General features: G+C 37.1%; 4 protein-coding genes and 1 pseudogene across 4 annotated transcripts; all 5 read left to right on the top strand.

Annotated features, from left to right (window-relative positions):
* The first annotated feature begins 3171 nt into the window (after window positions 1-3171).
* Window positions 3172-5278, top strand: LOC143438805 (olfactory receptor 8C8-like). The gene is made up of 2 exons (XM_076924491.1): window positions 3172-3520; window positions 3845-5278. Exon 2 carries the CDS (start codon window positions 3845-3847, stop codon window positions 4793-4795), a length of 951 nt encoding a protein of 316 aa, XP_076780606.1. The 5' UTR covers window positions 3172-3520; the 3' UTR covers window positions 4796-5278.
* An 18782-nt stretch (window positions 5279-24060) lies between these two features.
* LOC143438806 (olfactory receptor 8C8-like) lies at window positions 24061-26976 on the top strand. The gene is made up of 2 exons (XM_076924492.1): window positions 24061-24191; window positions 24560-26976. Exon 2 carries the CDS (start codon window positions 24560-24562, stop codon window positions 25508-25510), a length of 951 nt encoding a protein of 316 aa, XP_076780607.1. The 5' UTR covers window positions 24061-24191; the 3' UTR covers window positions 25511-26976.
* On the top strand, window positions 26573-34617 carry LOC143438732 (uncharacterized; annotated as a pseudogene).
* Window positions 34618-35675: 1058 nt separating this feature from the next.
* Window positions 35676-37842, top strand: LOC143438807 (olfactory receptor 8C8-like). Its single transcript, XM_076924494.1, has 2 exons — window positions 35676-35914; window positions 36262-37842. Exon 2 carries the CDS (start codon window positions 36280-36282, stop codon window positions 37210-37212), a length of 933 nt encoding a protein of 310 aa, XP_076780609.1. The 5' UTR covers window positions 35676-35914; window positions 36262-36279; the 3' UTR covers window positions 37213-37842.
* A 6915-nt stretch (window positions 37843-44757) lies between these two features.
* LOC143438993 (olfactory receptor 8C8-like) lies at window positions 44758-47286 on the top strand. Its single transcript, XM_076924696.1, has 2 exons — window positions 44758-45054; window positions 45413-47286. The coding sequence occupies exon 2, from the start codon at window positions 45422-45424 to the stop codon at window positions 46361-46363; it is 942 nt and encodes a 313-aa protein (XP_076780811.1). The 5' UTR covers window positions 44758-45054; window positions 45413-45421; the 3' UTR covers window positions 46364-47286.
* Window positions 47287-67802: the final 20516 nt, after the last annotated feature.

Raw genomic sequence — 67802 nt, forward strand, 5'->3', positions numbered from 1 at the left:
CCTAGACACACACACACACACACAGAGAGAGAGAAGAAGAGAGAGAGAGAGAGAGAGAGAGAGAGAGAGAGAGAGAGAGACACTTTTAATAGTACAGCTGTTGCCAGAGAATTAGAAGGAACCAGAAGATTAGAACAAATTTCTAGAATTAGTTTCAGGCCAAGCAGAGCAATTTAGCCACAAGGTAAAAGAAGGGAGTTTGAATCAGTCAGCTTGGAGAAGAGTTTGAGCCAGAATAGCTGAATTGAACCTGACTGCCAGAGATCAGAAATAACTGGAAAGTATTAGTTTACTAGCAGTAAGCACTCTAGACTACAATTACATTTGGTGAATAAAAATTACTTTTACATCTTTTTAATTTTCTGTTTTATTTCTCTAGGCAAATATAAAATAAAATTATACTGCTTACAGTAATATTTTTTCCTTTATTTTGAGCTCAACATAATGTTTATTAAGTTTAAATCATACTTTTGGATATATGAGAACATTTACTTGGAAGGTAGATGCCATTAAATTTATTTTAACTAATTTATTTAACCCTTCTTTGATAGATACATGAAAGAAATTTAAATGGACACTAATACCCTAAATTTTATTGTGGATTTAAATTAAAAATACAATATCATTTGGGGAATATGAGGGAAATGAGGAGAAGTGGGGAAGAGGAGGATGAGGAAGAGGAAGAGGAGAGAAACATGAAGTAGGACAGGAATGATAGAAAAAGATAGATATCATTTTAAATATAAACTTAACAAGATATATACATGTTCTGTTGTGATATTAACATAAATTATCTTTCAAAGATTCATGTGCTTAAAACATGGATCTCAGATAATAGGGCTGTTTGGGAGACTATGGAACCTGGTCTACATGAGGCTTCAGTAACAGAAGTGTGTTGCTGTGGCTAGTCATTGAGTGTTGTACCCAGTTAAAGGTGCAGTGGGAGCCTTCATTTTCCTGGACATTGTTCTTCAAGACTTTGCTTTATAGTCTCACTAGTGTTGAAAATTGGAGCCTCTCCTATCCACCATGTCTTCTCAACTGTGCCTTCATCAGCCAGCAGAGACTGATATCCTCTGAAACACCAAAACAAAATAAACTTTCCACCTACCCTCAGATTGTTTCTTTGGGATACAAGGATGATAAAAATAACATAAAGGTTCAGAATGTGTATACACTACAAAACTCTGATTAAAGTAAATAAAAGAAGCACACAAATGAAAAGTTTCCATTTTACAGTATTGTTGAAAAATATAATGTATCGGGTTTTTTGTTGTGTAGATTTAACCAGTTCAACTCACATCCTAGATTATTCCAGTGTAGATATGATCAAACAATGAGCAACAAAATATTGAAGAAAATAATGCAAACCATAATTCCCAACTTACTGAGTTTGAGCAACTATAATAACCTGAGGTTATACTAATAGTGGAAAACCTAGATACTTGAATCAGTTGAACAAAATGTAGACTCCAGACATTGACCTTGATAAAATTGCATACTGGTATTTGCCAAGATGACAGTCACACACTACAGAAGCAATAGTTGTTCTATTAAAGCTGATGACATAGCTTACTACACTAGGTTAAAGACCTGAGTTCAGTTCCCCAGACCCTATATAACTTCAGACACAATAGCATCTACATCTATATCTATAATCCATATATTTCAACAAGGAAATGTTATATGGGCATAGGAGATTAGACAGCTATCCTGGTATATTTGAAAGAGAGGCATTGACCCTGCCTCAAACTGGTAGAATGTGAAGACTCACATTTAAATGTCATCTGCACTGGTGTATCATGGCATATGCACAGCTACACACACACACACACACACACACACACACACACACACACACACACACACAGCTCCCAAAGATGACCTCAATTATAAATAGAGACTGAAAAGATAATTCCTTGTTTGCCTGCTCTCCACTACTTGGTAACATTCTTTGACTTTTTTCTCATTAACTCATTTTCCCTAAATTTCCCATTTCTCTGTCATAAATTCTTTGTCTAATATGACTAAGGTCCTCTGAAACCCTAAATCCTTTGGAAAGACAAATGAGATTTCTTCACAGTTAAAGACAGAGCTAATTTAAAACTGCAGATCTATAAGTCTCAGTATTATTTTTTACCTTACACTCTTTTATAAGAGTGTTACGGCTTTAGATTTTATATTTAGGTAATGACGTGTGAATTAATTTTTGTATGTAGTGTACATTATTCTTTTTATTATCAGTCTTAAGAAACTTTTGTCATGTGTCTAATGTCTTTTTTTCAAAGTAGTTCTCATGAGAAAATATACTTAAACTGTACATTTTATAAATCTAATGTCTATGTAACGCACATTTGATAATTATCTAAAGAAATATCACAATATATGCCTGATTTTTTATGGTGATGAGAAAAAGAGCATGGCATGGAATAGTAGGGGCCAGAGATTCTATTTTGTCTTTGCTACATAGGGCAACATTACAGCAAGAATTTATCTTTTCTACCTGTGCCAAAAATGAACAAATTTATTTACCTTGGTAAGAATGTAAACAGTATGAGGACTAACACATACTAATATATTTTTATATATTTTTATTGTATGTATAAATTTATGTATGTTTAGTAACTTTCTGATATACTTTATAGACTTTCTCAACATATAATACTCTTTTATATTATTCATTTGAATTTGTTATTGTTTGCAAAATTGTATCCAGAAATTTTTGTATGATAACCAAAAACTTTACTAATAGGCCACAATTTAAACCCATATTTATGAATCTATTTTACAGTTATTCCTAAGAATATTCACATATAAACAAACAATGACAAACCTGGGTAGTCTAGTTTCATGGCCTGGGAATGAAAAGTTCTAATGTTCAATTAATACAAACTTTAGATCCTGTTCAAAATCTTTTATCCCCTTCTTTCAAGTGTTTTTGTAAACTATTAATGCTTGGTCAACAGTTTATTAATGAAATCATATAAAAGCTACAAATGGCATGTGAGTATGTCCCTGGACATTTCTTCTTGTAGAGCTGTGCAGAACTTAATGAAGAGAATAACAAAGGGACCCACTCACACTTCTGCTCTGGGGACCAGATACTCCTGCTGGAAAATTATAAATGGAGTAGAATGTTGAGTCTCTAAAGGACTGATATTAGTTCTCTGGTACAAACTCAATTTAATCCTCAAGGGACTCATCCAACATGGTGACTATCTTGAAGAAGAGAGTACTTTTCTGTGATTCTAATAAATTTTCTCAAAAATCTTGACCTTGAGACTTTGGAGATTCATATAAGAAAGCTATTTTCTTTTTTTGTACTAGACAAGAATCTTTGTGAAATCCTCAAAGAGTAACCATGTCATTTTCCCAAGGGAACTTATTGTAGTAAGTGAGATACATTTTCTGCACTGATTGCAATTACCTGCTCCAATATTAACAACTTTGGCCCTCCATGCACAGTGTGGAAGAAGATACCATGATATCCAATGTCAGGAAAGGCTCCAGGTGAACCAAGGTGAGCACTGAATAATCTTTATCTTGACATTTTGTCTTCAAACCCACTGCTATATAAATCATAAATTTGGAAAAAAGTGCAAGCATTGCACTTTTCAGCCTTAAATCTTGATAAATATTGAATGAAAGGAAGGATGCTTTATTTGAGGAAATTAAGGTTTCCCAGCCTCTTTCTGGAGTTTTATACACAGGACAGAAGAGGAAAGAGGAAATAGGGATTCCTCAAGACTGCATCTAATTCAGGCATAGAAATCAATAATTCCAGCTCTGCCCTTGGAGTGAAAAATAGTTTCTGTGTTAATAAAATCTACACTTACTCTTACAGATGCCACACAACGTGAAAATGAATATGGAAAATGAGTCTTCTGTGTCTGAGTTTATTCTTATGGGACTGACAGACCAACCTGAGCTCCAGCTGCCCTTATTTATTCTGTTCCTGTTGAACTACACAGCCACTGTGATGGGCAACTTGAGCTTAATGAATCTCATTTGCCTAAACTCAAACCTTCACACCCCCATGTACTTTTTCATCTTCAACCTGTCCTTCATTGATTTTTGTTATTCAATGGTCTTTACCCCCAAAATGCTTATGAGTTTCTTTATAGAGAAGAACACCATCTCCTTCAAAGGATGTATGACTCAGCTGTTTTTCTTCTTATTTTTTGTGAACTCTGAGAGCTATGTGCTGACAGCCATGGCCTATGATCGCTATGTGGCCATCTGTCAGCCACTGCTCTACAAAGCTGTGATGTCACCTGGGATCTGTTGTCTGTTGATATGTGGCACTTACTTGATGGGGTTTGTTAGTGCCTTGTTCCACACAGGTTTTATGACAAGGCTCAACTTTTGTGATTCTAACATCATCAACCACTACATGTGTGACATCTTCCCTCTCTTTCGGCTCTCCTGCAGTAGCACCTATCTCAATGAGCTTGTGAGCTCTGCTGTGGTGGGTACAGCTATTATCTTATGCTGCCTCATTATCTTAATATCTTATGGTATGATCCTTTATAATATCATACATATGTCATCAGGTAAGGGTTGGTCCAAAGCCTTGGGAACTTGTGGGTCTCACCTCATAACTGTTAGTCTATTCTATGTAACTGGGATGCTTGCTTATGTCAAGCCATCATCTGCTGAGACTGTGGGCCAGGGAAAAATTTTCTCTGTATTTTATACATTTTTGGTGCCTATGCTGAATCCTCTAATTTATAGCCTTAGAAACAAGGATGTCAAACTTGCTGTGAAAAAAACCTGGAAGAGACTCACATGTTAATTTACCCATTGATATGATCTTTAGCCTCATCCAATCCAGTTTGATGTGTCTTTCTCCTATTCTCTTGTATTCACATTATGTATATTCTATTATTTTCTTGGCTTTTGTCCTTCAGTAGAATTGATAGAATTTACACTATATCAACATATCCTTTCTTACCTAAATGTACATCTCTATGTATATGTGAGGATATGAGACATCCTTAGATTCAATGTGTTTAGGATGATGTCAAGTCTACTGCCTCTGTAAGATTAAGAGCCTTTGCTTTTTTCATTTTATGTTACCTTCAAATAAAAATTCTTAGTACTTTTTCATGAAAAAATAATTGTGCATTTATTTTAAACTTATATGTATGTGTGTGAGCATCTCTGAGTTTATGTGTACTATGTGAATGCAGGAGCCTGACAGGGAGAGAAGTCATTAGATTCCCTAGTAGTGAACTTTCAGGGATCTGTAAGCTACCATATTGGTGCTTGGAATGGAACTGAGGTATTTTATAAGAGCTTTAAGAGAACTTCTGAATTCTCTTCATGTCACTGGTTGTAATTTTCCTTCAGGTAATGAAATGCCTGGTATTCTGTGCTTCATATCTAATTTGTTTCTTTCTGGTTTTTTTTTTCTGTACAATTTTGGTATTTTTCCTGATTTACAAGGGTTATTACCTGCACATTCATTCAAAAATATGAAAAAACAATTTGATTGTGTTCTTACTCTAGAATTTTAACTTCAAATAGATAGTGGAAATCTCTAAGTTACTGCAATATGGTTTTGCTTTTACACAGTTAATTACTTGCCGTGTGTTATGTTTTGTTGTTGTCTGTCTGGGATAGGAGATTCTCTCTGTAGTTAGTTCTCTCTGCAGAACTCCCAGAAGTTGATGTTGAGTGTCTAACTTCCCTTGGCAAAGCTCTCTGTTCATCTTGTAGTCAGCTTTATTTTACAGTCTGTTTTTCTTCGGAAACTGTATGTAGATAATATGTTTTTAGGCAATGTCTTATAAAGACAATAGGTTTTGTGAGTTTCCTGAGTATTTTAAGCACATGATTTATCTCCCAGAGGAAATCTTTCAATTTTAAGAAAATAACTACAAAATAGTAGATCTATAATGCTCAGGATACAGTGAATCATTCAACTATAATTTGTATGTGAATAATATTCAGCTATAATTTGTATGTGAATAAAATAGATGGCTTAAAATTTTAGAAAAACAATTGATGCCTTTGAGTCAATCTCCTAAAAAGAAGTGAAACCTAGAGAGTCAAGCATTTCTGTGCATTATAATAGTGATCAGATTCTTGAACATTATTAATTTCTCAAAGGTAGACTGAATGCCTAGAGACTTCAGTGTTTGTTCTTTTATTATACAGTGCATGATTGAATAGAGAAAGTGACTGTGACCCACAGGCACAACATAAGCAGTGTGTTTCATATGCTGTAGCAGAACCAGATGCTGAAGAAATCAACAAATACCCTGGCTCACTTCAGGAAAGGAAATAGGCTTAATTGTCCATGGAACAGGGTATGTTTAGCCATGAAGCTCACTTCATCCTCTATAGGCACTGAGAGTTCTAAGTTCCTCATTTTAAAGGCCTCAGGCACATCTCTCCACAATCCTCACTCTTTCCCTTTCATGAAGAAATGTTAAGAATTTTCTAACAAAAGCCTGTGTCACATTTTAAGGTATTGAGGCCTTGCCTATCATGGGTGACCTGGATCCACTGTAAATTCATCATGGTTGTGCTGGCATTGTTGTCTAGAAAGCAGTCTGGTGGGGCCAAAAGTAAGGAGGTGTGATGTGCTAGCACACTATGGCTCTGTCAGGAGCAAAGACAGGATGACTGTCATAGTTTACTGCATTATGAAAACCTAGCAAAGACACACATCTTACAGCAGCTATGACAGTTACAGGCAGGGGCAATGGCCACTCTGGTAGCTTGGGCTTCTGGAAGATCTTTCATTTCCTATATCCAAGGAACAGTTTTTTTCCAGCCTCTGATGGGTAGCACTTTTGTAACTGGAAGGTCAAGCCAGGATTTCTGTGGTATCACCTCTTCAAGCTGAAGCCTTGGTCTATTTCTTTCCAGGATGGATATGGATACTTTTGTTCATTTTCAGCTGACATACTTGGTGGCTTCTTCAACAGTTGCAGTTCAACATTTTAAAGGCTTTCTGGTAATTAAATTTTTGCCTCTGATATTTTGACATACTTGAAGTTGAAAAATGCAGTTGACTTTATGCAGTTCAAAGTTTGGTGTGTAAATGAACTAGAAGGCACTTTGTATTATTTAAATTCAATTGAATTTAAAGATATTAAAAGGTGATAGTCAATATTTGAAACTACATCATATACTGGATTTCCATATAAGGGTGATTACATAGAGCTGAGTATCAAGACACTCCCCTCCATCCTCTTAGCTCCTAAATTCTTTCTGTCTCTTCTGTAATATTCCCTGGGCCTTAGGAAGAGGCATGATACAGAGGTCCCATTTAGAGCTGAGATACATTCATTAATATTTTTCTAGTACTTTGATAAGATGTGAGTCTCTAAATTAATTATAAACTGAAAAATAACTTCTTTGTCTCAGGTTGAGAGCAGCCCTAGTCTATGGGTATAAAGATGAAACATTAGAAACAACAGCTTGACTACCACATATTCATTTAGAAAAACAATGGTATATTATCATCCTTCAAACTTATGTCATCTCTCACAGTAAACATTTGAAAAAGGTTTATGGCACCAGATGTATAGTATTTTACATGAAGCAGAAATCAAATCAAATCACAAAGTTGTTTGTTATTCACCCAATATTCTTGCTACCATTGCATCAATGGGCATATACAGCCTGGCAGGTCATTATTGTAGCATGCCTGGTTTGTGGTTGAGTTAGAATTTTGATGAAAACTAGCTAAGTAGGAAGAAGTTTGTAGCTTAGTAGCATCTTCCCTTCTCTGTGTCATGTGTCTAAAGTGTGCAATGTCTTTATAAACATTTATAAATGTCTCCTAACATTTTGGTTCCGATAGGCAACAAGGAGTAACATTGGTAATAGTCTATTTCCTTCTTAGAGCTTCTTGGATTTCTCCAGCCAACAACTCATGGAAGGCATTTTGCATCTGATGCTGGGGTTATTATTTAAATGGCCATGACTTCTGGAAACAGCATGATAGCCCCTTTTGCTTTGTTATGTTAACTTGAAACAGTTATATTTGAGCTTATTAAATTTTCTTCCTATGTATTAAAATTGACTATTATTTTCACACAGTTTAATCAAACTTTAAATTGCATTCATGTATTTGAAATAAACTTTGCCTTGATTATAAGTTGAAATTACCTATCAATAAAATGAGGATATGGTGCTGAGATAAACTGATCAGTGGGAGACTTGTCACAATAGGTACATTAACAACATGACTCTTTCACATAAGTCTCAAGGGACCTCAAAGAAATCAGACTTAATGATTTTAAGAGGAGGCTCTCTGCGTCTCTACTTTTCAGAGATGTCATCATTATCTTATGTAGTGCCAATCAAATCCCTGAGACCCAGTGGTGAAGGTCTGCGTGAACAGAACTGAAAGTTTTAGATGCCTGGTCACCAGATTTGTCTTTTTCCATCAGTGACACACTCATTGACTTCAACTTACATGGTCTACATATTTCCAGTATGACTTTACACATGGAAAGTTTTTTGGTACAGCTGAGAATGGAAACTTGTCATTACTCAGAAGGCCACAAAAACCTTCTAGGAGGTGCTAGCTTGATATCAATATATTCAGTGACTTGTATGGGTGTTGTCTTCAGCAATACACTCTTGCCATAAGTTTGTATAGAATAACATGTTGCCCTTGGCAACAGATTGGGTTGTTTGTGAGTTTCAATTGGACCACTTTGGCCAACAACCCAATTGACTGTAACCCAGTTCTAGTACTGAAAGCTTTGTTTGGTGACAAAAGACAGTTGAGTGTTTGTCTCTCCTATTATTTGGAGACTTCATTAGGATCAACTTTATATGCTTTGGGAAGTTTTTGCTGCACTAGATTGCTGTTCCACTACTCAGTTATATCTGTTTCTCCCCATATTTCCTACATCTATCCACCTGATCCTCCTATTCAGTCCACCCATAAAAATCTATTTATCTCTCCCAGGGATTTCTATGTATCCCCCTAGTGTCATACCCTATAAATAACTACTCTTGGTCTATAGATTGTACTTTGTTATTTATTTATTTAATGGCTAATAGTCACATAAAGAGAGTGCATACCATATTTATCTCTTTGGTTCTGGATTACCTCACTGAAGACTATTGTGTTTGTTTGTTTTTTCTCTCTACTCCACAACTTTGCCAACATATGTGGTCACTTGTGTTATTGATCTTAGCCATTATGACAGGTGAAATCTTACAGTAGTTTTGATTTGAAATTTCTTGATGGCTAAGGATGTCAGATATTTTTTAAGTGTTTTTATTTATTTATTTATTTATTTATTTATTTATTTATTCACTTTACACCCCAATCACTGCCACCCCTTTCCTCATTTCCTCTTCCACATTCCTTTTACTCACTCTCCCTTTTTCTCTGAGAGAGTGGAGGCCCTCCCCGGCTATCTCCCTACCATGATGCAGCAAGTCATTGTAGGGTTAGGCACATCTTCTCCCACTTACACTAGACAAGACAGCTGAGGTAGAAAACCCTGTTTCAAAGACAGGCAACAGCTTTAGACTATTCTGAACTTTTTGGCTAATATTCATTTAGCAGTGAGTACATACCACCTATGTCTTTTGGGTCTGGGTTCCCTTACTCAGGAAGATATTTTCTAGTTCCATCCATTTGCCTAAAAAATTCATTATACCTTTGTTTTTAATAGCTAAGTAGTACTTCATTGTGGAAATGTACTACATTTTCTATATCCATTATTCTGCTGAAGGACATCTGGGTTATTTCCAGCTTCTGGCTATAATAAGGCTGCTATGAACAAAGTGGAACACATGTTCTTGTGATATGCTGGAGCATCTTTTGGATCTTTAGGTAAAACTATTTCCAATTTCCAGAAGAACCACAAGAATGATTTCCAGAGTGGTTAGACCATTTTGCAATCCTACCAGCAATTGAGGACTGTTCCTCTTTCTCCATATCCACATCCATTGTAAGGTGTTTCTTTAGCCTGTTGTTGTTCTGGGTCAATGAGGATGATGAAAGAAAGAGTCATTCCAGAATGAAATATGGCCTTGCAAACAGCAGGGAGGTCAAACTTCAATGAACCAAACCTCAAACAACAACACAGAAGTATATTTATTTATTGTTACACAAAAGTTGTTTTTTGAGTAAAACAATTTTGTCATATCACAGCTTCTAATCTAATCTATCTGTTTTTTGAAAGAAATCATCACACCCCTGTCACTTTAGTCCTTATTGTGCATTGTTTGCCATATTCAATAATGCAAGACATTTCAAGTGTGCAAGGGCCACCTTTTGACTGAGTCATACTAAAGCTCTAAAGCTTCTTCAGGAAAACAACTCTGTAGATAACAGAAAACCATCAAAATTCTCTAAAATGATTCTTCAAGATCAAAGTACTTCTACAAAATAACAATTCATTCTGATATTTACCCTAGAACACAGAGAAAAACAACTATTTAATTCTTATAGTTACCTTAGGTACAATAACTCTACTAAACTTTCACTATAATTTGCCCACTTAAGATTTCTCCAATTTTTAAGTAGGTATTCATTGTTATAAACTTTTTGCTCAGAACTGTTTTCATTGTGCCCCATAAGTCTGAGTATTTTATATATTAATTTTCATTCAACTGTAGAGATTTTAATTATTTATTTCTGTCATGACCTTTTTTTCATTCTGTAGAGAATTGTTCTGTTTTCATGAGTTTGTAACCTTTCTGTTGTTTCTTTGGTGTTAATAATCCATGGTGATCTGATAGGAGGAAGGAAGTAATGTCAGTTTTCCTGGATCCCCTGAGACTTGCTTTGTATCTGAGTATGCATTAATTTTAGAGGAAGTCTTATGAGGTACAGAGAAGAAGGTATATTCTTTTGTCTTTTGGTAAAATTTTCTGTATTTATGTTAGGTCCATCTATTTGGTTTATAATATCAGTCTTATCTAACATTTCTTTGTTTAATTTTTACCTGGATGACATATCATTGGTGAGAGTGAGATATTGAAGTCTCCCCCTATCAGTATGTGAATGTCAATAAGTGATTTTAGCTGTAGTGGTGTTTATTTTTAAAATGTGGTTGTTCTTGCATTTGGTAGATTTTAATAGTTGAAACATCATCTTGGTTGTTTTTTCTTTTGGTGAGTTTGTAGTGTCATTCCCTATCTGTTTGGATTATTTTGGGTTTGAAGTCTATTGTGTTAGAAATTAAAATGTTTCACTTTCCTCTTAGGTCTATTACTTGGAATATCTTTCCCAACCCATTAACCTGAGGTAATATCTATCCTTAATGTTAAGATATATTTTTTAGATGCAGCAAAAACAATGATTCCTGTGTTTTCAGTCACTCTGTTAGTTTGTGTCTTTTTATTTGGGGAAATTGAGACCATTGATGTTGAGAGATATCAATTAGTATTTGCTTATTTTTGCTATTTTGTTGTTGTGGTAGTTGCTATTGTTGTTATTGGTGGTGGTGGTTCTTTGAGTTTGCTTATCTGAGATTATTTCCTGTGTTTTCATGGTTGTAGTTAATCTCTTTATGTTAGAGTTTTCTTTTTTATATCTTCTGTAGGGCTGGATTTGTATATAGATATTGCTTAAATTTGGTTTTATCATGAAATGCTTTATTTTCTCCGTCTATGTTGATTGAAAATTTCGCTTAGTATTGATTGGCATCTTGGATAATATCTGAGATGTGTTAGAGGCTTCAGCTCATCTTCCCAGGCCCTTCTGGCTTTTATAGTCTTAGTTGAAAAGCCCAGGGCCAGGTTAATTCAATGAAGGATTCTTCCTTCAGAAAATATTCCTTAAATTATTACACAAAATAAAAACTGAAGGAACATTGTCAAATTCTGTTTACAAAGCCACAGTTACCATAATACCTAAACTACTCAAAAATCCAACAAAAATTACAGACCTATTTCCCTTATGAACATAGATGAAAACTTTTCAATAAAATAGTTGCTAACTTATAGCATCTTTCTATTTTCGAATTAAAGACTTTTTGATCATTAAGACATTGTGTGTGTGTGTGTGTGTGTGCATTTACTTATGTGTGAACTCCTAAATGAACTTATTTTCCAAGTGACTTTTCTATTGGTTGCAGTTAAAAGCTTTCACATAAAAAGAAGGCTCTGAGGATGCTTTTTTTTTTATGTAACATAAATGTGTTACATTTATGGCTTGCTTGTCAGAAAGATCACTGTAACCCATCAGCCATCAGACCACACCATGACATGTGGTATGTCTTTTATATTGCAAGATAAGAATGGCCAGTATTCACATTTAGTGTTTTTGAATTAATAATACCTATCAATAATAGTTCTATTCATCATCTTTGATCTAAGTATTATAAACTGAAGTTCCAAGAAAATATTGCATCCATGTTAGAAATTCTATAAGACTGGGAGACTGATTAGAATATAGTATATTGTGGAAAGTTGTTACGTTTCCAGTCCAGAGCCATACTATCTTGATCAATATTTACCCCTTTTAATATCCATTTCTTGTAGATGTCTGTGTTTGACTTGCCATTCTTGGGACCAGTACTAAAGCAGAATTACTTATGGTGTATATAGACATCTGGTATTTTCCTAGGTGAGAAGAGTATAGGGAATCTCTGCTTAGTGTGCAAATATTTTTGTTTCTCAAGATAAAAAAGTTTTGGAGATTATTTTGATCCTCCTTCCTGAGTGAAACCTGGATGGGAGAATGAGAGGGAGGGACAAAAGAGGGGGCAGGATCAGGTATGGGAAGAGACAGGGGAGAAGTCCAGAGGATCAAGAGAATGAATAAAAATATGTCACAGTATGGGGTTGGTGGGGAGACCACTAGAAAGTCCCAGATGCCAGGGATGCAAAAGGCTCCCGGGAACCAATGGGGATGTCATTAGCCAAAATGCCTAACAGTTGGAAGATAGAACCTGAAGAAACCACCTTTAGAAGATAGATATGGCCTCCAGTTGAGGTATGAGTTCTCTTGCCCACTCAAAATTTTTAACCCAGAATTATTCCTGTCTAAAGGAAAGGCAGGGACAAAAATTGAGCAGAGACTGAAGGAAAGTCCATCCAGAGACCACCCCACCTTGGGATCTATCCGATGCCCAGACATCAAATCCTGACACTATTGTTGATGCTAAGATGTGCTTCCAGAGGAGAGCCTGGTATGACTGTCTTCTGAGAAGCTCTGCCAGTACCTGACTAAGACAGATGCAGAGACTTATATCCAACCATTTGACTGAGCTCAGAGACCCTAATGGAAGAGTTAAAAGATGTGGGGAGCCGACAGAAGGTAGCTATCATCCTTGCAGCCATCTTGAGCCATATACCCTGACAAGAGACTTGATTACAATAGCCTACAACAGCTGAGCACACTCCGATAATCTTGGTTTAGATACCCAGGATTTTCCCTTGAGTGTGTGAGACTTAAAGATGTGTGACTTAAGGGCTTGACTTAGAGATCAGATTTAGAGACAAGACCTAACGGCATGATTAAAGGCGTGACTTAGAGGCGTGGCTTAGAAGTGAGACATGTAAAAGGCGAAAGGCAGACAGGAGAGTTCAGAACAATTTGGAGTATCAGAGAATCAGACATTTCAGAGAGTACAACTTGGAGTAGGAATTAGGCATTATCATTACAACTTGGAGGAAGAACTTGGAATTAGACATTAGGCACTTAGAACTTGGAAGAAGTAACTTGGAACTTGGGGGCACTAGGGACTAGGAACTAGGGACTAGGAACTCAAGACTAGGGAATTGGAGAGAAGAAGAGAGACTGAAGAATGAACGGGATTGAATCACACTCTGTCTGGTCTCCATTCTTCGTGTCCTTCCTCACTCTCTCTCTTGCTGAACCCCGACCCGCAGACCAGAGCAGGTTGTGACAGTGCAGGCTCTAACAATTTAGCCCCCAAGGGCTTTGGCAGGGTGGCTCCAACACTGACAGAATGGCCCATAACATTTTGGCTCCCAAACATAGGGCATCTCGGGCTGCAACAAAAAGAAAGACTGAAGGAGCTGAAGGGAATTGCAACCCCATAGGAAGAACAAAAGTATCAACTCAATGGACCCCACAGAACTCCCAGGGACTAAACTACCAACCAAAGAGTATACATGGGTGGGTCAATGATCCTTGCTACGTATGTAGCAGATGACTACCTTATCTGGCACCAGTGAGAGGAGAGACACTTGGTTCTGTTGAGGCTTGATGCCCCAAAGAAGGCAGATGCTAGAGGCGTGAGGAGAGAGTGGTTGAGTGGGTGGGATTGCACCCTCTTAAAGGCAAAGGGAATGGGTTGGGGTGAGTAGTTCATGGAGGAGAGACACTACAGGGGGACAACATTTGAAATGTAAACAAATAAAATAACTGGTAGACAATGGATTAGCTACCTTTTTTTTAAATCAATACCATGCTCCACATAACTTATAGAAGGAAGAATTTATCTTAGCTTATGGTTCCAGAGGTTTAGTGTTCATAATGGTGGGGACAGCATGGAAACAGGTCCCAGGTGTCGCAGCAGGAGCTGGAAGCTGAGATCCTATATCTTAAACTACAAGAATAAAGCAAAAGGAACAAGCTAGGCAAGGATTTAAGCCCACTCCTAAGTGACATAATTCTTTCATAAAGGACACATCACTTAGTCTTCTCAAAACAGTGTTATCAACTCGGGACCACATGTTCAAATATCTGTGACTAAGTGGGGAAATGTCTCATTTAAAGCTTCATATAGCCCCTCATTTCATGAAACTTGATGCTGGAACTTTGTAGCAAGTCAAATTATACCCAAAATCAAGAATAAAGGGAATCAACATTGTTGTTGCTTGTTTACTCTCTTAGAGCTTTTTTCCCCTCTCATTCACACTGTGATAGTCATGGAATAGTGCTACCCCAAACAGATTATGTCTTCCTATATTAAATAACAATCAAGATAGTCTATAATAGACATGCCCACTGGCCAACCTGATCTAGGAAGTACTTCCTTAAGAATCCCTCCTAAGATAACTCTAGGTTATGCTAGTTAAAATTAAGAAATACAGAGGTGACTATGAACAAAATACATTTTGTACATATGAGTTTTAAAGGGTAAGGCAATCAACTTAAAAAATGAAACCAAAACTTTATGCTGTGGTTAAAAGTATTCATTGTAAATAACTCTCATAATTGGTATAATGAAACTCTTCCGATTTGTATCTTATCTGTATTTCACAGCTAAAATGTGAAAATTAGCATTGCATATGTAATCCATTTATTAAAATGTCACAACTCATTATGAATGTTCTGAAAATTATGCATTACATCAAACTTTTATCTTTGTTATTATGCACATTTAAAAATATAGCTAACTAAAATTTAATTTTTTAAAAAATGACTCTATTTTCTGTTTTCAATTTGTTAATAAGATGAGAAACTTCTTGGAATTTCTCCTCTGTGAAAGTTGTGTAAGTGAATCAAATATATTTACCCAAACTCTATTGGATCTGAAACTGTTAAGAACATGTAAAGAGACATACTAACTTTTTCGTTATTGCAATATCATGTAAGTAAAATTAAGCAACATGAAATTGTAAACCATCTGAATGATCAGTTTTGTAAACTGTGGTTGTACACCTCCAAATAGAGTTTGAATGTTTTCTCCAGAGATGTACATTTAAGTTTTAGTTTTCCCCAGGAAATTAAGTCACACTGGGAATATCAACAAGAGAAATATTTTCAAGAGTCAGACATGAGTTGTGAAAATATTGTGGTTATATCCATAAAGAAAAATCATAGAATCTGAATACTTTGTAAAAATAAAAACATGGAAATATTCCTTAAAACAACATGTTTACATCATTTAGTTTATCTATTGAAATCTGTAGCTTTGTAGGATTACAAAAGACAAAAACCTAAAATATGAAAAATCAGCTGCGTCAAAAAAAACAATTACTTAGGAATAGACTTTCAAAGAACTGGTCATGAAATCAAGATTTAAAACAACAGCAGCAGCAGCAAAAAACAATAACAAGAACAACAAAATTATCTTAGAGATGTCCTCCAGAAAGTAACCTTTCTAATCTATGCAGACAGCTAATTGAGTTAATTTTAATTCGTTCTTAAAGAGTCTTTACACTAAGTAGATATTTATGACATGAAAGGAGCCTACAATTTGTTAGCAATTTCAAATTAGTGATTGAATAAGCTGATTGAGATTTTCCCACAATTATGTAATGAGTGAACATATTTTAGATGCACATGTAAGAACAGGCAGTACTCGTCTTTCTGCATTTATTGAAGTCACATAAACAGAAAGTAGAATCATGGTTACCATGGGAGTGGAGTAAGCCTGATAGGACAAGGATGATGCTGACCCCAGGGTGATGTCTCAGTTAGGATACATATGCAAATTATGTAGACCATGACTATGTGATGCAATATTCCAAATTTGCTGAAAAAATTCTACACTCATAAATTATGAAAAATATATGTTGATATAAGATTAATTCACATTGTTTAGTTATTTTTCTGCTTCACATAATATATCCTGTTTATGGATTCTTTTATCTTTGTTCATCATAGTTCCTCCCTACCTCTCCTTCTGTCTGGATCCTCTCACTTCATAATGTATACCTGTGTAATGTAACCTATAGCCAGATAGAATTTTTTCACTTGAAATTAAATGTAAGCTAAGCAAACATTTTAATTCATAATTCTATATAGAGATTATAAAGAGATTTATAGATTTAACTATTAAATTCTTGATCAAGAATTGCCAAGTAGTAGCTGTTTCTACCACAAATAATGGTGTAGTAAATTATGGTTAGAAACAAACATCTAATTAATAACAATGGATATGTGACTTTGAAAATAATACAATATAAAAACAGTTTATCCAAGAGAGGTATATTTTGCATAATTGGACAAAATGAATATACCATTTTAAAGTATTCCACCATCAGACAGAACAAACATTACAAAGGACATAGTAATGTCTTCAAACATTTGCTGCTTTACATAGATGTTCTGATCCTAAATTTAGACTTATAAACTATTACATAGTGTGACCTCAGGAATGTGCATATGTACACATTGTCTCTTGTTCTGCATATGTCACCTGAGCAGTGAACACAATTTGCATTTACTGTGAAACATTGTGTTCTATTCTGAAGAATTTAGTGTACACAATTGAATCCCGAAGCCTATGACTTTCTACAAGATTCCTGATTGTACATGTCCATATACTGGCTCCCCACTTTGGTCTTTCTGACATTTATTCACATTTCTAGAGAACTATGGTCTGTGATCTTAGAAATTATTCTCTTAGCTTATTAAACTCTACAAGCTACACTTTATAGAAATAATTATCTTACTTTGAACAAAGTGCTTCGTCTATAAATATAACAGATTTTCAAAAAATTCTGCTATCCTGCCTGTGTTCCCAGAGGCCTTCTGGCACTGGGGATATCCACATGAGACTAACCTGCATCCCCCCCTTGTGCCTAATCCCCTGTCTTCCAGTAGTTCCACTGCTGGAGAGAGGCCAGCAGCGGTGAGATGCACCCAGAATCCAGCACTTCATTTTCTGGCCCACAATTCAGCCTGTATTTCTAGAGGGCTGCCAGCACCAGCAACAATCACATAGCTGAAAGTCAGTGTATGAAAACAATGAATAAGAGCCAAGGAACTCTGGCCCCACCAAGGGCCAGCTAACTTACTACAGTAAACTCTGGGAATCCTAACACAGATGAAACACAAGAAAATTACTTTAAATACAATTTTCTGAAGATAGTAGAGGACTTTAAAGAGGAAATGAATACATGTTTTTTCTGTTACAGTAATATTATTCATTCATTCACTTATTTATTTACATCCAAATTGTTGCTTCCCTCCTAGTCCCTCTCAGTCCCTTCCAGTCCCTTCCTCACAAATTCACTTTTCCCAAACTCCCTCCTCTCCTTCTTTGAGAGGGTAGAGCAACCCTCAGTATTCTTCCACCTTGGCACATCAAGACTCTGCCAGATTAGGTGTATCCTCTCCCACTAAGGCCATACAAGGTTTCCATGGACTCAGCTGCATGTGTGCTACACATCTGCCGGGGCATCCTTCCAGCCCTTGCATGTGCTTTGGTTGTTGGCTCAGTCTCTGACAGCTTTCAGGATCCAAGTTAGTTGACTCTGCTGTTCTTCTGTGGGGTTCCCTTCCCTTTTAGGGCCTTCAAACCTTTGCCAACTTTTCCATAAGTGTCCTGACCTCCATCCAATGTTTGACTGTGGGTATCTGCATCTATTTCAGTCCCCTGCTGCATAGAACCTCTCAGAGGATAGTTTTGCTGGGCTCCTGTTATGTTAGCAAGCATGATGGAGTACCATTAATTGTGAAAGAGATTGGTATTTTCCCATAGGATGGGTTTCAATTTGGGATGGTTATTGGCATCTATCTGATCCATCTCTGCATTTTTTTAGACAGGACAAATTATAGGTCAAAAGTTTTGTGGGTGGGTTGTGGCCTTATCCTTCTAGTGAGGGTCCTGCCTGGCTACTAGAAGTGGCCTCTTCAGATTCCATGTCCCCACTGTTAGCTATTTTGACTAATGTTGCCTGTATTGATTCCTGGGAGCCTCCACTATCCCTGGTCTCTGGAAATTCCTAGAGATTTGCTCCTCTTCCCTCCCTCCTCCTCCCACAACTGCCAAATTCCATTAATTCTCCCGGCCTTCTGGGCCTCCTGCCACTCTCCCCATGCTTGCTCCTGCCTCCCTATTCCACTCTCTCTCCCCTCTCCTACCAAGTTTCCTCCCTCCCTCCCTTCCTTCCTCCCTCCCTTCCTCCCTCCCTCCCTCCCTCTGCCTCCTATGACCATTTCGTTTCCCTTTCTTAGTGTGATTCAAGTATCTTTGTTCAAGCCTTCCTTCTTGTTTAGTTTCTTTGGATATCATGGGTATTCTGTACTTTATGGCTAATATACACTTATCAGTGAGAAAATACCATGACTGTCCCTTTAGATAAGAGCTACATAACTCAGGATGATATATTCTAGTTCCTTCCATTTGCTTGCAAAATTCCTGATGCCCTTGGAATGCTGAATAGCATTTCATTGTGTAAATGAACCACATTTTCTGAATCCACATTTTGTTTGAGAGACATCTGGGTGGTTTTCAGTTTCTGGCTATTATGAATAAAGCTGCCATGAACGTAGAGTAGAACATGCGTCCTTGTGATATAGAAGAACATCCTTTGAGTATATGTCCAGGAGCACTATAGCTGGCTCTTCAGATAGAACTATTTCCAATTTTCTGAGAAACTGCCAAATTTCCAGAGTGGTTGTATAAGTTTGCACTCCCATTGGCAATGGAGTAGTGATCCCCCTTCTCCATAACCTCTGCAGCAGTGCAGTCCTTTTAGTTGTTAGTCTTAGCCTTTCTGATTGAAGTAAAGTAGAATCTCAGAGTCCCTTTGTTTTGCATTTCCCTGATGACTAAGGATGTTTAGCATTTCTTTAAGAGCTTCTCCACCATTCAAGATTCCTCTTTTGAGAATTGTCTGTTTAGTTCTTTGCTCCAAATTTAATTGGGTTAATTTGTTTCTCAAACTTATGAGACATAATAAAAGCAGTGCTAAAAGAAAGTTCATAGCACTAAGTGACATCATAAAGATATTGGCGAGATCTTATACTATCAACTTAACAGCATATTTGAATGTTCTAGAACAAAAAGAAGCAAATATAGCCAAGAGCAGTAGATGGCAGGAAATTATCAAACTCAGGGCCAAAATCAATTAATTAGAAACAAAGAAAACAATATAAACAATCAACAATACCAATAGTTGGCTCTTTGAGAAAATAAAAAAGATAAACAAAACTTTAGCTAAACCAACAGAAAGGCAGAGAAACAATATCTAAAACAAAACTAAAAAAATAAAGCAACAACAAAAACTACAATCAGAAAGAAAAAGGGGCACATAACAACAGACACTGTGGGAACACAAAATATCAATAGGTCTTACTTCAAAAACCTATACACTACAGAACTGGAAAAACTAAATGAAATGGATAATTTTATTGATAGATACTACCTATCAAAGTTAAATCAAGATCAGGCTAACAATTTAAACAGACCTATAACTCCTAAAGAAATAGAAGTAGTCATCAAACGTCTTCCAAGGGGGGGGGGTTGGGGGGGAGGAGAAGCCTAGGGCCAGGTGGTTTTAGTGCAGAATTCTATCAAACTTTCAAAGATCTAATATCAACACTCCTCAAAGTATCCCACAAAATAGAAACAGAGAGAATATTGCCATAATCATTCTGTGAAGCTACAGTAACTTTGATACCCAACCATATGAACACTAGAAAAAGAAAGAGAATTCCAGACCAATTTCTCTTGTGAGCATTGATGCAAAAGTATTCAATAAAATACTGTCAAACCAATTCCAAGAATACATCAAAAATATCCACCATGATCAAGTATGCTTCTCCCCAGAGATGCAGGGATGGTTCAACTTACTAAAATCCATCAGTGTAATCTACCTTATAAGCAAACAAAAACATAGGAGGCACATGATCATTAGATGTTGTAAAGGCCTTTGACGAAATCCAACACCTCTTCATGTTAAAAGTCTTAGAGAGAACAGAAATAAAATAAGGCAATATACAGCAAGTCAGTAGCCAACATCAAACTAAATGAAGAGAAACTTAAAGCAATTCCATTAACATGGAGGACAAGGCCAGGCCAGGCCTTGCATTCTGTATCCATTTATTACAGTACTTGAGGTTTTAGCTACAGCAATAGAACTAAAGGAGATCAAGGGGATACAAATTGGAAAGGAAGAAGTCAAAGTATTTTTACATGCAGATGATGTGATAGTATACATAAGTGACCCCAATAATTGTACCAGAGAACTCCTATAGATGATAAACACATTCAACAATGTGGCTGGATACAAAATTAACTTTAAAAAAGTAGCTCTCCTTTATATAAATGATAAATGGGCTGACAAACTAATTAGAGAAACAACACCCTTCATGATAGCCACAAAATATAAAATATCCTGATGTAACTATAACCATGAAAGTTAAAAACCTGTATGAGAAGAAATCCAAGTCACTGAAAAGAGAGATTGAAGAAGATATATGAAGATAAAAAGATTGCCCATACTCGTGGATTGGTAGGATTAACAGTGAAAATGACCAGATTTCTAAAAGCAATACACAGAGTCAATGCAATTTAATCAAAATTTCAACACAGTTATTTACAGGTCCTGAAAGAACAATATTCAACTTCATATGGAGAAACAAAACACCCAGGATAGCTACTAAAATCCTGTATTACAATAAAAGAACTTCTGGAGGTATCACCAACCCTGAATTCAAGCTCTATGATAGAGCAATTTTAGTAAAAATGGCATGGTATTGGTCTAAAAGCAAACAGGCTGATCAATAGAATAGACATGAAGATACAGAAGTAAACCCACACAACTAGGAACACTTGATTTCTGACAAAAAACCCGAAACCACATAATAGATAAAAATAAAAAGCATTTTCAACAAATGATGCTTGTCTAACTGCATGTATGCATGTAGAAGAATGCAAATAGATCAGTATTTTTCACCATGTATAAAACTCATATCCAAATGGATCAAAGATCTCACAATAAAACTGGAAACACTATAGAATAGACACATGATAGAATAGAAACTAGGAGTAGCCTTGAATGCATTGTTGCAAGAGACAACTTTGTGAACAGAGTACCAACATCTCAGGCACCAAGGTCAACAATAAATAAATGGGATCTTATGAAACTGAAAATTTTCTCTAAGACAAAGAAGACCATCAAAGGATAAAATGCAGCCTACAGAATGGGAAAAGGTCTTTCTCAATCCTACATTAAACAGAGGGCTGATATCTAAAATATGTAAAAACTCAAGGAATTAGACATCAACAAACCAAATAACCCAATTAAACATAGAGTATAGATCCAAACGGAGAATTTATGGCAGGGTAATATCTAATGTCTGTGGACCACTTAAAGAAATGTTCAATATACTTAGTTATCATGAAAATATAAATGAAAAAGATTCTAGAATTGCATCTTATAGAAGTCAGAATGGCTAAGATCAAAACCTCGAACAAAACCTCATGCTGGCAAGAATGTGGAGCAAGGGCAACACTTCTCCATTGCTGGTGGGAGTGCAAACTTGTACGACCACTGTGTAAATCCATTTGGTGTTTTCTCAGAAAATTGGGAATATATCTACCTTAAGGCCCAGCTATAGCACTGTGGCACACTCTGTTAAAATGTCCAACTGTGTCAAAAGGACACTTGCTCAACTGTGTTCATAGCAGCTTTATTCCCAATAGCCAGAAACTAGAAACAATATAAATGTCCCTTAACTAAAGAATGGATAATGAAAATGTGGTACATTTACGTAATGCATTATTATTCTACTGCTAAAATCAAGGAAATAATGAAATTTGCAGGCAAATGATGGGACTGGAAAAGATTATCCTGAGTGAAGTAACACAGATCCAGAATTAGAAACATGGTAAGTACTCACTTATAAGTGGATGTTATCCATAAGATATAGAATGTTCATGTTACAATCCCCATAATGAGAAAAGGTAACTAACAAGGAGGGCCCATGGGAGAATGCATGAACCTCAATGAGAAGGGGAAACACAACAGATATTAGGGATGTTTGGAGGGAGAGAACTCAGTGACAGAAGGGTTAGGGAGGGGAACAGGAGGGATCAGTGTGGGAGAAAGAAAGGAGAGAGAACTGGAATCTCTGGGCTAAGCTAGAAACCTAGGATGATGGAAACTCCCAGGAATCTATGAGTGTGATCCTAGCTAAGACTTCTAGCAGTAGGGGATATGGAATCTGAAAAGACTACTGTTGAGGTTTACTCTTTTACTGTCTATTGTAATGCTAAGTGGTGGTCCCCAAGACACAAGCCTGCACATAGCCCCTGAGACCCTGTCCTCAAGTTAATTCTAATTGGTGAATAAAGATGTCAACACCTAATAGCTGGACAGAGAAATGGGTGGGGTTAAGGTTTGGTGAGCTTGGGAGAAGAAGAAGGGAGAAGTCACCATGTAACTGAAGAAGAATGTGCAGGAGAGGAGAAAGGAGAGCCACTATGCGTTAGCTGAGCCATAATAGCATGGACAGGTTTGCTAATTGGAGGTAAGAGCAGCCCAGAAGGAACAATGAAATACAGTTAAGTAATAACTGGGGTTATGGATAAGAAGGTCTATTCTAACAGGATGGAGGGTAGTCTGTTGCCCACATATTGTACTGTCTAATATAGTTTTAACACATCATGTGCATCATCTTTATATCAAAACCTCAATGAAATACCTTTTTAATTTTATTTAGTCATTTTATTTAGTAATTCTATTATTGTTTTTACAGCATGAATCCCAACAGACTTTTGTAAGCGAGAAGTTTACCACTGGCCTACAACTCATGCTCCTCCCCTTTTTCAGAGTCTGTTTTATAGGCATACATAAGAATATGCAGGTATAATTATATACAATCAAAGGTTATGTAAGTCTAAAGAAGTGGAGAAATGAATATAAACTCAGGCTGATTTGAGAGATTGTTTCTATCTTTTCAGCATTTTTGTAGAATTTATTTTTGTACAGTATTTAAAAAAAAAAAAACTAGTCTAATGTACATAACTGCAATCAGAGATACCCGTAGGAAAGTTGCAAATAGCAAGTTGCATGTCCCTGGACACTTTTCTTGTAGAGTTGTACAAAGCAGAGAGGAGAAAGACAAAGACGAAAGCTCACAACTCTGCAAACGGGACTGGCGATTCCTAGCGGGAAATCATAATCGAGTAAAACTTTTGAATCTTAAAAGAGCCAGTATTAGTTCTGTAGCACAGAACGCAAGCACAAGCTCACTAATTAAGATTCCCTAGGCACACATTCAGTAGGGAAGTGGTCATAAAGAAGAGTTTGTGATCACAATGATTTTTCTCTGAAATCTTGTCCTCAAAATAGATATCCCCAGATGAGTGAGGCAATGGCTTTGGAGACTTATGTAAGACTGCTATTTTATTTTGTGTATGTGAAAATACATTTGCCAAAAAAACTCAAATGAAAATTCCCTGTGCAACTCTTCTAGGAGTTCATAAACAAATCTGTGGTGCTGTGTATAATTTTCTTTATTACTGGATACTTGGCCTTCTCAGTACCACACAGAGGGAGGCTCCAAGAATTCCAAAACTAAAGAAGGCTCTAGGAGAACAAAGGTATGCACAAAACCATCTTTGACTTGGCTATGTATTTTAAAACCCGAAGTTATGTAAAATATAAATACTGCATAAAAGGTCTTATGTATTGCTCTTTTCAGTTTTAATTGGTAGTAAAGTCAAAAGAAAGAGAGAAAATTACTATAACTAATTCAGATGTTTATTTGCATGCTTTCTGGACAGATATACATATTACAGTTAGTGTGAAAAGGAAATAGAGGCTCCTGAAAAATTAATATGTGTATCTGAGAATCTTTCTATGTTTTGCTATGTGTTACTTCAACCCAAGGTTGTAAAACAGTAATTTTACCTTATCATTCTGGAGTCAAAGATAAGTTGTTTGGTAGTGTCACCTTCTATTCTTACAGATGTTACACAGGAAGCAAATAATTATGGAAAATGACTCTTTGTTGTCTGAATTTATTCTTATGGGACTGACAGACCAACCTGAGCTCCAGCTCCCACTATTTTTTCTGTTCTTGATGAACTACACAGCCACTGTGATGGGCAACTTGAGCTTAATGAGTCTCATTTTCTTGAGTTCAAACCTTCACACCCCCATGTACTTTTTCATCTTCAATCTGTCCTTCATTGATTTTTGTTATTCATTTGTCTTTACCCCCAAAATGCTGATGAGTTTCTTTTTAGAGAAGAACACCATCTCCTTCAGAGGATGCATGACTCAGCTGTTTTTCTTCTGCTTTTTTGTGAACTCTGAGAGTTATGTGCTGACAGCCATGGCCTATGATCGCTATGTGGCCATCTGTAAGCCTTTACTGTACAAGGCTATCATGATACCTAGGATCTGTGGTCTGCTGATGTTTATGTCATATTTGATGGGGTTTGCTAGTGCCATGATCCTCACAAGCTTAATGTTTAGGCTCAGCTTTTGCAATAGCAACATCATCAATCATTACATGTGTGACATCTTCCCTGTTATTCGGGTCTCCTGCAGTGACACCTATCTCAATGAGCTTGTGAGCTCTGCTGTGGTGGGTACAGGTATCATTTTATGTTCCCTCCTTATCTTAATCTCTTATGCACTGATTCTTTTCAATATTATTCATATGTCCTCAGGTAAGGGTTGGTCCAAAGCCTTGGGCACTTGTGGGTCCCACATCATCACTGTTAGTTTCTTCTATGGATCTGGGCTCCTTGCTTATGTCAAGCCATCATCTCCTGAGACTGTGGGTCGAGGGAAAATTTTCTCAGTGTTTTATACATTTCTGGTGCCTATGCTGAACCCTCTCATTTACAGTCTCCAGAACAAAGATGTCAAAGTTGCTGTGAAGAAAACCTTGAAGAGAATCATAAGTTAATTAAACCAGTCGTGCTTCTCAGAGTCCTGTCCCCGGTGGGTTAATGTGTCCTTTTCATTACCAATCTTTTATTCTTTGTACTTCTCCTTACATTTCTACAAGTTCAACACAGTTTCTACTGTATCATTTTTCTTCTCATTATGAATTGTAACTATGTGTGTACCTGTTTGGGGACTTAATATGCTTAGATTTATGCTGGGGTTTTGCTATGTAATCTCACATATGTATTCTTTACAATTCATTTCTTTTTAACTTTTGAAAACTATATTTATAACTATTTCCTTATTTGATGGTATTATGACCTACACCCATATTGTATAAAGGAAATGATGAGAAAAATTGTAGGCTTGGAATAACTTCCAAAATTTTAGCTATTATCCAGTCTCTTTTCGAGGATTTTATCTTCAAAGCTGTGATGGACATCTCTAATTTGTTGAAATATGGTTTTATTTTTAAAGGTATTTGAGTGTATATTAGAAGTATTTCTCCGCCCAGTGTCTCAAATCTTTCAATTCTGATAATAGATGTTAATGTCTAGGTTGTTTTCTGTGTTGCCTCAAATAGGTACTATGTTGTAAAAATAAAAAACAGATGAGTGTACTTCTGAAAAACAAAACCTCCTTAATGCTTATGAATATAGCCGATAGATAGTCTTGTTTGTGGTTTCATTTCAAAAAGATTTATTGCAAAATAAGTCTCTACTTATCTATCTATCTATCTATCTATCTATCTATCTATCTATCTATCTATTATCTATGTCTTGTAGTTGAATAAATGCATTTATAACTTTTGTAAGGCCATAAAATGAATGATACAGATCTCGGTTTCGTACCTTATGTATATTACAAAGAGATGAATAAGGGCAGGAATAGAAGAGATGGCTTAGTGAATAAATTATATGCTCTTCTTGCAGAAGACTAAGGGTTAGTCTTCAGCACCCACATTGTAGTTCACCACAAATGCCTGTCTACAATTCATGGGGGCTCAATGCCTTCTTTGGGTCTCGATGTGTACCAGGAATATATTATTTTTCTGCCTTTCTATTTGACCTTTATAACGTTAATGTGGCCTGAGAAATGGTTTGGCAGGTAATGTGACTTGCCACATAGTTGAAAGAGACATCTCTCTTCTGCAAGTTGTTCTTTGTTTTACACACATGCATAATAGCTTGTTTGTGCATGAACACAAATCCACCCAAATCCACGGTATAAAAAAAAGTGGAAATGATATGCACAAGAACTATGTAAAAAGGTCAGGGGTCACTATCATGTTTACTCTGCCCTGAAATATTTACTAAACATATTTCTTGTGGTATAAATCATTAAATAGGATATTTAATTGAAGGTATTGTCAGAACACTTTAGCTATTGGTCTGAAAATAAGTTTTTGTGACAGAAAATAAGTTTATTTATCTGTAATCTAAATATATTTGTGATATCAAATTTGGTACATTGTTGTGATTAAACATGCAGGATATGATTTATTAGTGAATTTTTTCCACAAATAATTTTATTGTTTGTCTATCCCTTTTTACTATAATAAATAAAATTTAAATGATTATTTTCATTTCTGTGTGTGTTTGGAATGGGAGAAGTGACCCTGATGTCACACACTTACCTGATTAATTATTGATAGTTGATGGCTGATTAAGGGAAAATGTATGCTTTCCTTTAGGAGTGGCCACTGATTGGTTCCTAATGTCCTACTGGATACTCAACATATTCATATCCATATGAGCAGCATTATGTGGACTCAGGGATTATTAATACCATAAAAGTACATAAACAAAAGGACATAAAACTGGAAGGAAGATGAAGTTGGAGCATCAAGTGTATTTGGAAAGCAGCAGTAGTAGATTGTTATCACCAATACACGTTATATAAATAAATGAAACTTTCATAGGAAAAAGCATTCTTTTACAAAAGAATTTTGACATAAAACAAGTTGAAGAAAAGATGCGAAATATTTTCATTAAATTTCAGTTTTTGGAGCTACCTTTCATGGTGTTTAAAATTTACTAGTAAGTATTCGAAAATTGCAAAAAGTATAGAACTTCAAAAATAAAACAAGAAATTATTAGTAATCATCTATTAAAATAATTAAAACAAGAAACCAAGACAGATATGAATATTGCAAAAAAATAGAAGACTAAAATATTAGAAAATTTCACTCATTTCTCAGGGGAATGTAATGATGCAAACACTTGGTGGAGAATTTTTTAGCATGTTACAGAAATAAGCAGTGTTATATCTCAATCTATCTGCTTCTTTGTATTCATTCTTAACTAATTTGAAAACACAGATTGTTACTGTTGACACACATCACTTCACGCTTCTGGTGTTCTTCATTTCATGGAATTACCATGTCAAAACATTATACTTCCGAGTCTCGCTTTCTGATTTCTACTCATATCCATATCACATTTGACAATGTCTAAGGACATCTTATTGACTCCAACTGACATGTGTGGGTGGTGGGGAGGAAGGACTGGCATGGAATAAGGTGCCAAGCATGCTGTTTATTTTTTTTCTACACAGGGCAACCACACTACAATAAAAGTGTATTTCATTCAAATGTGACCAGGTTAGAACACTGATGAATCTGAACAAGAATGTGAAACAGGATAAGGGAACAAACATTTATCCAGCGTCTTTTCTTATGTACAATATATTTTTACATAATTATGTGTATCATCTTTATAACAGCAGTGAGATATCATTTGCATTTGGTTTAATAATTTTATTATTGGTTTTACCTAATTAACCCTAACAGACTACTATAAGCAAGAACTTTACCATTGGTTTAAAACTCAAGCCCCTCTGTTTTTTCTATTTCATAGGCATGCGTAAAATATGCAGTGCATATACATATATATATATATATATATTATATATATACATATACATATACATATATACATATATACGTACACACACACACACACACACACACACACACACACACACACATATATATATATATATATATATATATATATATATATATATATATATATCTCAAGGTAAAGGAAATCTATACTTACATAAATAAGAATTGGAGGAGTGAGTACAAACTCAGGCTGATTTGAGAGACTGTTCCTATCCTTTCAAAGGCTTTCTAGAGCTTCTTTGCATAGCGTTAGTTAAACCATTGGTCTGGTGTATATTATTGCAATCAGAGATGCCCAGAGGAAAGCTATAAATGACAGGTGAGGATGCTCCTGGACACTCTTCCTATAGAGTTTTTCAAAGTTTAATGGCAATTCCTGGTCATCAACTTGACTATATCTGGAATGAACCACAGTTCAGAATTGGAAGGCTCACCTATGATCCAGATCTTGAGTTTGAGAGATACAAGTTTCTGACCTGGATCTTAGCATGGAGATATTGAGGCAGAGTGGCTGTGAATCCCAGGAGACTAAGGCAAGAAGATCTTTGAGTTCAAGGTCAGCCTCAGACAAAATGTGTCCTAGATCCAGGCATGTGGTACACAGTTGTAATCTAGGCCTCAGCTTCTGCTAAAGACCTACTTAAGGACATTGGAAGAAGGAAGATTTGCTCTTCTTTGACTACTTGCATTTACTTGCCAGCACATCTGTTAGAATCTACTAGCCTTGTGGGACTGAGCGACTGCTATATCTTTGGACTTCCCATTTACAGCTGACCATTGTTGGGGGGGTTGGACTACAGACTAAGCCATTATAATAAACTCCCTTACTATATAGAGACTATCCATAAGTTCTGTGACTCTAGTGAACCCTGACTAATACAGAATTTGATACTGTGAGTGGTTCTAGAGGAGCAGAAGTAAAAGGATGAATTCTTTAAGAATCTGGAGTTGGTTTAATAATTCACCAGCGCCGGGCGGTGGTGGCGCACACCTTTAATCCCAGCACTTGGGAGGCAGAGGCAGGTGGATTTCCAGGACAGCCAGGGCTACACAGAGAAACCCTGTCTCGAAAAACAAACAAACAAACAAACAAAAAAATTCACCAGCACCTTCAATTACTGAAACCTCTCCAGATACTCTCTCTCCTGGGAGATTGGAGAATATTGAAGGGCTGTGGTAGAAACTATATTTTAAACTTAAAAAAGCTAATGCTTTTGATTATTTTTATTCATCAATTGTAACTGGCAATGAATTAGCTGACCCAATGTACCAAACTTTCTACAAGTTGGGGGCGGAAATCAGAAAATGATTTCTGCTAGCTTGCTGCTCTTATTATCTCTGGAAAAATTGATGAAGGAAAAGAGTGAGCTGTATGATAAAATCAAATGGCTCCAGATGCAAATGAAGAATCTAAAGGTTTCTAAATGAACTCTTGAAGAGGAGCTTCTGTTCAGCAGCCACAGAGCTGAGTTGCAGAAAATCAAACTGAATTCCTCATTTTAAGGTTGGTTGAAATACATGGACAATTCAAGGCTCAGCCTCAAAAGGTGTGAGCAGTTACAGTAAGGGCATCGATTGGCAAAGAATTGGATCTTATAACATGAGATGGGGACGTGTGAGAAGACCCTGTTGAAGCTGAGAACTTTGAATCTTCAGATTCTCAGGGGTTTCCTCATCTGAGGAAGTAGTACCATTAGCCCCACCCCTAAAAATAATGCCTTTTTCACATGAGGAAAATTAATCTCTTAATCTGGTAAATTAACAGTGACTTTCTCTGAAGAAAATGCTTGACAAGACAATACTGATTTTCCACAAGGCCCACCAATAGTTTCTTCTAGACCTATGACCAGACTTAAGGCAAAACAGGCCCCCAGAGGGGAGGTAGAAAGTATAGTCCATGAGGAAATGCACTACACTACTAAGGAGTTTAATGAGTTTGCTAATTCATTCAAGCAGAAGTCTAGGGAATATGTGTGGGAATGGATTTTAAGAGTGTGGGATAATGGTGGAAGGAACATAAGACTAGATCAGGCTGAGTTTATTGATATGGGTCCTCTTAGTAGAAATCTAGGTTTAGTATGGAAGCTTGCTCAGTTAAAAAAAGGTGTCAGAAGTTTGTTTGAGTGACTGGCTGAAGTGTTTATCAAAAGATGGCCTACTGAAACAAAGTTAGAGATGCCTGATATCCCTTGGCTTAGTGTTGATGAAGGGATTTTACTGCTCAGGGAAATTGCAATGCTAGAGTAGATACAGTGTGTAAAACCTAATCCTCCACAATGGAAAGGCCCAGAAGACATGTTCTTCATGAATCCTTTAAGACACAAACTGATGAGAGGGGCACCAGCACATTTGAAATGTTTTGCTGCTGCTCACTTGGATGAATTAAATGCAATGGGTTTAGTTGGGCCCTGAGGTAGCAAGGGCCAGGTGGCAGCATTAAATGGCCAGAGACAAGGTGATCGTAGTTATTATGATGGGCAGCATAGAGAAAACAATGATTATAATAACCTAACCCATAATGGTCAGCACAGGAGAGGTGAAATTTATAATGGCATGACTCATATGGACCTTTGGTACTGGCTGTCCTGGTGTTTTCAGGTATGAAATAGATAGGATATCTTGCATATCTGTTTGATCTGTATAAGCATAAATTTCTCAAACAAATGAAAGAAAGGCTACATTGGATCATGGCAAAAGACAATCTCAGCCAGTGAATCAATTTCCAGACTTGAGCCAGTTTGCAGACCCAGAACCCCTTGAATGAAGGGGTGGCCAGGTTCCCCTGAGGAAGAATCTTGTTAAAACACCTACAAGTTTTGGTGTTAGCTTTTTTTCAGTTTTTCTCCGGAGGGACCTATGACCTTTTACAAGGGTAACTGTACACTGTGGGGAAAAGAAAATAATCAGATTTTCCAGGGTCTATTGGATACTGGTTCTGAATTGATGCTGATCACAGGAGATCGAAGAAACATTGTGGCTCTGCAGTTAAAGTAGTGGTTTATGAAAGGCAGGTGATTAATGGAGTTTTGATTGATGTCTGAATCATAGTAGATCCAGTAGGTTCCTCAACACATTCTGTGATCATTTCCCCAGTTCCAGCGTGTATAATTGGGATAGATACACTTAGAAATTGACAGAATCCCCACATCAGTTCTGTAACGTGTGGAGAGAGGGCTATTATAGTTGGAAAAGCTAAATGGAAGCCTTTAGAGTTGCCTCTGCCAAAGAAAATAGTGAAGCAAAAACAGTATGGTATTCCTGGAGGAATTGCAGAAATTATTGCCACCATCAAGGACTTCAATGATGAATGGATGGTGGTTCCCCACATCTTCCTTTAACTCTCCTATCCGGCCATTGCAGAAGACAGATGGATCACGAAGAATGACAGTTGACAATTGAAAACTAAATCTTATAGTAACTCTGATTGCAGCTTTTATATCAGGTGTAGTTTCATTACTTGAGCAAGTTAACATATCTCCTGGTACCTAGTATGCAGCTATTGATCTAGCTAGCAAATGCCTTCTTCTCAGTACCTGTCCATAGGGGCCATCAGAAGCAATTTGTTTTCAGTTGGCAAGGTCAGCAGTATACATTTACAGTTTTGCCTCAAGGATATATTAACTCTCCTGCCCTGTGCTATAACTTAGAAGAGATCTTAATCTTCTGTCTCCTCCACAAAATATCACATTGGTGCACTGTATTGATGACATTACGCTGACTGGACCAAGTGAGCAGGAATTAGGAACCACTTTGGACTCATTGGTAACACATATGTGTATTAGAGGAAATAAATCCAGCCAAAATTCAAGGACCATCTACCACAATAAAATTCTTAGGAGTCAAGTGGGGTGGGGCATGCAAAAATATTCCTTCTAAGGTGAAAGATAAGTTATTTCACCTGGGCTCTCCCACCATGAAGAAATGTTTAGTGGGTCTATCTGTATTCTGGAGACAACACATTCCTCACTTGGGTGTGTTACTCAGGCTCCTTTACTAAGTGACTCGACTCAGAAAGTTGCTAGCTTTGTGAGGGTCTGAAACAGGAGAAGGCTCTTCAACAGGTCTAGGCTGCTCTGGCAATTGGACCATATGATCCGCAGACCTGATGGTACTTGAGGTGTCAGTGGTAGATAGACATGCTGTTTGGAGCCCCCCACAGGCATCTGTAGGCATCCCAAAGATATCACAGAAGATATCTTTGGGAGTTTGGAGAAAAAGCTCTACCATCAGCTGCAGACAACTATTATCCCTTGGAAAAAGATCTCTTGGTTTGTTATCGGGCCTTAGTTTAAACTGATCATTTGACAATAGGACACCAAGTTTTTATGTGACCTGAATTGCCTATCATGAGCTGGGTGTTATCAGACTCTCCAAGTCATAAAGTAGGACGTGCACAGCAGCAGGCTATTATCAAATGGAAGTGGTGTATAAGTGAAGAGGCTCAAGGAGGTCCTGAAGGCACAAGCAAGTTGAATGAAGAAGTTGCTCAAATGCCTATGGTGTCTACTCCTGTTACATTGCCATCTGCTGCCAAACATGCACCTGTAGCCTCATGGGGCATTCTCTATGATTGGCAAGCTGAAGAGGAGAAGAATGGGACCTGGTTTACTGATGGCTTTGCATGTTATGTAGGCACTACTCAGAAGTGAACAGCTGTAGCATTACAGCCCCTTTCCAGGACAACACTGAAAGAAACAGGTGAAAGAAAATCGTCACAGTGGGCAGAATTTCAAGCAATACACACAGTATTATAATTTGTTTGAAAGAAGAAGTGGCCAGATGTACAATTGTTTACTGACTAGTGGACACCTGGGGAAGAAATATGTGGATAGATCTCTACAAATGGGCAAAGGTTGTGAAGATATTTTTGTCCCATGTAAATGTTCACTAAAATGTGACTTCAGCTGAGGAGGAGTTCAATAATCTAGTGGATAAGACGACCCATCCCGGGGACAGTCATCCTCTTCCCCAGCTAGTCCTGTCATTGCTCAATGGGCATATGAACAAAGTGGCCATGGTGACCAAGATGGGTGTTATGCTTGGTCTCAACAACACAGACTTCTACTCACCAGTGCTGACCTGGCTACAGCTGCTGCTGAATATCAGATCTGCCAACAGCAGAGACCAACACTGAACCCTAGATATGGCAGTATTCCTTGAGGTGACCAGCCAGCAAACTGGTGGCATGTTGACTACACTGGACCACTTCCTCTGTAGAAAGGACAACAATTTGTTCTTACTGGAGTAATGCTTATTCTGGTTATAGATTTGCCTTTTCTGCATGTAATGCTTCTACCAAAACTACTATCTGTAGACTTACAAAATGCCTTACCCATCATCATGGTATTCCACCCAGTATTGCTTCTGACTAAGTAACTCATTTCACAGCCAGAGAAGTGCGACAGTGGGCCCCAGGATCATCATCAATCCACTAGTCTTACCATCTTCCCCATCATTCTGAAGCAGCTGCTCTGATAAAAGATGAAATGGCCTTTTCAAGATGCAGTTATAGCGCCAATTAGGTGGCAGCAGCATAGAGAGCTGGGGCAGAGTTCTTCAGAAAACAGTATGTGCTTTGAACCAGAATCCACTATATGGTACAATTTCTCTCATAGTCAGGATCCATGGGTCCAGGAATCAAGGGGTGGAAAAGGGTTCACTCACTATCACTCCTAGTGATCCTCTAGGAAAATTTTTGCTTCCTGTCACCACAATCGTGGGTTCTGCAGACCTAGAAGTTTTAGTTTCAGAGTGGGGAGTGCTCTTACTAGGAATCACAACAAATATTCTATTGAACTGGAAGCTCAGACTTCCCCCTGGCCATTTTGGTCTTCTAATGCTCTTAAACCAACAGGCTAAGAATAATAGTGTTAGGAGAGGTGGTAGAACCAGATTGCCATGGGGAAATTGGATTGCCTCTCCACAATGGAGGTAAGAAAGATTATGTTTGGAGTGCAGGAGATCTCTTAGGGTATCTCTTAGTATTACCATGTCCTGTGATTAAAGCCAATGGGAAACTACAACAGCCTAATCCAAGCAGAATGATAAAGGACACAGACCCACCAGGAATGAAGGTATGGGTCACTCCTCCAGGAAAAGAGCCAAGACCTGCTGAAGTGCTTACAGAGTATGGAGGAAATACAGAATGGGTGGTAGAGGAAGGTAATTATAAATTGCATCTAAGGCCACATAACCAGTTGCAGAAATGAGGATTATAAAGTAATATGAATGCTTCTGATTTATTTTGTTAAGAACACATTTGTATAGCTATTTGCTTTCTTCCAATTTTTTTTTAACATCGACTGGTATTTAAGTTGAGATACTAAAAGAATGTTCCCAAGAGACATTGCTCCACTGTAATGTACAAATGCATTTGTGATTGTATGAGGAATAGTTATATCATGTTGGTGTATTCATGACCTTGCTATTGTTTCATATGGATATGAGATATTACTTGTGTCAAGTTGACAAGGGGGGGATTGTAATGGCTATTTCTGGTTGTCATCTTGACTATATCTGGAATGAACTATAATCCAGAATTGGAGGGCTCACCTGTGATTCAGATCTTGGATTCAGAGGTTGGGAGATACAAGTTTCTGACCTGGACCTTGGCATGGAGATCTTGAGACCTAGTAGCTATGAATTCCAAGAGACTAAGGCAAGGAGATCTCTGAGTTCAATGTTAGCTTGGGACAAAACACATCTCAGATCCGTGCATGGTGGTACACACTTTTAAACTGGGCTCTGCTTCTGCTGGAGACCTACTTAAGGACATTGGAAGAAGGAAGATTTGCTCTTCTTCATCTACTTGCATTTACTTGCCAGCACATCTGTTAGAATTTACTAGCCTTGTGGGACTGGGACTGAGCAACTACTGGATCTTTGGACTTCCCATTCACAGCTGATGGGGAGTTGGACTACAGACTGTAAGACACCATAACAAATTCCCTTAATATATAGAGACTATCCGTAAGTTCTGTGACTCTAGAGAACCCTGACTAATAGGGCACAAAACACAGAAGAAAAGGACAAAGAGGAACATTCATAACTCTGACAAAGGGATTAAGTACTCCTGGTGGGAAGTAACAAATTGACTAGAACTTCGAATCTCCAAAGATCCAATGTTAGTTTTATGGCACTGAATGCAAGCACGCATTACTAATTAAGACTCTCCAGGCACACATCCAACAGGGAGAAAATCATAAAGAAGAGAATAATTTCCTGCAGTCCTAATGAATTTTCTCAGAAATCTTGTCCTTGAAATAGATGTTCTCATTTGACTGAGGCTTAGCCTTAGAGACTAACATTAGATTGATATTTATTTTGTGTATGTGAAATGAAATTTGTGAAAAAAATTTCAAACAGAAATTTCCTATGTACTTCTGGGAATTCATAAATACATGTATGCTTATGTCTATAACTCTTTTTTTATTATTGAATACTTGGACCTCTCAGTACAGTAAGGAGAAAGGCTCTAAGAGATCCAGAACACTAAGAAGCCCCAGGTGAACGAAGGTAAGCACAAAACTATTCTTGTCCTGACTATGTATCTAGAAACTGAAAGTTATAAAAATTAGGAATGCTGTGTAAAGATCCTTATGCATTGCTCTTTTCAGTTTTGTTAGCAAACAATATGGAAAGAGATGGAGTTACATTAAAATTAATGGTTTCTGGGCAGATACAAACATTATTAGAAGGATGGAGAAGAAATAACAGCTCCTCAGAGATGACATGAAAAGTTGAAGATCTTTGTATGGCTTGCTATATGCCCTTTTGGTACAAGCTTATAAGCCAATAATTTATTCATGTCCCTCTGGTGTCAAAGATGAATTACTTAGTAGTATAACCTTCTATTCTTCCAGAGGCCACCTGCGAAGCAAATGGCTACAGAAAATGACTCTTCAGTGTCTGAGTTTATTCTTATGGGACTGACAGACCAACCTGAGCTCCAGCTCCCCCTGTTTTCTCTGTTTTTGCTGAACTACACTGCTACCATGGTGGGCAACTTGAGCTTAATGAGTCTCATTTTCTTGAATTCAAACCTTCACACCCCCATGTACTTTTTCATCTTCAATCTGTCCTTCATTGATTTTTGTTATTCATTTGTCTTTACCCCCAAAATGCTGATAAAGTTTTTTATAGAGAAGAACACCATCTCCTTCAGAGGATGCATGACTCAGCTGTTTTTCTTCTGCTTTTTTGTGAACTCTGAGAGTTATGTGCTGACAGCCATGGCCTATGATCGCTATGTGGCCATCTGTAAGCCTTTACTGTACAAGGCTATCATGATACCTAGGATCTGTGTTCTGCTGATGTTTATGTCATATTTGATGGGGTTTGCTAGTGCCATGATCCTCACTGGCTTAATGTTTAAGCTCAACTTTTGCAATAGCAACATCATCGATCATTACATGTGTGACATCTTCCCTCTCCTTCGGATCTCCTGCAGTGACACCTATCTCAATGAGCGTGTGAGCTCTGCTGTGGTGGGTACAGCTATCATTTTATGTAGCCTCCTTATCTTAATCTCTTATGCACTGATCCTTTTCAATATCCTTCATATGTCCTCGGGTAAGGGTTGGTCCAAAGCCTTGGGCACTTGTGGGTCCCACATCATCACTGCTAGTCTCTTTTATGGATCTGGGCTCCTTGCTTATGTCAAGCCATCATCTCCTGAGACTGTGGGCCAGGGAAAATTTCTCACAGTGTTTTATACATGTCTGGTGCCTGTGCTGAACCCTCTCATTTACAGTCTCCAGAACAAAGATGTCAAAATTGCTGTGAAGAAAACCTTGAAGAGAATCACAAGTTAATCAAATCAGTGGTGCTTCTCAGAACCCTGTCCCCAGTGAGTTGCTGGGTCTTTTTCATTATCTACCGTCTCTTCTTTCTCCTCCTTATATTTCCACAATGTCAGTCCGATTTCTGCGATATCATTCTTCTTCTCATTATTAATTGTAAATATATGTGCCTGGTTTTGAGACTTGTTATGCTAAGATTTATGCTGGTCTTGTGCTATATAATCTCAAATATGTATTCTTTGCAATTCATTTCCTTCTAACTTTTGGAGACTATATTTATAACTATTCCCTGATTTGATGGTCTTATGACCTACAGATTTAGTAAATTATGAGAAAATTTGTAGGCCTACTATAACTCCCAGAATTTTAGTTATCATCCATTGTCTTTTTGAGAATCATTTATATTCTAGGCTTTTTTTCTTCAAAGCTGTGATGGAAATCTGTAATTTTCAAAATATGATATTATTTTTATAGATATTTATTTGAGCATGTATTAGGCCTACTTCTCTGCTCAATATCTCAAATCACTCGATTCTTATATACATGTTAAAGTCTAGGTTATTTTCTGTGTTGCCTCAAATGGATACTATGTTTTAAAAATAAAGATAAAAATAAAAAGCATGAGGAAATTTACTTCTGAAAAATAAAACCTGCTTAATTCTAAGGGATATAGTTGACAGATTCCCTTGTTTGTGGTTCTAATTCCAAAGTGATTTATTCCAAAATAAATCTCTACTTATTGTTATGTATGTATGTATGTATGCATGCATGTATGTATATACGTATGTATGTATGTATCTGCCTATCGGCTATCTATCAGCTATCTATCTATCTATCTATCTATCTATCTATCTATCTATCTATCATCTATCTATTTATCTATTTATCTATCATCTATCTATCATCTATCTATCTATCTATCTATCTATCTATCATCTATTTATCTATGTCGCATAGTTGAATAAATGCCTCTGTGACTTAAATAAGGCTGAATAATGAATGATGCATATCCCAATTTAGTACATCATGTATCTTATGAATAAATGAATAGGGTAGGATTAGAAGAGATAGCTTAGTAAATAAAGGCATATGCTATTTTTCAGAAGACCTAGGCTTAGTCTTTATCACCTACATCATAGTTCACCACAAATTCCTGTAAAGTCAGTTCATGGGGACTCAATGCCATCTTTGGGTCTCCATGTGTGCCACTTAAGTTAACTTAAGTATAACTGTTCCCAAAGACTACATGATAGAGGAATGTAAGAGAATATGAACTAACACAGAGATTGGGGGTGTAATGTGTAAGAATATGGATATCACAGAGGTTAGATGGACTATAAGTCTATAGACTACTGCAGAATTTAGGGTTGTATAAAATGTAGATGATTATTAAAGGAGTGTATCTATAGAAATTTGAAGTACAAATAAAACAAAGCACACTTTCCTACAAGAGCATCATATTTAAAAGTCACAAATATGGCAAACATTATAATTATTTTTAATGTTGTTCTTCTCCATTAGTGATATTTTTCTGTTGCAGTAGGACTGAGGAATTTGGTCAAGCCTTCCTAGTGAAGCATGACACTAGTCCCAAACTTACAAATATATTTTAAGAAGTCTGTTTCATGTTATATCTTTACTTGGAGAGAAAAGTGTTTACTGATGAAATATAGAAGTAAAAATCTGCACTCTGTCACACTTTTTTGCTTGTGTCTGCTGGACAGAAGATACATCATTACTGCTCATCAAAACCATAAGTGAGTTATGGGCAGATGCTTCTCTGTGAATGTTATGACTTCTAGGCAAATAACAATAATGAAGTCTATTTACTTCAGATGGCAAACCAAAGAAATAATATGGAACATGTCTGGCCTGTTGAAATAATGGATATTTTCACTTTATTTACATAGGTCTAGACAGGAAGTTACTGGCAGGAATATGGGATTCATAGGCAGGTGTCTAACTCAAGAAGCCACAGACACATGGCAATTCATTAAAGCTGCCTCACTGAGGCTCTCTGTCTAAATTGCAGTCAGCTCTCTGCATTCTACTTTCTTCCAGAAACTTTTCCATGCTAGTATGTTCTTGGGGTACTGCTTTGTCAATATGGTGAGTTTTACAAGCTTCCAGAGAATTACAAGCATTCTTCATGAGGTAATACTTCCCTTTTGAGGCTATATCAGCAAAATATTCAATATGTCCTGTTTATGGTACAGTAAATTTTTCAGCTGTGATTTTTACATTGATATATGAAGGATTCCAAGAGATTTTTGTTTCAAATATAGGCTTAGAGAAAAATGTCTTAAAAACTTTCAACCAGCTTAATTTAAATTATTCGTAACAGAGAGCTCAACATAGGAATTTATTTTAATATTGAGTAGATTACTAAAATGTTTTCTGCATTGTGAGGGTGTTTTTTATGTGATTGCTCTCATGGAAAGGTAAGAAAAACACAACATTTTTTCAGACTCTTTTTGGGAGTTATACCTCCTATCCAAAGAGTAATTGTAACCCAGGTTACATTTCATATTTATATACATGCATATATATGAAATGTTTTTTGGCAAACATTAAGAAAAATGTTCTCAGTGGAAAAGAAAAAGATGCATTTATTTCCTAAGTTTAAATAAGCATTTTTACTAGTCAAGATTCTCTGTGTAGCCCTGGTTATACTACTGGATCTCACTTGTTACAATAGGCTGGCCTCCAACTCAGAGATCCTGCCAGCCTCTTCCTTCCAAGTGCTGGGCTTAAAATGTATGCCACTGCCATCTGTGTCAAGGTTTCTCCAGAGTAACAGGACTTGTAAAACAAATCTCTCTCTCTCTCTCTCTCTCTCTCTCTCTCTCTCTATATATATATATATATATATATATATATATATATATATATATATATATACATATATATATATATATATTTAACATATATATATTTATATATATATTTATTTATTTAACATATATAATGTTTGTATTTGTAGGTATACATATTTGCATGTATGTACTTGTCTGGCCAGAATGATGTCAAACAGTCCTCTGATGGGGGTCTGAGGATGATCATAGGAAAGATAGAAGACTCAGAGACAAAGGTTAGCAATCAGGACATCTGTCCAATCAGTGCTGCGGCAACCTTGAGTTTTATTCTCTTATGTTTTACGTACTTTACAGAATCAAGGGAAACAAAGTCACGAGCCAGCAGAGACAACAGCTGACATACATTCAGTATCTATACCCATCCAGAGGCCTCCTTATTACTACTTGTTCCTTCCTCCAAGATTAACAGAACATTCAGCCCCTCACCTTGAGATTCATGTGTATCTCTTCTTATTGTTCCATGTGTCATAAGGCCAGGAAATCTGCCAGCAGACCCTGGCCTGACTTGACTGTCTGACAGGCAGTCAGTTTTTCACAGAAGTAGGCAAATTGGCTCTCAGTACACACACACACACACACACACACACACACACACACTTTGTGGACCAGCTTATCCAACAATGGCAACCTATGTTCAGAAGTTCTAAGAATCCAGTAGTTATTCAGTTCATGAGACTAGATGTCTCAGTTGGTTTTAAGTATACATTGGAATTACCAGAAGTAGGCTCTAGTGCCAATGAAGGAATGGATTTGCAAGTGAGGGCAGGAAGAAGCAAACAAAGAGAGAGTTCCCTCTTCCTCCTCCTTTGTATAGATTTCCAGCAGAAAGAGTGGCCCAGATGAGAGCTGAATTAAAGGTATGTCTTCATATATCAATTAATTGGATTTTAAGCGGATCATCCTAATTGAAGTGATCCATTAAGCAAAACAAAATGGTGTGCCCAAGCACTTTAGAGATTTTCACATGTGGTCATGTTGACAACCAAGAACAGACATTACAGAGATGAAGTTTAAGAAAAGAAATAGCTGTATAACAAAAAAATCCTTATGTTAGATAACTTAAGCCATTATATCCATAATAACCAATCAATAGGCTTTCCCTGAGTTCACGAGCTTTTGGTGCCATCTTCCCTTCATCTTTCGTGGTTGTCAACATTAGACTGGGTAGTATTGAAAGTCTACATAAGCAACTTTCAAGAATATTATCTGGATGATGTTTCTTATTTGTTTTATATTATTTTTCTGCCTTTCTATTTGACTTTTATAATGTGAATGTGGCCTGAGAAATGGCTTGGTAGGTAATATGACTTGCCACATAGTTGAAAGAGACATCTCATTTCTTCAAGTTGTTCTCCATTTTTCACACATGCATCATGGCTTTTTGTGCATGGACACAAATTCACCCACAGTATAAAAAAGTGGAAATGATATGAACAAGAAATAGGTGAAAAGAAAAACTGTTTTAGGTCAGGGGAAAAACTAACACTTTTATTCTGCCCTGAGATAATTACTAAACATCTTTCTTGTTGTGGCATTAATCATTAAATAGGATATTTAATTGAAAGTTTTAACAAAACTCACTATTGATCTGAAAATAAATTTTAGTGAACTGCACTTTATATCTGTGATATCCAATTTGGTATATTGTGATCAGGGTCAGATTAATTAATGAAGTTTGCCCACAAACAATTTTGTTATTTGTCTGTCTTGTTTTACTACAATAAATGGAACTTAAATGATTATTTTAATTTCCATGTGTTTGGGATGGAAAAAGTGCCCCTGATGTCACAAGCCTATCTGATGAATTATTGGCAGTTTATGCCTGTTGAAAAGAAAATGTATGCTTTCCTTTAGAAGTGGCCAGCGATTGGTTCCTAATTCCCTAGTGGATACCCAACATACTCATATACATATGTGCAGCAATAAGTAGACTCAGGGACTGTTAATAGCAATAAATGTCCATAAATAAAAAAAAAGATATTAAACTGGAAGGAAGATGAAGTTGGAGCATTAAGTGTATTTGGAGAGCAGTAGTAGTGGATTGATATTATCAATACACATTGTGTAAATGAAGGGAACTTTCATAGGATAAAATATTATTGTACAAAAGAACTTTGAGATAAAATAAGACAAAGAAGAGATGCTAAATATTTTCAGTAAAATTCAGTTTCTGGAGTTACCTTTCATGGCATTTACAGTTCACTAGTAAGTATTCAAATAATTACAAGAAAAAGAACTTGAAAAACGAAACAAGAAAATATTGGCAATCATCTATTAAATGATTAAAGTAAGAAACCATGACAAATATGGATGTTGCAAAGAATAGAACACTAAAATGTTAGAAAATTTCATTCATTTCTCAGGGGAATGTAAATGATGCCAACACTTAGTGGTGAATTTGTTAGTGTCTTACAGAAGGAAGCCGTGCTATATCTCAGGCTATCTGCTCCTTCATATTCATTCTTAACTAATTAGAAAACAGATAGTTATTGTTGACACTCATTTCTTCAGTCGTCCAGTGTTCTTCATTCAATGTAGTTACCATGTCAAAACATTATACTTCAGAGTCTCACTTTCTGATCTCTACTGGTATCCATAACACATTTCACCATGTGTAAAGATATTTTATTGGCTCCAACTGACATGTGTGGGTGGTTGGGAGGAGAGACTGGCGTGGAATAAGGAGCCAAGCATGCTGTTTATTATTTTCTACATAGGGCAACAGCATCAAAATAAAAGTGTATTTCATTCAAATCTGACCAGGTTAGAGCTTTGATGTATATGTACAAGAATGTAAAACATGACAGGGAACAAGATAGTCCCAGTGTCTTTTCTTATGTATAATACTGTTGGGGTTAATATTTAAAATGGCAGCACCTGATCTGTCTTGTGATTATGGGCTGCCATCTTCCCGACTAGGCAAGATCTGAGGCCACAAGTGATGGTGTGTTCTTGCTGCTGCTTGGCTCAGGCCGTTGGCTCAGGCGGCCAGAGACACTGGCCCAGCCACCCATGAGATGCCAGCAAGAGAGACGATTCTGCCAATTTTCCACACTGTCTTCACAAGGCTAGGCTGTGCCAAGAACATCCCGCTATCCACGTGGTACCGGTAGAAATGAGACTCTAATGCTTAGATTATCCAAAGGCTTTAAATGTTCGGTAATGCTCAATAACAAGATGCCCACACAATTAGAGGTGTAACCCAATACCTAATCTAGATAATACAACTACCTTAGACTGCTAGAGACATGCAGACATCCGCTGCCATATTCCCCTCTTTCTAGTCCTCCCTCCACCCTAGCTCTTTCTCTTCCTTTTCCTCTTCCTCTCCTTACTCCTCCCACATTAGCTCCTCCCAAAATACTGAGTTCAATGTAGTGGGAAATATACTGCTACATAATAAATTTATTATATTTTTATTTTTTTAAAAAAATTTATTGGTTATTTTATTTATTTACATTTCAAGTGTTATCTTCCTTCCTGTTTTCCCCTCCACAAACCCCCAATCCCACCCTTCCTGCTTCTATGACGGTGCTCCCCCAGACTCCTTCCTCACTGTCTTGGGAGTCCCCTACACTGGGGCATAGAGTCTTCACAGAACCAAGGGCTTCTCCTCCCATTGATGCCAGATGCTACATATAGAGCCAGAGTCATGTGTATTCTTTAGTTGGTAGTTTAGCAGCTCTGGGGGGTCTGTTTGGTTAATATTGTTGGTCTTCCTATGAGATTGCAAACTCCTCCAGCTCCTTCAGTCCTTCCCTTAACTCCTCCATTGGGGTCCACATGCTCAGCTTGATAGTTGGCTGCAATCATCTGCATCTGTATTGGTAAGGCTTTGGCAGAGTCTCTCAAGAGACAGCTGGGTCAGGTTCCTGTCAGCAAGCACTTGTTGGCATCAACAATAAGTGTCTGTGTTTGGTGTCTGCTCCAGGTTGGGCAGTCTCTGGATGGTCTTTATTTCAGTCTTTGCTCCACTCTTTGTCAGGGATAGGGAACCAACAGGCTAGGGAACAAACATTTATCCGGCGTCTTTTTTTATGTCTAATATATTTTTATCACATTATGTCCATCGCCTTCGTAACAGCAGTGAGATATCACTTCCATTTGGTTTAATAATTTTATTATTAGTTTTTCATAATTACCCCCAACTGATTTCTATAAAGAAGAACTTTACCATTGGTCCAAAACTCAATACCTCCTTTCCCCCTATTTCGTAGGCATGCATAAAATACACAGATGTAATTATAAATAATCAAGGTTCATGGAAATCTATACTTTAGTTATAGTTAATAAGTGGAGTAGTAAGTATAAACCCAGGCTGATTTGAGACACTGTTCCTGTCCTTTTAAAGGCTTTGTAGAATTTATTTGTATAGTATTAAACCCTTGATCTGATGTGTATTATTACAATCAGAAAGCTAAAAATGGTAGATAAAGATATCCCTGGACACTCTCCCTATGGAGTTTTACAAAGCATAGAGAAAAAGGACAAAGAGGAACACTCATAACTCTGACAAAGGGATTCAGTACGCCTAGTGGGAAGTAACAAATTGACTAGAACTTCGAATCTCCAAAGATCCAATGTTAGTTTTATGGCACTGAATGCAAGCACGCATTACTAATTAAGACTCTCCAGGCACACATCCAACAGGGAGAAAATCATAAAGAAGAGAATAATTTCCTGCAGTCCTAATGAATTTTTTTTCAGAAATCTCGTCCTTGGAATAGATGTTCTCATTTGACTCAAGCAAAGCTTTAGAGACTTACGTAAGACTGATATTTATTTTATGTATGTGAAATGAAATTTGTCACGGAAATTTCAAACAGAAATTCCCTGTGTACCTCTACTGAGAATTCATAAATACATTTGTGCTGATGTTGATAGCTTTTTTTCGTTATTGAGTATTTGGGCACGTCAGGACAGTAAGGAGAAATGCTCTAAGAGATCCAAACAGCAAAGAAGTTCCAGGTGAACAAAGGTAAGCACAAAACTATCCTTGTTGTGACTATGTATCTTGAAACTGAAAGTTATGAAAATTATGAATGCCGTGAAAATGGCTTTATGCATTGCTCTTTTCAGTTTTAATTGTTAGTAAAAAAAAAATTAGGAAAGTGATGGAATTACATTGAAAACGCATGCTTTCTGGACAGATAAACAGGCAGTACTAGGAGGATAGAGAGGAAATAAGGGCTCCTCAGAGTTTTCATGAATAGCTGAAGAACTTTGTATGTCTTGCTAGATGCCTCTTTGCTACAAGCTTATAAGCCAGTAATTTAAGCTCATGTCTCTGGAGTCAAAGATGAATTGCTTGATAGTATAACCTTCTATTCTTTCAGAGGTCATCCATGAAGCAAATGGCTACAGAAAATGACTCTTCAGTGTCTGAGTTTATTCTTATGGGACTGACCAAAAAGCCTGAACTTCAGTTGCCCCTGTTTTTACTGTTCTTGGTGAACCATATAGCTATAGTGGTGGGTAATTTGAGCTTAATGAGTCTTATCTTCTTAAACTCGAACCTCCACACTCCAATGTACTTTTTCCTTTTCAATCTGTCCTTCATTGATTTTTGTTATTCATTTGTTTTCACACCCAAAATGCTGATGAGTTTTGTTTCAGAGAAGAATATTATCCCTTTTACAGGATGCATGACTCAGCTGTTTTTCTTTTGTTTTTTTGCCCATTCTGAGAGTTATGTGCTGACAGTCATGGCCTATGATCGCTATGTGGCCATCTGTAAGCCTTTACTGTACAAGGCTATTATGTTACCTAGGATCTGTGGTCTGCTGATGTTTGTATCATATTTGATAGGGTTTTCTAGTGCCTTGGTCCTTGCAGGCTTAATGATTAGGCTTAACTTTTGTAATAACAACATCATCAATCACTACATGTGTGACATCTTCCCTGTCCTCCGGATCTCCTGCAGTAACACTTATGTCAATGAACTTGTGAGTACTGCTGTCGTGGGTACAGCTATCATTTTATGTAGCCTGATTATCTTAGTCTCATATGCTATGATCCTTTTCAATATCCTTCATATGTCCTCAGGTAAGGGTTGGTCCAAAGCCTTGGGCACTTGTGGATCTCATATTATAACTGTTAGCTTCTTCTATGGATCTGGGCTCCTTGCTTATGTCAAGCCATCATCTGCTGAAACTGTGGGTCAGGGGAAATTTTTCTCAGTATTTTATACATTTTTGGTGCCCATGTTGAATCCCCTTATTTATAGTCTTAGGAACAAGGATGTTAAACTTGCTGTGAAGAAAACCTTAAAGAGAATCACAAGATAACCGAGCTAGTTTAGAAGGTTTGCTATCATTGTTTTTTATTCTTTTTCCTTCTCCTCATATTTCTGCAAAATCAATATGATTCCTACTGTAGCCTCTTTTTTTCTTTTATCATGAATTGTAAATCTGTGTGTGTGATTACTTTGGGACTTGATACTCTCACATTCAAGATGGTGTTTATTATCTGTGTCAGACTATGAACCTATTGTGCTAATAATCTAATATATGTGCTATTTGTAGTTCATTTCTTTCTTATTTTTTGAAGTCACTTTAAAAACTAGTCACCGATTTGAAAGTTGTCTTACCTACAAATATATTTTAAAATGATAAAGTGAAAAAATTTGTAAATTTGTCAGAACTACCACAATTTCAGGAATTATTTGGTGTCTCTTTTAGTGTCATTCTTATTCTAGGCTTTTAGCTTCAAACCTGTGATGGAAGTTTGCAATTCATTGGAGTTAAGTTTTATTTTTAGAGTTATTTGAATATGTATTAGGCCCACGTCTCTGCTAAATGTTTCAGCTCCCACAAGTCTGATAATACATTATCATAATTGTGTTTTGTTATGAATTAAATTGAAATTGTCACTTTCTTTTTCTTGATATTTGATCTAACTCTATAATTCTTTTTAAGAAACATATATACTATTGACTATATAACAAAGAACAAAGATTCATGGTAAAATCTGGGGTATATTGTCTGTAGCCTCAGATGAATTCTATGTTGTAGAAAAAATAAAATAATAAGAAGGAGGTGACTTCCTCCTGTAAAACAAACTCTGCTGGGCTTAGTGCTTAGAAATATCATCTGTATATGCTCTTGCTTGTGAGTTCAACTGCAAAGAGCAAAAGAATTCTCTGCTTCTCTTCTCTGTCTCTCTATATATCTGTTATGTAAATGAATAAATGCCTGTGTGATTTCTGTAAGGCTGCACAATGAATAATGCAAACTCCAATTTAGAACTTTATGTATCTTACAAAGAAACATATTGAGGAGGATAGAGTAGAGATGCCTTAGTGAATTAAAGCACTCTTGCAGAAGAGCACTATGTTTGGTTTCCAGCACATATGTACCGTGCAGAACTCAGAACTGCATGTATGTGGCACACATATATACATGCAAGCAAAAACACTTATAAACATAAAAAGTGATTTTTTAAAAAGTAAAGAAATGCACAGAAGAGAACAAAATTCTGAGGAAATATAGTGTACTTCAGGAGAATGCTTCCCAATGGTTGCAGTTGGGAGACTGTAAAAGAATATAAACTATCAAAGAGATTGAGGGGTTTGTAAGAATATAGACTATCACAAGACTGTTTTTTTTTTTTAATAATACCAATCACTATTGCAGAGAGTTTATCTATAGAGATTTGAAGTAAAAATTTTTAAAATGCACACATTCCTACAAAAGCCTTATATTAAAGTATATTAAAGCATGGTGAGTGTCAAAATAATGTTTCATGTTCTTCTTTTTCAGTAGTGATTTTATTTTTCTGGTGTGGGAATGAGAAACTTGGTTAAACTTTGTGGCGAGTCATGTCATTATTTCCAAAGTTACATTTATATTTTAAACAAAGTCTGTTACATGGTACATCTTCACTTTGACAGAAAAATTATTTATCCGTAAAACACAGAAATAGACATTTGCATTCTTTTTCCCTCACTGCTTTTAGTATTTTTTCTTTGTTTTGTACATTTGATGTTTTGACTATTATGTGGCGGGAAGTATTTCTTTTCTGGTCTAAACTATTTGGAGTTCTGTAAGTTTCTTGTATATTTATAGACATCTCTTTCTTTAGGTTAGAGAAGTTTTCCTCTATAATTTTGTTGAGGATATTTACTGGTCCTTTAATTTGGGAGTCTTCCCCCTCATCTATTCCTATTATCCTTAGGTTTGGCCTTCTCATTGTGTCTTGGATTTCTTGTATATTTTGCATTTTCTTTGACAGTGTGTCAATGTTTTCCATGGTATCTTCTGCACATGAGATTCTCTCTTCCATCTCTTGTATTCTGTAGGTAATACTTGTGTCTATGACACCTGATCGTTTTTTTAAGTTTTCTATCTCCAGGGTAGTCTCCCTTTGTGATTTCTTTATTGTTTCTACTTCTATTTTTTAGATCCTGCATGGTTTTGTTTAATTCCTTCTCCCGTTTGGTTGCATTTTCTTGCAATTCCTTAAGGGATTTTTGTGTTTCCTCTTTAAGGGTTTCTATCTGTTCTTTGAGAGTGTTATTTATGTCTTTCTTAAAGTCCTCTATCATCATCATGAGAAGTGATTTTAATTCTGAATCCTGCTTTTCTGGTGTGATGGGGTGTTCAGGGCTTGCTATGATGGGGGAACTGGGTTCTGATGATGCCATGTAACTTTGGTTTCTGTTGCTTGCATTTCTGCGCCTGCCTTTTGCCATCTGGTTAAATCTAGTGCTACCTGTACTTCTGTCTCTGATTGAAGCTTGCCTTTCCAGTTGTCTCGCTTATGTTTGGTCTTCTAGGGGTCCAGATGTCTCTGTGATTTTTTCCAGCTGCACTGATTACTGTGGTATCTCTAGGATGCCTCAGGATATGGTGCCTCCAAGGTAGCAGTCCAGCTAGTTGTCTGCTGTTCTGGGTGCAGTGTCTCCTCTTGGATCTCTCAGGATATGTTGTCTGACACCCTGAGTTCAGTTGTTCCTCTGTGGCTCTGGGTTGAGTGGACCTTCCAGTATGTCTCAGGCGGAATCCGGGGTCCACACAACTGCAGATCTGGCAGAGGTCTGGTCCAGGCCTCAGACCCGGGAGATGGGCAGAAGGGGGGTGCTAGCCAGCAGGGGCGGGGGGTGGTGGTATCTGCTGGATTCTGAGCACTCAGGGCACCCAGCTATGAGCTCAGGGTAGTATGTGGGTTTTCCTACCTAAAGCTGTTTGTGGGATCTGTGGGTCCCCCAGAATGTGTCTGGCGGTATCCAGGGTGCACTCACCAACAGGCCTCAGAGCAGAAGAGGGGCGAGCGAAGGAGGAAGGGGAGTGCTAGCGCTGGCTATGGATTCTATGGATCCCCCAGAATGTGTCTGGCGGTATCCGGGGTGCACTCACAGGCTGTCCGGGCAGAGGTCCGGCCCAGGCCTCAGAGCAGAAGAGGGGGCGAGCAGAGGAGGAAGGGGAGTGCTAGTGCTGGCTATGGGTTCTATGGATCCCCCAGAATGTGTCTGGATGTATCCGGGGTGCACCGACATTTGCCTTCTGTTTCACGTTTATAATTGTGTCTTCTGGGCAGAAGATACAGCATTACTGTTCATCCCGACCACAAGTGAACTTTGGGCAGGTGCTTCTCAGTGAATGTAGTGTCTTCTCCTAGGAAAACAATAATAGACTTTATGTACTCCAGATGACAAACCAGAGAAGTAAATGTGGAGCAAGTCTGGTTTTATGAAAAAATGGCTATTTTGGAGTTATTTAAGTAGACCTAGGCAAGAAGTTACTGGCAGGAACATGGGATCCATGGGCAGATGCCTCACTGAAGTCTCAGAAGCATGATAGTCTATTAAAGCTGCCTCACTGAGGTGCTGTGTCTAAATTGCAGTCAGCTCTCTGCATTCTGCTTTCTTCCAGGAACTGTTTAGTGCTAATGTGTTCTTAGGGCACTGCCTTGTCAGTATGGTGAGTTTTGAAAGCTTCCAGAGTATTATGAGCCTCTTTGAAGAGCAAATGCTTCACTTTTGAGGCTGTATCTACAAAATCTTGAATATTTCCTGTTTATGGTACAGTAAATCTTTAAACTGTAACCTTTGTGTTCCTATTTGATGAATTCCAAGAGATTTTTGTTTTAAAATATGGGCTTGGAGAAAAAAATGTTTGAAATTAACCTTTAAATAGACCTAATTTAAATCATAAGTATTAGAGAATTAAGCATTGGGATTTATTTTAATATTGAATAGATTACTACATTGTTTAATTTGTCGTGTCACTATTGTTTTTTCATTTTATTCATTAGATAGCATGATAAATTGACTTGTGTAAGATGATTTGAAAATTTCTCAGAAACCCATATTTTAATAGGCAAACAAAATTTAGTAAATACATAGAATAAGATGTATAAAACTCATATCTATAAAGCTTTGATACTTCACCAGAAAGTGAATGTTAGTTACAAATGTGGTCTGAGTTCTATATTTTAGTCAGCATCATATTCTGGTGCAGAATAAATCATGCAATTATTCGGCTCAGTTCTATCAAAGCAACTAGCTTCTTTTTGTTTGCTAGTTAGACATAGTTCTTTTAGAAATTAAAAATTATTTATACTTTTAATAAAATATTTAATAATATTTATTCTTAAGATACTGGCCAATAATTTTTTAAGCATCATAATTTGGTAATTACTGAAGGTTTGGTGCGTTGTATATGTATTTGTTAAATTATGTATATAATCTGCATACATGGTTTATATTATTCTGATATCACAGGTTCCTCAAATATATAACTGGAATTAGGTAGACTGGTTTCATAACTTTATATTAACATATATTGAATTCATATTGAATCCCTTTCAAAAACATAATTATATTGATTCATGAAAATTCAGTATCAATATAAAGGCAACATTTATATGCCTTTTGAGCTGTTGAAATATAAAATTAAAAAGTCCAAGAAACAACATTTTTAAACCTATGAATAGTGCCCATTTACCCACCTACCTCATTCGATCTCACTAAGTAATTGAGATGTTCACGGATTCTTGATTTGCTGCATTCATCAAAAATTTCAAATATTTCTCTCTGCAGTTCTTTCTCCCCTTGTAGTTCATCAGTGAGTGTCAGAACAGACATTTGCAACAACTTGAACCTTAAATGAAATGGTACTGGGCCCAAGTCAGCAAAGGTAACATGGCACATTTGGCATTTCAGGTTGTTTGCCCTGACAGAGGGTTGCCTAGAAAGTAGTATCCTGGGGTCAAGAGTAATGAGACCTTATATGCTAGCACCCCATGGCTGTGGCAAGAGCAAGAATAATGAAAAAAGAATGTCATCCTCTACTCTATTACAACAGCCTAAGGCAAGGCTCATTCTATCCCTGGCCAGCAGCTGTGGTGGTCATGGAAGAGGATGTCTGTACCATGGTTTGATTCATGTGTTCAAGGATCATCAGCTTCATATGCTGTCTTTGTGGGGTGAGATGCCAGGTCAGAAGTTTTAAGGGTGACTTCATGATACAGAAAACCTAAACCCTTCCTTTCTAGATAGATCTATTCATTTCTATCTTGCATAAGTCTTCAGTTACCTTAGAAATAGTTGCATTGTGGCTACCCTTACAGTCAAGAAGTTTTATGTTAACAAGATGTAGTCTCTGTGTGTGTGTTGTTCAAAAAACCTTGAAATTGATTTTATTTTGTCCAAACTCCAATGTGATGGAAGAGCAAATGTTGTTGAAGTGTGATTCAACTTCAATATTTTAAATGCTGTAACATTTGAAACTATGTCACTGTGTTAGGTCCCATCTATAAACGTAGTAACATAGACATTGTCTTTCTGTGTCCTTTGAATATATCTAAACTGTGGGAAGAATAATGCTCACCTCCGAAAGAGATGCTTAGAAGTGAATACTAGACGCTGTGGTCAAAACTTATAGTTTATATGAAAAAAAAAAAAACCCTGCAAATCTGGGGATTGTAGTCAATAATCACTTTATGCATTTCACTGATTGATACAATGGAGTTTTAAATAATCTAAGCACAAATGAAGGTGTGATGGCATAGGTACATTACTTTGCAGGATTTAATCACTGCACAATGTTTATATCTATTAACAATGTTGCACAGACTCCAAAAACTAACCACACTATCTGAATACCATTTTCATATACAAATTCTCATTGATGGTGTCTAAAAGTAATTTAGAGATATGAGCCCTAACACCAATGTAATTATAAGACCTACATGAGACCTGCTTCACTTTCTTTTCTCCCTCCTCCCCTCCCTTCCATCTCCTTCCTCTGTTATTGCTTACCTTCCTCTCTGCCTTTGTAATAACATCTACCTTATTTCTATTGACAATGCCATTTGTCTGTTGTAAAACAATCTTAGGTTGATATAGTCTGCATAGCAAAAGGAGTCTCTGAAAATATTTGCTTACACTTGTGAAAATTTATGTTTAAAAGCTCAAAATTACTTTCAAGTTCACAATTGAACTTGCCACTGTTAATTGATATTTAGAGAAATCATAAAACACTTGGGTCAGCTTGAAGAGACTTAATCATTCACAGTATGATAGACAGTATTCATAGTGTCAATTAACTTCTTACATCTTTACTTCACATGTCATATGGCTAGTGTGGAGAAAGCTGACAGGTTGTACTGTACATGTTACAGCCTCAATCTTAAGAAACTCTCAATGCTAGGGGTTATTGATAAAAGGGTCCCATTTTGAAACTCTCAGAAATGTCCTTTTAAAATTTTGACTAAACAAATTCATTCTTTTTTCTGGGAGGAAATTTTATCTCCATCTTCTTAAGATTGTTTGGTGCATATTCTTGGAAAGCTAACTCAGAACAAGGTTTTGAATTCTTCATCATGAGGTATGTCGAATTGAATATTAACCTCCCAATGATTACCAGATGAAATAACAATAATGCAGGTATATGAGTTTGTTTTTCTTTTTCTTTCAATAGTCATTAATTAGGCTGCTTTTTATTTTCTTCTAAGGTTTTCTAAGTAAGGGCAAATGTCATGAATAAGCATCATAATGTTGTGAAAAGTGTGCATTAAAGAGCATCATTTTCATTTTAAATGTCCCTGTCTCTGGATTGATGTCTTATAATTTGACTTACGTAAATACAATATTTTGTTACAAAACTGTTGTTTAACTTTAGCCTTTTCTTAGAGATCATGTTATTTTCTAACTTTGTGCTTGCTCATCTGTAGATAAACAATCATGACACATACACAGACACACACAGACACACACACACATGCATGCATGAGCTTGCGTGACAGAACACAGCCTACATGTGAAATAATCTGTGTGAAGGGAATTCTGAGTGCTTGTAAGAAAACTTCAAAAAAAAGGACAAGAGTCTTTTGACTTCAGTTTCTTCAAAAACATGGAGTTTTTCACCGAAGGTGCTGTGTGTTTTTCCCAGGTGTAAAAAAATAGGTTGAGTTTACTACAGCTGTTGTATTCATATGCTTCTATGGAAAAACATGTTCTTGCTGTGGCTTGTCCTTGCGATTGAACACAATATTAATCTTCTTATACACCAGAGAATTCTTCTTATACACCAGAGAATAAAGCTTGCTATTGCATGATAGTTTTATCCAACTCATTTCCAGGCAATGCTCTCCCAGGTTTATGTCACTAACTAGAGAGGTACACACACACACACACACACACACACACACAGAGAGAGAGAGAGAGAGAGAGAGAGAGAGAGAGAGAGAGAGAGACAGAGAGACAGAGAGAGACAGACAGAGAGAGAGAGAGAGAGAGAGAGAGAGAGAGAGAGAGAGAGAACTATGGTGGCACATAAATAAGATAAAAGAATTAAAGAAACTGAGACAGGAGAATCACAATTTTGAGACCAGCCTCCCATACATAGTGAATTACAGGCCATGGTGGATGATGTAGAAATACTTTATATCAAAGGAAAAGCAATATGAACAGCAATAAACAAATAAAGGAAATCAAAGAAGTAACAAATGAAAGAAAACGTCAAAAAACCATTGCCAATACTTCTTAAATGGTAAAGTAGGTTTGTAATCACAGCACCACAAAGAGAGAGTTACAAGGATCCTGAATTTGCAGACTATCTGGGCTACATAGTAGATCATATTTAAAATATTAAATGAATGAATAAAAATATAAGTTTCAATAGGTGTACAATCAGGTGTACAATCCTGATACAGGATTGTAGTTCAGAAGTAGGAATACATTTTCATTAGTAATTAAGAACATAGTTTACTTGGGTTCATCATGTAATATAAGAAAATTACCCCTCAAATAGTTGTAAAATTATTGTATCTTTACCTTTACTGGAAGTACAGTATTATAGCACACATAATCTATAAATAAGTGAAACTTAATGAATTTTCTCTTGAAAAGGCCTGTGTTGCATTTTCTGGCACCATGAATGATAGCCAAAAAAGAGGAAGCCTCCATCTCAGTTCCAACTTTATTTCTGTGCCAAATGCTCAGAGTGTATCATGTATTTAACAATAGGAATCTACTATTTACATCTGATGGGCAACCAAGAGAAATGGTAACATCCTGTATTAATTGGGGGGGGGGTCCTCTGGGCATTCTCTAACCAGTAGCTCATATAGAGGTATCTCCTATCTGGAGCTTCTACTTTTATTTAAATGCTATGACTTCTGTATACAGCATAATTGTTTTTGTGCTTCTGTCTGCTTATTTAAATTATGGGTATATTTCAACTTCATCAATTTTTCTTTGTTATAGATTAAACTTTCTTACTTATTTTCTTACTTATTTATAATTATTTAAGTAAGTTAATAATCAAGTTTCAGATAATTTTAGATAACATTTGCAATGTGTATGAAGTGAAATCACTCGTTATAACACTGATTTATCAAGAACACAAAGGGAGATTCAAGCTGGACTATCTTGCCCTATAATGGAAATACCAATTCTTTGCCGTATTTGACTAGTCTCAAGGGACAAAAGTTTCCATATGAAGAGGCTAACATCTTAATTTTTATCTGATTATATTTATCTGGTCTCCTTTAATCTGCTTGTGTGTCAATAAAGAAATATAAAGCAAACCACACAATGGCAGAGAATATTTTTAAAATGAATATACCATGAGAAACATTTATTTATAGTAAGTAAATCACAGTAAGCATTAAATCACAAAGTAAAAGTTAGTAAGACAAAGGCAAAAAATATGAATAACCATGTCATCAAAAAATATGGGGATGGATCATCAGTATGAACAAATGTAAACTTTATTTGAAATTATGGAATTACAAAATAAAACCATTTGATATATTACATCTATCAGGATGACTAACCTTGAAACGAAAATTCTGACTCCAACATTTCTTAATATTGAAAAAGATCTGGAACAATAGGAAATTTTATTTGCATTTTTAATGAGAATTTACAATGCGTGACATTCTAAAAGAGAATGTGGTAGCTTTACTTTTAATTAATTTTTTTCAGAAAATATATTTTGTTCATATTTTTCTCTCCTGCAATTCTTCCCAGATCCTTCCTACGTTCCTACCCAACCAAGTTTATTCTCTCCTTCTTTTAACATCCAAACCAAAACTAAACAAAACCAAAACAACAACAAAAGACCGAAGCAAATCATCTTATCTCATAGTCAATCTGTTTCTAGATAGTTGCTATTGAGTGGTTTGAAAGTAAGTGTGCAGGAGAAAACTTGAATGTGAATGTAGCAGCTTTACTCATCTTTCCAAATACCAATAACCAACCAAGATATCCTTCAAAAGATGGGTGGATAAACAAATTGTAGTACATTCCTATAAGAAAATGGGAAGAAATTAAGCACTGAGCCTTAAAAAAATGTGGAGGAGTCTTAAGCACACACTGCTAAGTGAAAAGTGGGCTCCATAGGTTGGATACCAAATGAACCTAGTGCCACTATTGTGTGGAGTGCATAACCTCTCAGTGGCCATGCAAATATTTATGGTTGCTAGGGATTAAGTGGGAGCAGAAGAGGACTAAGAGAAACAGTGAAGTTCTAGGGCAAACTGTCAATTCTGAATGATTCTGTTGTACTGTATATGTGAAGTCATGCTGTTTTAAACCTTGGGGAATCTTGAGGCTCTCTGTTAGCATATATTGTAGGCACAATGTTTTTATGCATTGTGTAAAGTTTATCCCTGTGTTTTTCAAATGTTGATTTGTCTGCCTTCATATTTTGTTTCAATCTGGACACTGCATTGTAATATTTATGCCAAGAATTTCCTGTCTCAAGTTTGTGTGTACAATACTGGTCTTTTATTCTTTGCCTTGTTAATATATGCTGATCACCTAATGACTGGACAGAAGAGAGAATAGGGTGGGACTTCTACCAGCCAGGGAAGTTAGAGAGATTGAGTAAGCAAGAGAGCAAGTGACAGAGTAAGACAGTGAGCAAGAGAGGAAGATGGAGAGCTAGAAAGCCAGAGAATAATAGAGCAGGTCAGACAGATTGGAAGGGGGGTAAGAGTGCACATAGAGAGGAAGGAAAAGGAGGAAGAGGAAGAAGGGGTGAGGAGGAAGAGATGGAGGAGGAGGAGGAAGAGGAGTTTCATTCAGACCAATGAAGAAGGGGTCCAGTAGGAAGATCTGCCACAACAAGAAAGAAGAAGGAGTTCATAGGGTTCAGCTGGCCATTGGAAGCTCTAATTACAAGAATTATTGGAATTCTTGCCAGGAGGTAGCTAGGAAATTTAATATAAATCAGTAGGCTGCCCAGTTATTGAGGTAAAGCTTTGAAAATAAATCTTGGTTTTCTGTATTGTTATTGGGAACTAGCTAGGATAAAGAAATACATCTGACCTATTAATTTTCCAATTATATTTATATTAAAAATTCAATTTATAATTTATTGACTACAAACTAATGCTCTTCAGAATGGAATTTTAATTATGTACATAGAGTAGTTTCATTGTCTTTGTGCATACACTACTCTCTCTTCAATCTAGCTTTTGCACAGGACAGAGAATATGGCATCTCTTTGAATCCCACGTTTCAATTGACATAATCTGAACTTCCATGCTGTTTCCTTCAATTTCCAGAACTTAGTACTGAATAACACTCTATCATGAATCTTCAGTGTATTTTCTTTTATCCACTCATTCAGTTATATGCTTTTATACTAGTCCCACAACTCAGCTACAATGAAGAACTTATAGGTAAAGGTAAGTGTGTATGTATGCCTACTAGATGCCAGAAATGACAAACCAGGATCACATAATGGCTCTAGTTTAAGCTCTTATGAAGAAACTTTCACACTCATTTTTATATATCTAAACTACTTTATATTTCCATAAATTTTGTATAAATGTTACTTTCTCTTAACATTGAAGCCAGTTGTTTTTTCCCTGCCTGGTGCCAGCCCAGCTTGGAATGGTTTGAAGCAGGACACAGCACTAGACATAGAGGTACTTGTAAAGACTGATGATCTTGAGTGTGTCTCGTCCTCTGAAAAACCCCAAAACCTGAAGTTCTCCCAAGAAGTCTGCAACAGTCAGGGCCACAGATAAGAGATACTCCCAAATAACTGCAGAAGCTGGGAACCCTGAGGAGTCCAGTGGACTCAGGATCCATCCCCAACCCCATCCACTGCATGAACTCCACTCACTTTCTAGCCTGCATTTTCCACCTAGGCAGATCATCAGCTTGTCTGCTCCTCTGAAGACCCCAGAGTCTAAAGGGCCCCCAGGAGACCTGCAGCAGCCCAAAGACATAGGAGGCAGTCTGCAGAGATAGACACCCAGGCTAGTTAACACCAGAAATAACCACATGGCAAGAGGCAAATAAATGACCATAAACAACAGAATCCAATATACTCTTGACCATGAGAACCAAGTTCTCTCACCTCAGCAAGCTATGGATACAACAGACCTGAAAACCAGGATGCTGACTGAAATTCCTGTCTCATGAAGATACTAGAGTCCTTTAAGGAGTATATAAATAACTCACCAAATGACATACAGAAAAACACAAATAGATAAGTAGAAGGCCTTAAAGAAGAAACAAATAAATTCCTTAAAGAAATACAGGAAAACACAATTAAACAGGTCAAGAAATTGAACAAAGCAATCCAAGACCTAAAACTGGAAGTTGAAGCAATAAAGAAAACACAAATGGAAATGGAAAACCTAAGAAAGAGATCAGGAAATACAGATGTAAACATCAACAGAATACAAGAGATAGAAGAAAAATCTCATGTGTAGAAGATGTCTTAGAAGATATTGACACAACTATCAAAGAAAATTCAAAACAGAAAAAAAACTCCTAACCCAAAACATCCAAGAAACCCAGGACACAATGAAAACACCAGACCTAAGAATAATATAAATAGAAGAAAGCAAAGATTCCCAGCTCCAAGGACTGGAAAATATCTTCAACAAACTCATAAAAGAGAACTTTCCCTACCTAAAGAAAGATGGCTGTACATTTACAAGAAGCTTATAGAATACCAAATAGATTGGACAAGAAAAGAAAATTCTCTTGTCATATTATAATCAAAATCCTAAATGCACACAACAATGAAACAATATTAAAAGCAGAAAAGGGCCAAGTAACATGTAAAAGCAGACCTATCAGACTTACACCAGACTTCTCAACAGAGACCCTAACAGCCAGATGAGCCTAGGTAGAGGTCATGTTCATCCTAAGAAAATACAAATGCCAACCCAGGCTACTATAGCCTGCAAAACTCTAAATCATCGTGGATGGATTAAACCAACATATTCTAGAACAAAACCAAATTTAAAAAATATCTATCTACCAATCAAGTCCTACAGAGAACTCTAGCAGGAAAACTCCAACACAAGGATGGTACCTACACCAAAGAAAAAACAAAATATTAATCATCTCACAACAAAACCAAAAGGAAAGGGTCACATACATGTAATGCCACCTACAATAACAAACATAACAGGAACTAACATTCATCTCTCTTTAGTATATCTTAATATAAACAAACTCAATTTTCCAATAAAAAGACATAAGCTAATAGATTGGATAGGCAAGCAGGATTCAGCATTTTGCTGAATACAAGAAACACATCTCAATGCCAAAGACAGACCCTACCTCAGAGTTAAAGGCTGGAAAAAGGTCTTCCAAGCAAATGGTCTCAAGAAACTAGTGGGAATTGACATCCTAATAGCCAATAAAAAATTATCAGATCCTGTACCAAAGTCTATACTCAACAAAACTGAAAATTCTGAATAAAATGGATGATTTTCTAGGTAGATACCACATACCAAAGTTAAATCCAAAGCTGGAAAACTATGCAAATAGCTCCATAGCCCATAAAGAAATAAAGAACTCATTAAAAAAAAATCTTCCAACCAAATAAAAGTTCAGGGCCAGATAGCTTTAGTGCAGAATTCTACCAGACCTTCAAAGAAGGGGTAATATCAACACTCTTAAATGATTCCTTAAAATAGAAACAGAAAGAACATTAGCTAGTTTATTCTATGATGCCACAATTACTCTGATACTTAAACCACACAGAAACTCAACAAAGAAAGGACACTTCAGACAAATTTTGCTTACAAAAAAAGTATCAATGCAAAAATACTCAATAAAATTCTAGCAAACCAAATCCAAGAACATATAACAACAATCATTCACCATGATCAAGTAGGTTTCACTACAGGAATGCAAAGTTGGTTCAACATACAAAAATCTATTAATGTAATCCACTATAAAAACAAATTCAGAGAAAAAAATCGCATCTCATTAGATGCTTTAAAGCCATTTGACAAAATACAACACCCCTTCTTGTTAAAAGTATTGGAGACATCAGGAATTCAAGGTCTATAACTAAATATAATAAAATCAATATACAGCAAACCAACAGCCAATATCAAATTAAATGGAGAGATACTTAAAGCTATCCCACTAAAATCGGAGATAAAACATGGATGCATACTTTCTCTGTATCTATTCAATATAGTATTCAAGGTGCTAGCTAGAAAAATAAGTGAACCAAAGCGCTTCAATGGGATACAAATTGGCAAAGAAGAAGTCAAGGTATCATTATTTGCAGATGATATGATAGTATAAATAAGCAACCCTAAAAATTCTACCAGAAAATTTCTACAGCTAATAAATAACTTCAGCAAAGTAGTTGGATATAAAATTAACTCAAACAAATAAGTACCCTTCCATTATACAAATGATAAACAGGCTGAGAAAGAAAATGGGTAAACAACACCCTTCACAATAGTCACAAATAATATAAAATATCTTGAGGTAGCTCTAACCAAACAGGTGGAAGATCTGTCTAACAAGAACTTCAAGTCTCTCAAGAAAAAAATCAAATAAGACCTCAGAAAATGGAGAGATTTCCCATGCTCATGGATTGGTAGGATTAACATAGTAAAAATGGCCACCTTATCAAAAGCAACCTACAGATTCAATGCAATCTCCATTAAATTTTTTTAAAGACTTGCAAAGAGCAATTGTCAATTTCATATGGAAAAACAACAACAACAACCACAACAGCAACAACAAAATTCACCAGGAATAGTGAAAACAATTTGTAACAATAAGAGAACTTCTGAGGGAATCATTATTCCTGACCTCAAGCTATACTAGAGAGTAATAGTGATAAAAACTTCATGGTATTAGTACAGAGACAAACAGGTCAATCAGTGGAATAAAACTGAAAACCTAGAAATAAAATCATACACTGACACACACTTCATCTTTGAAAAAGAAGCATAAAATATAAAATGGAAAAAAGAAAGCATCTTCAATAAATGATGCTGGTTGGTCTAACTGGCAGTTTGTACATAGAAAAATGAAAATAGATCTGTATTTGTTACCTTGCACAAAGCTTAAGTCCAAGTGGTTCAAGGACTTCAATATAAAACCAAATATGCTGAATCTAGTAGAAAAGAAAGTGGGAAAGAGCCTCAAATTCATGGGCACAGGAGCGAATTTCTTAAACAAAACTCCACTAGCTCAGGGTCTAAAATCAAGAATTAATAAGTGGGATCTCATGAAACTGAGGCTTAAGGCTTCTTAAGGCAAAGGACATAGTCAAGGGGATAAACTGGCAATCTACAGATTGGGAGAAAAAAAAAAACCCACATCTGACAGAGGGCTAATATACAAAATACATAAAGAACTCAAAGGAGCTAAAATTATCCAGTGGTAAAAAGAGCAGTTTTGACAAATGGTGCTAATTCACCTCACTGTCGGCATGCAGAAGAATGCAAATTGATCCATTCTTATCTCCTTTTACAAAGCTCAAGTCCAAGTGGATCAAGGACCTCCATATAAAACTGGACACACTGAAACTAATATAAGAGAAAGTAGGGAAAAAGCTTTGGACACATGAAAGATAGGCATCACCTCAGGGGAAAGAGTTGATAAAAGCTATTCTAGGCAAATTGTCTTAAGAAGCAAGCTGATATAACCATTTTAATACCTAGTAAAATAGATGTTAAACCAAAACTAATTCAAAACAACAGGGAGCAATGCTACATAGTCATTAAAGAAAAATTCCACTAACAAGATATTACAATTCTTTCTTCTCTGCCCCAAACACAAGTGTATCAAAATTTGTAAAAGAAACACTACTATAGATTTAAATTCATAGCAGTAGTTGCGTATGAGGATGTGGAGAAACAGGAACACTCCTCAGTTGTTAGTAGCATTGCAAGCTGGTACAACTACTCTGAAAATCAGTCTGGAGGATCCTCAGAAAATTAGACATACAACTACCTGAGGACCCAGCTATACCACTGCTGGGCATATACCCAGATGTTCTAACATATAACAAGGATACATGCTCTGCTATGTTCATAGCTGCCTTATTTATAATAGCCAGAAGCTGGAAACAACCCAGATGTCCTTCAACAGAGGAATAGATACAGAAAATGTGGTACCTTTACACAACGAAGTACTACTATTAAAAACAAAAACTTCATGAAATTCTTAGGCAAATAGATGGAATTAGAAGTATCCTGAAGGAGGTAACACAGTCACAAAAGAACACACATGGTATGCAGTCACTGATAAGTGGATATTAGCCCCAAAGCTCGGAATACTCAAGATACAATTCACAGACCAAATGAAGCTCAAGAAGGAAGACCAAATTGTGGGTAATCCAGTCCTTCCTGGAAGGGTGATCAAAATACTTATGGGAAGAAATAAGGACACAAAGTGTGTAGTCATGGCTGAAGGAAAGGCCATCCAGAGACTGCCCCACTTGGGGATCCACTCCCATACAGACACCAAACCCAGACATTATTTTGGATGCCAAGAAGTGCTTGCTGACAGGGGCCTGACATAGCTGTCTCCTGAGATGTTCTGCCAGAGCCTGATAAATACAGAGGTAGATGCTGGAATGGGGGAGTTTGAGAAAGGACAAAAGGAGCTGATGGGGTTTGAAACCCCATAGGAAAAACAACAATATCAATCAACCAGAATCCCCAGAGCTCTCAGGGACTAAACCACCAATCAAAAAGTACAGATGGAATGACCCATAGCTCTAGCCACACATGTAGCAGAGGAACCCCTTATTGGGCATCAATGGGAGAAGAGGCCATTGGTCCTGTGAAGGCTCAATGCTCTAGTGTTTGGGAATGCCAGGATAGTGAGTCAGAAGTTGGTGGATGGATAGGGGTGCACCCTCATAGAAGCAGGGGATGGGATAGGGTGTTTTCAGAGGGGAAAGTGGAAAAGGGGATAACATTTGAAATTTAAAAAAACAAAGTACCCAGTTAAAAATAAGAAATTGGAAAATTTTTATATTACGAATGAACAATATCACACAGGAAAGCTCTAGAACAAAAGGAAGAAATTAAATGCAAAAAAATTAGATAGCGAGGATAAATAAATAAATAAACTGAAGGGTCAAATCAATGAAATAGAAACAAAAATAACCATACAGAGGCTAGATAAAACAGTTTCTTCTTTGAGGAAATAAACAAGATAGACAAGCATTAACCAAACTAACTAAAAGACATGGAGAAAATATCCAAATGAACAAAATCATAAATGAAAAGGGAGGTATAACAACAAACACCGAGGAAATCCAGAGAACGATAAGGACATATTGTAAAAACCTATACTTCTGCGTGTGGGAGGGGCAGGAGCACCCAAATTCTCAACTGAGGAATCTCAAATGGTTCAGAAGCACCAAAAAAAAATGTTCAATATCCTTAGTCATCAAGGAAATGCAAATCAAAACAACCCTGAGATTCCACCCTATACCATTCAGAAGAGCAAAGATAAAAAATTCTGGTGACAGTAAATGCAGGTGAGGATATGGGGAAAGAGGAACTCCTCCATTGCTGGTGGGATTGCAAAATGGTAGAACCAGTCTGGAAATCAATCTGGCAGTTCCTCAGAAAACTGGAAATAGTTCAACCTGAAGACTTAGCTATGCCACTCTTGGGCATCTAACCAAAAGATGCCTAATTATACCACCATGTTTATAGCAGCCTTATTTGTAATAGCCAAAAGCTCAAAACATCCCAGATGTCCCTCAACTGAAGAATAGATGTAGAAAATGTGGTTCATTTACACAATAGAATAATGTTCAGCTATTAAAAAACAAGGACTATCATAAATTTTGCAGGCAAGTAAGTGTATGGAACTAGAAAATATTCTGAGTGAAAATATCATTTGGATATCTTCTCCATTTGGATCTGGGTGGAGAGAGGAGGGGGAAGGGAAAAGAAGAACAAGATCAGGTATGGAGGGAACAGGAGAGAAGCCCAGAGGGCCAAGCAAATGAATGGAAATAAGCAGCATGGGGGCGGGGAGGGGCGGCTTTCTGGAGAAATGGGGGGAGAGTACCTTCTGGAAAGTACCAGAGACCTGGGAGTGAGAGACTCTCAGGACTCATTGGGGGCAACCTTAGCCAAAATGCCCAACATTGGGGAAAGAGAACTTGAAGAGTCCTTCACCAGTAGATAGACTTGGTGTCATGTGGAAGGACAGGGTTATTAACCCACAGTCAAAATTTCTGACCCAGAATTGTTCCTGTCTAAAAGAACTACAGGGACAAAAATGGAGAAGAGACTAAAGGAAAAATGGTCCAATGGTCAGCCCAACTTGGGATCTATTTTCTGGGAGTACACCAAGGCCTGACACTATTTTTGGTGTTATAATGTGCTTACAGATGGGAGCCTGACATGGTTGTCCTCTGAGAAGCCCTACCAGCAGCTGACTGAGACAGAAGCAGATACTTACACACAACCATTGTACTGAAGTCAGGGACCCCTACAGTTGAATTAGGGAAAGGTTTGGAGAAAATGAAAGGAAGGGCAACCCTATCAGGAGACCTGAGGTCTCAACTAACACAGACTTTAGGGAGCTCCCAGAGACTGAGCCACCAACCAGGAGCCAGGTCTGTGACCCCCTGGCACATATATAACAGAGGTTTGCCTGGTCAGGTCTCAGTGGGAGAATCCTTGAGAGACTTGAGGCCCCAGGAAAGGGGGAGGTTTGGTGAAGGGAAAACACCCTCTCAGAGGCAAGGGGGGGGGGGAAAGGAATGGGATGAGGAACTGTGGGAGAGAGGATCAAGGGAGTGCAATGACTGATATGCAAATAAATAATACTAAAAAAGAAACTTCCTAGAGGTCCAAACCCCAGTAGCTTCAGATTTCCATTCATTCTCTTGGCACTCTGTGCCTTTCTCCTGTTTCTCCCCATACCTGATCCTGACCCCTTTTCCTTCCCTCTTCTCTCTCCAACCCAGGTCATCCCTCGCCCTGGCACTCATGATTATTTTGTTCCCCCTTTTCAGTGGCATTGAAGCATCCTCACTTGGGTCTTCCTTCTTGTTAACCTTTTTACTGTCTGTGGGTTGTATGATGGGTATTCTGTACAATTTGGCTAATATTCACTTATCAGTGAGTACATAGCATGCTTGTCCTTTTGGGTCTGGGTTATTTTGGTCAGGATATTTTCTAGTTCAATCCAATTGCCTTCAAAATTCATGATGTCCTCATTTTTCGTAGCTGTATAGAATTCCATTGTGTAAGAGAACCATATTTTCTGTATCCGTTCAGTTGAGAGAGACTTCTGGTTTGTTTCCAGTTTATGAATATTATAAATAAGGCTGCTATGAACATAGTGAAGCATATATACTTGTAGTATTGTGGAACATCTTTTGGGTATATGTCAGGAGTGGTATAGCTTGGCCTTCAGATAGAACTGCTCTACAAGCAGCTGACTGAGACAGATGCAAATACTTACACCCAACCATTGGACTGAGGCCGGGTCCTTTATGAAGGAACTGAAGTAGATGGCAACCCCATAGAAAGACCAACACTGCCAACTAACCTGGATCCCTGGGAGCTCCCAGAGAGTAAGCCAGGAACCAAAGAGCACACAAAAGCTCTTGTGAGGCCCCTGGCACATATGTAGCAAAGGACTTCCTTGTCTGGCCTCAGTGGGAGAGCATGCATCTAATCCTGTAGAGACTTGATTCCCTAAGGAAGGGACTGCTGGAGGGGAGGGGACAGAAACACTCTTTCAGAAGCAAAGAAGAGAGGGGATGGGGTGAAGAACTCTGGATGGGAGACCTGGAGGTGACCCAACATTTTGAATATGATAATTAATTAAAAATAAAGCAATAATAATGTTAATCTTGGTGATATTAATAATATTCAGTCATCATCAGAGAGGCTTCCTGCTGCAGGAAATGGAAATTCAGAGACATACAGTCAGCCAGTTATTACTCATAGAGTAAGATGTTGAAAACATACTTCTCAATGGTATACTTCCTCAAACCTCCCCCATTAGATCTCAGGAAACCCCATGGAAACAGAGAAGAGAGTGTAAGAACCAGAAAGAATGGAGGACCACACGAGAACAAAGTCCTCTATGTTTATTAGGTGAATCTCATATGAAGTCACAGAGAACAAAGCAGCAAGCAAAAGGACAACATATACACATATACATAAACATATAAATCATATACATTATATATACATCATATGCATATCATATATATTACATATATATTACATATGCATATACACATATGTGTGCATGTGTTGAAAGCAAGCATGTATATTTTAGCTTGTATATTAATAATATTCAGTCATCATCAGAGAGGCTTCCTGCTGCAGGAGATGGAAATTCAGAGACATAGAGTTTTTGTGAGATCCCTGTGTGAGTGAATGAGTGGATCTCTGATTCTTGTGATTTTTCTTTGGACTGTTTTTCTTCTGTTGATTTTCCTTTGTCGGATGTTGATGTGCTAGTGTTTTGTTCTATTTTACTATCTTTTGTTTTTAATGTTTGTTGGTTCTATCTTAGAAGCCTGTTTGTTTTCTAATGAAAGACAAGAAGAGAGTGGTTCTAGCTGGGAGGGAAGGGGAGGAGGAAGTGGATGGAGGAGAGGGAAGTGAGACTATAATGTGGATATATTAAGAAATATACTCAATACGCTACAAAGTCTACAGAAAATTAAAATTAATAAGTAAATCAGGCCTGTGGACATAGTTCAGTGGGAAAGAACACTTGCTACACAAGTGTGAGATTCAGTTATTTGACCCCCAGTACCCAAGTAAAGAGTGCATGTAATGTTCATATAAAACAAGGTAGGTACATCAATAATTGGTGACATAATATCACTTAGTTCAAATATAAAATATCATCTCTGGTGTAAGTTAAGATTGAGGAGAAACGGTACCATCTCAACAACAAGTGTTAAGTAGATCCATGATAAGTAGACAGATAGTTAGATAGATAGATAGATAGATAGATAGATAGATAGATAGATAGATAGATAGACAGCCAAACAATAATAACGCAAAGTACATATACAAAAAGGTTAACCCTTAGATTTTTTAAAAATGACTACCATTTTTTGTTTGTTTTGTTTTTAATTTTGTAATTATATTCATGTACAGAAAACTCAAGTGTACATTTTTTAACCCAGTTTGGTGGCGAGTTCTTTAGCCTTTGCCTTTTCCAGCTTGGCAACGCGAGCCACAGACTTAGGACCCAGGACGTTGCCTCCCCAGTGGTGGTGGATCTCGTCATATCTGTCATTATAATTGGTCCTAATCGCTTCCACCAGCTTAGCTAGAGCACCCTTGTCTTCCGAGTTAACGTGTGTGAAGGCAACAGTGGTGCATGTCTTCCTGTGGACCAGGCCCCCAGCCTGGCCTTTCCCTTGATGATGCAGTAAGGCACCGCCATCTTTCAACACAGGGCAGGCAGGAAAACCACCAGCTCAATGAGGTCTACATCATGGGCAGTCACTACCAGCTGAGCCTTCTTGTTCTCCACCAAGGTGGTGACTGTATTGACTCCTGCTCAGAGGACAGGTGGTCTCTTAGTCGGGACTTCCCCTTTGCCAGCAGCTTTCTTTCAGCAAGGGCCAGTAGCCTTTGCTTCTTCTCTTGCTTTGTCTCTGGCCTGTACTTGTGGGCAAGCTTAAGCAGCTGAGTAGCTGTTTGCCTGTCCAGGGCCTGGGTGAGCTGGTTAATGGTGAGAGGTACTTTGAGCCACTTATAGAGGATGGCTCTTTGCCGCTGCAGCCTGATGTACAGGGGCCACTTAACGAAGCGTGTTAGATCTCTTTTGGGCTGGATGTCCTGCCCAGTGCCGAAGTTCTTGGGCCTTTTCTCGAACAATGGATTGACCACCTTTTTGGCCTCCTGTTTCTTGACGACGGCGGGGGCTGGGGCCACCTTCTTCCCCTTGGCCTTCTTTCCTTTGGGCATCTTGCTCGGCTGGGGGAGAGAGCATGACTACCATTTTAACAAGACATTTATAGTCATTCCAAA

The sequence above is a fragment of the Arvicanthis niloticus genome, chromosome 26 (assembly GCF_011762505.2).
Source record: "Arvicanthis niloticus isolate mArvNil1 chromosome 26, mArvNil1.pat.X, whole genome shotgun sequence".
Lineage (NCBI taxonomy): Eukaryota > Metazoa > Chordata > Mammalia > Rodentia > Muridae > Arvicanthis > Arvicanthis niloticus.

Bases quoted from the DNA above. Each gene is read 5' to 3' on its own strand.
- LOC143438805 (XM_076924491.1), top strand. From the start codon at position 3,845: ATGCCACACAACGTGAAAATGAATATGGAAAATGAGTCTTCTGTGTCT.
- LOC143438807 (XM_076924494.1), top strand. From the start codon at position 36,280: ATGGCTACAGAAAATGACTCTTCAGTGTCTGAGTTTATTCTTATGGGA.
- LOC143438993 (XM_076924696.1), top strand. From the start codon at position 45,422: ATGAAGCAAATGGCTACAGAAAATGACTCTTCAGTGTCTGAGTTTATT.
- LOC143438806 (XM_076924492.1), top strand. From the start codon at position 24,560: ATGTTACACAGGAAGCAAATAATTATGGAAAATGACTCTTTGTTGTCT.